Source organism: Schistocerca cancellata, chromosome 2 (assembly GCF_023864275.1).
Source record: "Schistocerca cancellata isolate TAMUIC-IGC-003103 chromosome 2, iqSchCanc2.1, whole genome shotgun sequence".
NCBI lineage: Eukaryota > Metazoa > Arthropoda > Insecta > Orthoptera > Acrididae > Schistocerca > Schistocerca cancellata.
This window is the reverse complement of record NC_064627.1, coordinates 438,746,685-438,818,773: the sequence shown is the minus strand read 5'-3', so window position 1 is coordinate 438,818,773 and position 72,089 is coordinate 438,746,685.

Below are 72,089 nucleotides of genomic sequence, written 5' to 3'. Positions count from 1 at the left end.
CCTATTGCGTTAAGATTCTGCTAGCCGACCATATAGTTTTCAATCGCAGTTTAGGCTTTCCCACAGAGTCGAGCAATGATATCGACTTCGAAACTACCTCTTCATCGGTGAGTGAAATCAACACGGTTTCATAACTTTCGGCCCTCGGAGATTCCGTTGAATGGTGATACGTGTTTCGTATTTCTTATTCCTATAGACGTCTTTTCGTCCCGGAACCCCCTCCCTCCCAGAACAGTTGCCCTTTTCATGTTCTGCTTAATATTTTTCTTCATTTTGTGGCAAAATGTATGTGGTCTTGACGCTTCTTCCTCGGGAGATCTATCTAACATAGATGGCCCTCCTTGTGATATTCATCTCGCAGTGTGCACGACGTCACAAGCTCATGATCAGCACGAAAAGAGAAAACAAGCGTTATGAAACTTAAAATAGTAATAGATAGTCTGTTCGGTAATGCACAGCTTTGCTCGTCTGTGCAATCAAAGTCTCCTTTGTGACGTTAAATGACATGTTGCTCCACTCAGTGCAATGTAACATACGTTCGGCGTATGTAACTACGGGAGACGACTACGAATAGATTTTCAATATTTTGTGTTTCACAACATCACATGAACGTTTGCGAATAATGTCGGCCTATATTTGATGAATATAAAGTGAATATAATAATAACTTCGTAGACCAAAGATTACATTGGCCGTCGCGAAGCATGAGAGTAGCAGGAGAGACTCATTGGAAGGCGGTAGGGGCGAAAAGTTATTGTATCTGGCATATGCGAAGAAGGATTGTGAGAGAGATGTCCATTATGCGAAAAGCCCGTTGTGGATGATGGACTTGTAGACGAGGGCTAGGCACTAAAAGGCTAGACGTTTCTGGAATCAAACAGAAACCAACACTGGAAGAGGACGACGCGACCACGCAATATAGAAACTGATTCGCTAACTGTATTACTAATTGTATGAAATGGTCTCAGTAAGAACTTCATTATAACCGCATCCTGTTTCAGGATCACAAAATGCTGGAATACATTAAATTCCTTGTAAAATGAACTTCTGTTGGCGGATATAATATCCATTTTGTTCTGTGCCTGTTCCTGATTGAGGTTTCCCGTAAGTATCTCGTTTTAGTTTTTTAAACAAATGAACTGCGTCATAGATGAAAAATAACATGAATAAAATTATATTTTCAATTAACTGTTCGAGTTCCATGAATGGAATAAATTCTAGTGTCCGATACCACCCGTCGGTTTTGACCAATGACGTCATACGTAAGGCAAAGATGCTGCAATGGACAATCTATGAATGGAATGGATCATACTTTTTAAACAAACGAATGTAGCATGCCATAAAATAATGTGTTTAACGCGACTATTATTTACGCGCAAATTTCATCTAAACGAGTTGAAGATGACTGAAATAAATGAGAACACGAGAGCAATTACAAGTAAGTTTACTGAATTCTGTTTGTTGAGTGTAACATTCTACGCTACACTGCACTAACGTAATTTTGATTATTACTTTGATTGCTTTTCATATGCGGATGGGAGTTACGTAATTTATATTATTAGTCATCTGTTTCAGTTCGATGTTTTGTGTAACAGTGGCAACGATTTGAAAGAGAATAGCCTGATGTAATACATTTGTCGTTTCCATCGGCAGTTCGTGAACCGCGTATGGGATTTAATTTTAGATTAATTTGTGTGCAAATGGTGCATGATTGGGTACATAGAAATTGTGTAATATCACAAGACTCCAGAACTCATAAATTTCAAGTGAAAGTTTAGTGGAGTGCTGCGTTCGCCAATAACCTACACCGTACATGCTTTATTTTTTATTTTTTTTTGATAGTTCGCACATGTAATGTTCCTAAAACAGTTATAGACTAAACGTGGTCTATTGAACAGCACTAATAATGCACGTTTACTTTCACCTCCGTTACCCACGTGGCTTACTTAGCGCTTTTCTGTGGTGAAAACAGTGTTTAAAGACAGATTTTCGATCACCAATGACAATGCTTTCCAGGAGACTGCTGTACAGGCACTAGCTTAGACCATTTTCTATTTGACGCTACTGCATCCTAATCAACGTAAGCCATCCTTCCACCCACGCCGTTTATCCCATTCGCATTGTGCCACACAGTAGCTGTTGTATCGTACTTCTCATATCTGAGCAGATTTCTCACTGTCTCACTTATCTTCTTTCTTGGTAAACAATGAAATACTCGCGCCACAGTACAGTGGCGCTCTCTTCTAGAAGCCAATACACAACAGCGTAGCATTGTGGGGTTAGTGCTGCCAACTCTAAAAATATTTAATGATGAATCTAAGTATCGAAAATGTCAATGATAAAGTTCACGGAAAATGCGAAAAAAAGTGCCAACACAGTTCCCTTAACTATCAAAAAATAACGTTACTAATAAATACTTCTACCAAATGTTATTTTTATCTATAACGTCCTTACCATTTACTATACTGTTGACTGTTCCATCTTCAACTAACGGCAAAAAGGTAGCAACAATTTACTTCGCAGATATACCTGACTGATACACCTAATAGTTTCCTCACTAAAGCATCTGACGGTTTGTGAATATGGTGTATTCCTTATCTCCAATGTCGTCTAATGATTATCGAAAAAAGTCTGGTGCCAATACGTTCTCGATTTCATCCGCACATTTTGTTCTGTGTAGTCGTGCACTTTCGTCTTCGTTGAATCTTTTTTTACACACTTGTGATAAATGGCCATTGGTCTAAATACAAGAATGCTCACATACAAATACAGCGACAATGCTTTCAGCCTTTTGCGTGTCGAAGGCTTAATTTTTAATTTTAGGAAACTGAATCTTTGTTTGACTTTTTAATGGCTCAAACAAGCATTGATGTGCTTTGAAGAATAAATATGTTGTTTTCGACAGCAGATTTTAGCCACAATATTGCACTTACAGTGCTTACAGTATGCTTTTGTGGAGTCGTTTGTGGCGGGGCTGAAGCCACTAACTTCGACATCAGCATCTACTCTGAACGATAATTTCGGATTATATCTCGCCGTCAGTGTCAAAATGTTGCTCATCACTAATCCGATATCACAATCACGCACGAATTAGTTGCTAACTAACAACAAATTCAACATGTAATGTCTGGTCAGGATTTGTACATGAGCTTAGGCTCTGAACTTCCGGGATTCCCCTTCAATGACAACTAACGGCGTGGGATCTCCAGCAAATGTGACATTATGATTCGGGATGGTAGGTCGAATAACGATAAAGCTGTACAGTGACGCGGTGGAAACCAAAATCTCCATGATAACACCTTTTTGTTTTTGAACATGAAAAACAGAACCGCTAACCTACCAGGAAAATATCCTAGAAGGTATGCTACATGTAAAATTAAATTTTCTGCACCACTGGTTGTGTATTAGTCACAAATATGGTACACCGGCAGCGTTAGTTAGTTTTCTGCATTTCCAGGGCAGCAACCCTGCGACAATCAGTGCGAAGGCAGTGAAAATGTTTGGCAACAATTCACCATCACGTGACGCAGGTGTTACGTGGCACCGACGCTTCCAGTTTTCTGTAAGGAACAAGTAATCGTGAGGAAAGCTGATGTCCTTGTGTTCTAAGACAACTACCACAGTCAAGGCGGAAGTGGAATAAGTAAAAGTCCACCATGGATATGTATTTAACATCTAGCACAACGTTCTGAACAAGGTAAATGTCGACACCAGCTGAGTTCTGCCACTGCTAACTATAACCCTTCAAAAAGTTCGCTGAACATAGGCAGTAGCGGAAATGTTGCAATTTTGTCAGGCCATTCCAGCTGGCTTAAGCGCGTGGTCACCGTGAACTATAAGCCGTTCGTCATAAGAATAAACCTGATGTAAACATTGCACTATGTATTCTTCCGTATTTGCTGGAACCTCATTGGATTTCCGTTTCACGTGGGACTGCGGCCAAGTTGTCTCGAGTACTGTCAAGTACGACAATAAGGATACGTTCTGTGCTGTGCGTTACGTGACATCGACTTAGCGGTAATAGGGGACAATAGCTTTACCGCCGCATTTAACGTGGACAGCACTGGCCGGTCAGCTGGTACAGCTAGCCTGCAGTGACGTGGCCAGCTGCAGTTCACACGGAAAGAGACGAGCAGAGGAGCAATGCAGCGTCGAATGCCATTTAATTTTGAAGCAGAATGAAATAATACACTGAAAATCTCCCACAATACGCTTCTTAGACGACTAGACGAAAACCGCAACAAGATATCGTTTTTAGCTGACGTACTATTGTAATTAAAAACAAGAATGATGAAAATTCCTGACTTCGCCACAGGATAATTTTTCTGCATAAGCTGTGTGTAAAGTAAGAGAGTACTGCAGTATTTCACCGCATAGTTAAATATTGAAGCCACTGAAGGTATTACTTACAGTCAGTCGTCTGGTAATCTCTTAGCTCCTTATCCGAATCCGACAAATACATTTCAGTTCTGGAAGTGTCACCTGCTACGTTGATAACGAGCATATCAACAACAGAATCCACGAAGCCAACCAGGCGCAGCATTTTCTCTTCTTCTTTTATGACGAACCGTTCTATATCCCGCCAGCGTTCGGCAGTAACGCGTGAAAAAGCTGCGTGCGTTGGTTCCAGTACGTCTGGCAGCTTAACAGTCTTGTTACCTCTCGGGTCAAATCCCGCAGCTTGGCTCCAGATCTGTTCTGTTGTGTTCATTTTGTAATGGTACAGTAGCAAATGTAAGAATGCAGCGTTTGTATGATTTGCTCGATGCTTTGAAAATAATTGTTTTTCATCTTTCTACGATGCTTATCTACCTCAGCGGTATAAAACGACGAACATAGTCCAAATACAGAGAATTTGGTTCTCCATTTTTGTCTTAGAAATTGAATTGTTATGTTTTCTTAATTTAAACAATATAATCGATAATTATGAATTTGTATTTGAAATGGAAACAGGAATTTTGCGCCCAATATGTAATTAGAAATAAGGAGACGCTATATAAAAAATGATTACGAGTTTTATAATTAAGAGATGTAGGCATTTCAAAATGAACGAGAAAAAATGAGGTTTGAGAGAATTGAACCAACGCACGAATAACCGGATGTGGTTCTTTCCCCATTACGCTACCGACTGCGCTATACGTTTAATATCAAGTTACTTTTCAACTGCAGCATATACAACGGAGGAAAAACTTGAAACCGATTATCTCCGTAAATTTATGAAAAACGTTAGGAACAGCCTATTTTTCGGCACTTTTTAACCGTGTTCCACGCTCGTGTTACACTACGGAACAGAAAGCAGCCTTAGCCATTTACATACCTCGCGTTAACAGCGCGACAATAGGAGCACAACCCTGCAGAGGCTGTGATTGTACATGATTTATGAAATAAAAACTATGCAGCTAAAACATTATTAAGAAAAACGTTGAAGGCTGTTTAAACATCTGAATATCTCAAAGTTTCATTTAACGCAACTTAGTAGTAAGACATCTACTACATAAGTAGGACCTACTTCCAAGAGCGCAACAACACCAGTGTACGTGTGCTACGGCTTCTGACCAATCATCGCGTTTGTGATTGTTCACATCAGGTTTATTCTTATGATGGATGGATTATATTGCTGCGTGGATGACTATTACATCAAGATAAACGAGCGAAGGTAATAGTCGAAATAAGGGGATTTACCTGTGCCGGAAAATCCGAAGACCCAACAATAATTGGATCAGGGGCTGTCTTATTTCGGACAGTCATGGTACGGTATTATCAGGGGCAGCTCGTCACAGGAGCATTCAACAGACGAGGCTATAGGACACTATGAAGACGTAACATCACCGGAAGCTGAGGAAGGAAGTGTTTCTGCTCCACAGCTTCGGCAAAGCTCTTTCCGCACAGGATACAGCCACTCATGCTGTTATGAAATTTCAGCCCCCAATTATACTGTCGAAATGACACCCAATTAATTCTGCTTCCTTCCTCGCATGCAGAAATCATTGCATGTCATCCATTTCCAGAATTATTACGGAGATGGAACTTTTTCCTAAATAGCGAATTTCTACAAGCAAGGTCTTCGCCAAGTCCTCCCTCAGGGGAAAAGGTGTCGCATTGAACGGCATTTTTGTAGGGAACTCTCACCACACTTCGTGGTCGTATCTCAATTCTCCCGATGTGGTAATGAGAAACTTAAACACTACCCATGGCCAGTTTAAGATCCAAGTGACTCGAGTCAGGCACCAGTCTGAGATGGGCGCCAGAGGTATCATATCTGTGAGGTTTCGGTACAGGACGTAAGACAATATGTAACGGGCGCCTGGGGAGCCAAACTGAGTTCATATCCAGTGCGTGTCACAACTGGTAGTGAAAAGCGGCACGGCTGACAGTGTGCGAAGGTAATAGTGAAGGGGAAGAACGAGAGCGGCAAGAGATGAGTCGCTTGTGCAGAAAAAATTTTCTCGACTCATCCCTGTCACAACACCTAGCTTAAGCTGTTTCTGTATATCTATCAAATGATGCCTCAACGGCTACACCATTGATTCAAGCAGTCTATATGTATAATACGTGTCACTAATACACTAACTTCGAGTGGCTAATATCTCTACCCCACTTGTTTCATAATCACTGGAGAGCACTATTTATTAATAGTTTCGTTCTATCGTCGTGGCACACAGGCAATCAGTAGAGTTATAAATCTGTCTTCCCAAATTTTCCGTAGTTTTCTTTAGATATCTGAATCTGTATCTTTGACAGTATCTCCTGTCTATAATAAGGTCAAAGCAACACGGAACTCTCCTTGACGTTTTTAATTGCGTGGAAGACTATTCAGAAATTTCAGCACATCGTGCCTGTGTTGGTATTACCTTTCAAATAAAATTCGTTAAGTTTGCTTTGGTTAATGAAATAACTCTTCTGTATTCACAATAGTTGATTCAGTCGCATATCGACTTTATTAACAATTCTCATATTCACAGGATTTTGTTTATGGACAGCCGCCACGAGTTTCCCCATTTGGCACTCGATCGTCTTAAATAATTCCAGTCAGAATTTAGTCCTCTTGCAACAATCAGTTCCTTGCCGGTGTAGGTTTTTTTACCATCATGTCCTCAAAATTGGACAGTTGATCTGTCCTTTAGCTTTACCTGTCTTTCAGTTTTCCTGCTCTTCGTAAAGTATCCATCAGCGACTGCCCCTTCTCGTAAGTTGCTGCCGTCTGTATACGTTCTTTTTTCAACTCCTTCGAGTCTTCTCCGAGTTTCACGATATCTGCCTCACATGCACGTATTGTTTGTTGTAACATAGTTAAATCATCTGTGAGCAGAAATTAATCCCGAAGTCTGTCTGTTTCCTGCTTCGTTTGCACTATTGTGTCCTTCTGTCTGATACAGTTTTTCCCGAAATTGCAAGATTCTTCCCTTTTCCCTCTTTTAGCTACCTTACGGTCATATTTGATGTTCTTTGTAGTGAATTATGTAAATCAGGAAAATCCTACCTCTAGAAGAATGCCCTCATTGAACGGTTCCTTCAATTCCATATTTGACTCTACATTTTACACCCCAACACTATCTACTTGACTATTCACTATTGTAATGTTATTCCCAACTTATCAGCGATTGCTCGCAATTAGCAGCAGTTAATACAGTAGCTCGCGCACTGATCTTCTCACTCTCACAACAAGGCATTTTTTTTTGCCTTATATGAAGAAGTTCACAATGTCAAATAATAGAAAGCGCGGGCTCGAAGATGAGTAATATTAGGAAAAGAATAGATGGACACTCACACGATGGTGAAAGTTCACAATGTGTTAGTTCTAGTCGCTTCTGCGACACGCGTCCAAGTACATCTTATTTCGTATGATGTAGAAGAATAACTGCTATCAATCGTAATTGAGAGTGATTTCAGGTTTCCGGATTTTGCCGATCATCAGTGATCGCCAACACTGAACACTGAAATATGTAATTTAATGTAAAGTCACCTGAAGACCGGCACAAGCTCGAAACCGCTAGTGTATTAAATAAAATCACCTCCTATGGTGACAGGCAGCAGTTACTATTCTACACTATATAAAAGAACCGTCTCGGAGTTCCACTGTGTCCATTATGGATAAAATTCACGTGCTATTTTTCTGTATGTCCTCGCTCAGTCATAATTCGCTTAACTTAGCACATAGAATCACTGACACTTAGAGCGATTCTCTTACTCTGTTACTGTCTGTTCCGTTGTCTGTATCCCCTTAACCCACTCTGCTCCTGCTCATGACAGCTCCACAATCTCACTGCAAGTTAACTGCTCGTATCGCTACACGGCTGCATGGTTCAAATTCATGCCACGAAACTGAAAAAATCTATGTTACATTACATGACTCACGGTTTTTATCCGCGTACCAGACTTTCAAAACAACGAATATAGTTCTGACAATGCAACAGGCATTGTTAGTCAAGTTGCGCCCTTTCCATGCCATTGGCATAAAAACATTACAGTTTAACTTCTGATGTTACTTTCTGCAGAATGTACTGATTGGTATTCCCTTCAACTATTGCTGTAAGCTGTTCCTATAACTGATTTCCATCGCTTATTTATGTAAATAGATTTTAGGAATAAGATGGCCATAAGGATAAGTATAATATCATGCAGTTATTAATACTTCGAAACTGTCAACCATTCCCTTCACACAATATTCCTTCATTATAGCGAAACAAGTTTTCACCTCGAAACAACCATATTTGTAAATCTGCCCCATTATTGTTCTTATTGATAATTATCTTGTTGATATTTTTATTCAGACAGCGGCGCTTTTGAACTCTGTGCTCTCTCACACTGACTTAATGTTCTTCACGCGGCAAACATCCGATTCTGGAGCCCCCTGTCAGGTACCTATAGAGATAGAAAGCTGTTACGAAATCTATATCTATTCTACAATTAGTACTATAAGCACAGACTGCATACAACGTGTAATGAAGTACTGCACAATATCACACTGATTGATTCCAAACTCCGCCTCACCGCCCTGTTAACTGTTATACAGATTTCTCTGAAACATTGCTGATATTATGATCAAATAACATCGTCTTCTTTCGTGTATTTATACACACTACATTAAATTTTATTTACAGACAAGCGTCAGTGTTTGCATCAACTCAAAACTTTTTGTATTTTCACACCCATGTGATTTCTCCGTGTACAGCTGCATCGTCTGCGACCGGCCTTAAGCCGTCGGCACACGGACCGTGCTGGCGAACGTTAACGTTGAGCGTGCCAAGTTCAACGTGCTGCTGAACGCTCAGGAACGATGCGACTTGGGCATACTGTACGTGGGCCCCAACGGGGTATACGCGATTGCAACGCACTCCAGCGGCGGTTGAGGAATGTTTCTAGTTCGTAAATCACACTGTTTACTCAACGGGCGGGCGTAAAATTCCCACGATAGCTCTCTCAAAACGCACATTTGCTCCATCGTCCACGAAAAGGAAAGTAATGTCAATCAATAAGGACACAGGCTTATAAAAGTTCCATTACAAACAGTACGGTAAAAATTTGGAATACTTCTCCGCATAAGATAAACATTATTTCGTCATTCCCACATTTTAGTAAAATCTCAAGGTCAGCCTTACTTGATCACTGTTCCTACCCAGTAGCAGAATCTTTGCAATATGTGAATTACGAAGCGTATAAGAAAAAAGAGCAAAATATCTTAATACAAATTGCGCATGCAATCGAACAGTCACCCCTCAAAAAAAGGTGAACTTATATTTACGTAACATCAAATATTATTGTATATACTTATATTAAACTAATAATAAAGTATCAGAACCTAATAAAAACGTGAACGGTAGAGAAAAAAAAAGTTACCTGTGTCAAGTTGCGAACCACCGCCCTAAGGAACAGTCCAATATTGAACAGCGACGCTACTTTTTTTACCTTTTTTTCCTTTATTAAAACAACCATATATGTACATAAGCACAAAAACAAAATATTGAAGTGCTGGAACTGATTCAACACGAATTGTATCCTACAATAGACTGAAGAACACATTTCAATATAGTGCCATTTGTAAGCTTACAAAATAGAACATAAATAGTAGCCTCTTCAGTCCAGACAGAGACATAGATCCGAAACGCAAACATATATATAATTGATTGTCTTGACTGGAATGACAGTTCTGTCATTTGATTCATAACCGTCCAAACTCAAAGTCATTTGGAGCACACAAACGGATAACAAGAGATGCACAGGTACATAAATTAATGAAAACGTCATACTGAAGTTAATAACACCATTGAGAAATCGGGAGTAGTCCTAGGAACTGGTATGACCCCTTACTCGTTGTGTATTTTGTTCGCTACATAGTCTTGCATGTGATTGGTGTCCTTACCGGCATCGAGAATTACCCTACGCCTTGTTTTTCAAAAATTATGTCTAACATGTTAGCAAACATCTTCCTGAAATTTGGGTAACGTTTCATCTTCCAGCGTGCCGTTCTCATGTAAGCCTCGAAACTAATGAGATTATCTTCACTATTGTGGATGATGATATATGTCACAAACTGTCCTAACATCCACATCACGGTGTTGTTCTTGGTAGCGGGAAAATGTTTCGCGTCCGACCAGAGCAGGATGTCGGTGCAGTGGCTGGCTGGGCTGCTGCGGGTAATCAGGCCCAGCCTCTGCTGCACCCATTTCCAGTTAATGAGATGACCGCCACAAGTGAAGCGATGGCGTAAGGTGTCGACCAGGCCACAGCGGACGCATTTGTCACTGTCACTTAAACCGATTCTATGCAACCTTTCATTAGTGGGTATAACATCGTTTACCACTTTATACCATGTGGACGCCACTTCAGCAGTGTCGACGGTTAAACTTATGTTGTCCCAAACTGCCTTCCAATGAACTCTCGGGTATTTAAGTTCAATGGGATTCCGGACTGTTGGAGATGTCCATCTTTTTAATAACAGGTGCGTCGTCGGTAAATACTGCGTGAAATAATGTCCATCAATATAGCTTACTTCAAGAAAAAACTGCTTGACATGTCGTAGTTTGTAATGTATTTTACCTACATCAATGGGTGGATGCGTATCGGTGGGTTGTAAGGTTCGGAAGAGCCAACTGGTTACGCTGAGAGGTTTCTTGTCCAACAAATGGGTGATTCGTTTAATATATAACGCAGTACACTTTCGGTTAATGTCAGGCATGTTTAGTCCACCGGCCTGTCTGGAAGACGTCAGCGCGGTGTATTTCACTTTGAACAGATGCCCTTGCCAGATAAATCTATTAGAGAGTTTCATCACGTGTTTGGCCTGCATCTTGGGGACTGGAAATAGTTGGGCCACATAGTACGCTTTACTGAATATATAACTGCTGAGGAGTCGTATGCGTTGGAGAATGTTAACGGACCGCCAATTGTTTTCATAGATGGCACCTTGCATTTTATTGGTGACCTGCTTCCAATTTTTTGCATTCATTTTTAGCGGGCATTTGTCGATAATCATCCCCAGAGTGGTGTGGTTTTCGACACGCTTCGTCCAAGGTATAATAACTGCGTCGAATCCTCGAATGTTGACAAAGATGCATTTACCGGCGTTGATTTTAGCACCGGAAGCACGACAGTAGTCGTCTACCGCGGTCTTGAGGGTTGATACGTCTCCGTCGTTGCGCAGTAACACTCCGACGTCGTCGGCGTAAGCACGAACCACGAAGGACGTCCCGGCGATCGAAAGGCCTGCAAGTTTGTCATGAATAGAGCGTAAGAGCGGCTCGAGCGATAAAACAAATAACATCATGGAGAGAGGGCTACCCTGCGGCACTCCTCTTTGGACCTCGATGGGTTGAGTAAGCTGTCCATTTACGCTGATTCTGGTTGTAATGCCCGTGACGAAATGTTGCACGACATTTATAACCCGTTGCTCAAAACCACACCGCTGCAGTAGCTGTAGGAGGTACTCGTGGCGGACGCGATCAAAAGCCTTGCAAAAGTCGATAAACAGAAATGCGAGATTCACGTTAGTGACTGACGCTATGGCTATTACATCTCTATATTCCGAAAGGGGCGTCATAATAGTGCGACCAGGGATGCATGGTTGATGGTTGTGAATCACTTGCTTCAGTAACGGAGACAATCTGCTGTTGAGTGCTCTGGCGAAGGTTTTGTAATCAAAATTGAGTAAAGTAATAGGTCGGAAGTTATCTAAGGTTTTTAGGTGTTTGCTTTTTGGTATCAGTACAATTCGGCCTTCCTTCATTTCGGCCGGCACGTCACTCCCTCGCATCACTTCACTGAGAACATCTGTAAATGCGTGTCCGATTATGGGCCAGAAGCGCACATAAAATTCCCGTGGCAAACCATCAGGGCCAGGGGATTTATTTGATGGCGAGCCAGAAATCAGTTCAAGGACTTCGTCTGGAGCAAAATCGTTTACGACCGCCGAGTTGTCCGCTGGCGTGACTACGGCGGGCAGTGCACTCACGATACCGCCGCCGTCATCACCATATGTATCGCATTGCGAGTACAGATCCGTGAAGTACCGGTAAACTGCAGTAAGAATATCACTCTGTCGGGTCAAACGGAGTCCATCATCTGTGTCCAGCTCCCCGATAAAAGCTCGCTTGCGATGGGCACGATGTTTTATGAGGTGATACAGCGATGCAAGTTCGTCCTCTTGAAGCGATTTTGCTTTAGATCTGATTTTCAGTCCTTCAAGCTGCGTTCGCTTTATGCCTATAAGCTTCGCCTTTGTTTGATGGTCGTCAGCTGTGTGTTGGTTGGTGTCGTAGTCGCATACAACTCTCGCAGAACTGTTTGGTGCGTTTGACATCTTGCGCCCGTTGCCAACTGTAGTTTCTTAAAGATAATCGCATTTTCCGTTTGACCACAGCATTCCACCAGGCTATCTTGCTCGGATATCTGCAGCATTGCTTGAGACAATCCGCCCATGTCGTGGAGATGACATCTTGTAGCAAGGCATCGGCGAGAATAGAAACATTTAGGCTCCACGGAATCCTTTGCCATTTAGTAATTAAAGTTTGGCGATTGGTCTTTCCTGTGAATCACACAGTTGAAATCACCACTAATTATCAACTGGGTTGGGTTGCGGCGTAGCAAGTATATGATGTCTTGTTTAAAGAAGTTAGCTCTTTCTGATTTTAAGGTCGATCCAGATGGAGCATAGATATTGACGAGGGTGACGTCAAAAATTTGGCAAGCTATGCCTCTACCGGAGTCCAACATTTCGATATTGCTCACTGGGATTCCGTCTCGTGATAGAATGGCCGTACCTGTACCCCCGTCCGCCACGGTGTTTACGATTGTTGCAAATCCTGATACATGAAAACTTAAGATAGACACTTACTGTAACAGAACTATATCAGCTTCGGACTCATAGATAAACTGCCGTAGCATTGCTAATTTTAAATCTGTCCTAACTCTATTAATGTTCAGGGACAAAAACTTATAAGCTTGACTCATGATCGTCCGAGACTTGTGGGTGATGGGAAGCGTAGGAAGCCCAGTCCATCTCACCGTCGGACTTCGAACCTACATCCGCAGGTTTTGTACCAGTTTTTGCGCTGACTTTACTTTTTGAGTTACTTCTAGCCACGGAGTCCTTTGGTTTAACTTTATTTTGCCGTCGCAAAGGCGTCCAAAGTGTCATTGAAGACGGCGGAGTCGGCGAGTCATGGCTGTAAGCAGTATGTGGAAGTCCTTGCTTCGGAACGGGTGACGGCAAGTCCGAAGACGCGGCTTCAGTAGGCTCACTGTGTTTGTTTGGAGCCGCACTGGCTGTTTGTATACAGCTGTCCGGGTCCTCGTGTTGTTTGGAAACAGTTTCGAGGTGGTGGCTATTTATGTTATGCTCTACACCGCGTGCTTCATCCGCCGTGTTTACGAGTTGCAGTAGACTGACTGCCGCCTCTTGTGTGTTGGCCACCTGCGGCGAGTCGGCAAGCGGCATCGGAACGGATTGCTGTAAACACTCGGCTGCACCCGTATTGACAGTTTCTGCGTCGGGCGGTTGAATGGGAATTTGGCGGGTCGTAACGGAGCCATCCGACACATGCGTGTCCTGTGTGGAGGCCCGTGGCTCCGCGTCATCGGTTTGACTTTTTACTACCTGTTCGCCTGAACCACTACCGTCACTTATAGTACGTCGTCGTTTGTTACCGACAGATAATGCAACGCCGGTGGCTAAGGGGTGACTGGCCACGGGTTTTTGAGGCAAGGGTGGGAAGGTGCTGTTACCGAGATCGTTGTCCTCTGACACAGATGCTCTCGGTTGGGAGTCAGTCACAGAAGGCGTCTGATTTTGAGTTAGGACATCAGCCAATGTTAATCTCTGTCGTTGTTGCAGATTGTTTCGAAGTACGACAACTCGCCGTGGGCAATCCTCTCGTAAATGGCCACTCGTGTTACAGATAAAACAAGTGCCTACTTGCCCCTCATAAATGACATGAGCCTTATAACCACAAACCATTATATAGGATGGGATATTGAACTTTAACGGCCATGTCAACTGAGCGAACCCCACTACAACATTGGAGTTTGTGACGGCTCGACCATTTTTCGTTTCTAATCTGTCGGATGTCACCGTATTTGGCGAGGACATCTCTAAGAAAACAATTCTCAACCTCAGGTGGCAAATTGAACACTCGCACTTGTTTATACTCAAAGTCAGCGTTAGTTATTGAAACTGTACTCACCGACTGATCACGATGTCGGAACTCTGCTTTCCCACCAGTATTCACCAAAATTTTCTCCAGTTGTATCTGGTCTAAAAACTTCACAAAGAAACAGTATTCCGCCATGTCATAATATGCTGTGTGGACCTGATCGGATGTGATGTCAATAATATCTACTATCCAGTCATGGATTTCTAGAGAACTCGGTTGCACATTCCTGGAAGATTTCTCAAATGCAAAACACAGGGTATTCTTACGTGGTACACTGGGAGCCATAACTGCACTATATGCGCGGTCGGGACCGCTGTGAGTAAATTAAGAAGCTTGTGTACGACGGTAGTGAAGAAGCACTGAGAATATCACAGGTCACAATCCAGGAATTATTATAAACACGGCTTGCGGCGCTACGACTACGCGGAAGTACCGACACGTCCGATCGCTGTCGCGTCCCAAGCGGAACGAAACTCATTATGCTAAACCAAAATCACAACCTTTGTATCTAATCACATTATATTACCCTTGCTGGAAAACTTAATCGATAGATATGTTACTAATTGAAATTTAATTATAAAAAATTGTACCAAGAACAATGAGTTTTGGGTGGATCTTCAGTGTGTGGCTGCCTTCAAATAGCCTACTCTCATAATACGCAAGTTACAATAATTCTTTTGCCACGAATATGATGTTTCTCATTATTTTGTTGGAAAGAATCACACAGTTAACAACGGGCTTTCCAGTGATTCTCAATTTTCTGGTGCTCAGAAACGGCATATATACATATAAGCTTGAAATGAATGCCAATATGGCGCCTCACAACTCTGTACTGAAGGGACATGGCGTGCGTGTGACGTAGGTGGTGTTATGCGATCTCATTGGTCAACGCTCAGACGCACGCTCAGAATATCTGACATGCCAGATATTGCTCTGAACGTTCGGAAAGACTCCCGAACCTGCTATTCCACGCTATGACGTCAGAAACTCGGCACGCTCAACGCTCAACGTTCGGATGCACGGTCCGTGTGCCGACGGCTTTAGAGAGTTAAATGTGTTATGTAGCACAATGGTTATTCGATGTGTATCAGATAAACCAGTACAAAATTTGGGGCCGGATTCCTCATATGATATGAAACAAAAGAGATCATATAGAATTCTTTTTTGTATTTTTTTGTATTTTTTCTTTTTAAAGAAGTAATACGTTACAAAGTTCTAATGGCAGAAACTAATATCACAATATAAAATAGCACTCGCTTTATAAACGGACAGAACCTCCACAAGAGATTTCGGCATGTTTAATAATAATGCGTCAGGTGAAATTATATACGATTATCTCGTAAGAACATGTGGTACCGCACTCTTCTCCACTTGGCACAAGACTTGCACCTGTAAATGGTGGGAAGCGTGCTGCTTATGCATGGTGGGGTCCAGCACACTGACGTTAATCGAGAAGCGCTAGAGTGTCTAATGAATGGATAGATATATAGGGGGATCAGTTGCAGTGCCTGCCAGACCTCACGCACTCAGTCCTTTGGGTTATTATGTGCAGAGTCATCCAAAGATTTGTTTTATGTAAGGATGTTCCGTCAACGTGTGACGAAAGTCTGCAAATTCATTTGCCGTCATAGGTGAAACAGTAAATGATCCGACGAGTACATACAGATGTTGTAGCAAGGGGGGAATCTCATGGGAATTTCCGACTTGAGAACTCTTTCTCTGACTGCTGTTGTGTCCTGCAGTCTGGTTTGTTGCCTCTCACCAGGCCAGTCTACGCCGTAAGGCCTCTCCATCTCCACAATATTCCAACCTTCCTCTGTCTAAAACTTTACGGCTGTCAGGACTAGGTCTCTCCATCCAATATTAACGCCCCCCCCCCCCCTCCATTTCCGTTAGTGACTCTAAAACTACTGAATATCGAAGCATCGAAGCGCTGAGGTCGTTTCTGACGATTATCTTATTGATGTTAGAAATTACCGATAAATTCATCAGTTCCAGTCCTTACTGAGTTCGACCGGTCCAACATCTCTTGTCACTTCAATATTTTTTGGATGAAGCGAACACGTTACGGCAGACTGCGTCGAAATATGTTTCCCACAGCGTGAAACCGAACTCCACTAACATAATAACGGAGGTTACTCATGAATATTTTGGTGTAAGGAATCTATGATCTCCGGTGTCTTGATATAAAGTAACCCCTTTTTCATTGATTTCTGGGACATAATTATTTTTAACTCTGTATTACACTCAAAATATTTACAAGACAGTGTAAATGTCGACGGTGAGCACTGGGTGTCTTATTTGGAAAGACATTTTTTTTCCAGTCACTCACTGTTCTTGCTGCTCACGCTCAAGCTATCTTGGGTAACTTTTTTAGGAGTGTTAGTGTGCGTTAACAGTGATGTGCAGCAGTGAGGATAATTTTGCATGTTAATAGTTGAACGTTACTACTTCTGGGAGTGTTGTAGTACGTCAACTACGATAACGCAACGGTAGGGATAAATTCGCGTATTAAAATTTGGGCGATGTCCCCATCGTGTATGGTTTCACTGCATGTAATGGGAGAATACCACAACGCCGCAATGGTAACAAGGGGATCTTACGAATTTTCCCTCAACAATTTGATTCGTATTGAGAGGCTGTGTAAAGCACAACTCGGACTTAAGCACATGTAAATAGGAAGAAGCAACTCTCAACCGTTTTCGAGGAAATCGACTTTGAACATTTCACGCGTGCTAAAATACTTCGTATGGTCGCTAGTAACGAGGAATTCTGCATCCAATACTCTCGCGGTCTATGGAACCAGTCTAGCTTCCGCTACTGTACTTTTATTTCATTCTCATGTAATCGTAACAATAGATATACGCGATACGCCTCGAAATTGTGTGATGAGAGAGAACAGCTTACAAATGTAACCCAAATTTGTTTTGCAATAGACACATTGAATAAAAAGCATACAAATGCAAAGATTCGGCGTTCATTAGAATACGGTGTGTTGCAACAATTATTGTTCACCATGTTTCTGCAATAAATATCAGCCTGATTCGTACACTACTCCATAGCTTAGATATTATACTTGCCACATATATGGAAAAATAATAGAAATAAAATGACAATAGTGACTTGATATTGTTCTTTTAATCTCATTACGAAATCACTTTCTTCTTTTTTAGGGATAGAGATTATGAAAAATAATAACGGAATCATTCGATGATGACGGACTTCACAGTCATAATAAATACGTGGAAAGATAAACAAATGCCGATAAGGCTATTTGACCCACGGCCATCCAGAAACTAAGGCTTAACATGCGCGACTTTCGGACTACAGAATATACAAATAGCTGTGAAATTTTCAAATTAGATTTTTTTCGAAAACTATTGAGACTTTCGTCTTCGTGTTTACATATACGGTAGTCGTAGGCGTGCCCTACACATTGTGTCAATACGAATCAAACCGATGAGGAAGTTGGTACGGTGCCCTGAGAGCTGTTCCGTCAGTGACAGCTGCGATATCTCATTGTGCGTGATTTGTCTCACAGTTGTTACATTATTCTGCCTCCTGTCCTACACGTTTCGCTGATTACATGCAACTGTTTTTTTAACTGTTATGTAGGTATTCTCACATAAACCAAACCAACTACGGTAAGAACCCACATGAATCTTAATTAGGTTAAGTCTCTGTCACCAGTAACCATGGTACCCTCAGAAAATGGTAATACCCAGGAAATGTCCCTGATCAAGCTCTAAAATTATGTCAGCGGATTTCAGATGCTCTCTTTATACCTTAAAAGAATCTTAACTTCTCGTAGATTCATTTTTTTCCTCAGTCCTGCAACCTCGTACAGATTACAGCCGGGTGATGTGTAAAGGAATTTTGACTGACTAACTGAAAGCTGCTGTATTACATTCACGCCAAGTTACACGTGCTTAAATGAACGCGTTAATTTCTGATCTGATGGTGGTTTAATTTACATTCATACTCAGCTATACACGCTTAAATAAACGCGTTATTCTCTGACTTGATGGTAGTTTAATTTTCTTCCGAACGGACTTTGACAGTGCAATGGCAGAGAAATAGCTTGAAGCCCCCTGCCAGGCGTTTAACTGTGAACTGAAGGGTATTCATGTAGCTGTAGATGTAATTTCAGAACCAACAGTTAGATAGTCCCTTCTAACAAAAAGTCAAAAATGGTTATGCAGAGAGCTATTCCTTCTTTTCCTGATCTCACGGAATGTTTCGTATCCCTCCTGGAAGGCGGAGCGTGGATAGGAGCATGAGCAGGAAAAATACGTCGGCACTGCACGTAAGGTTCAAATGGCTCTGAGCACTATGGGACTTAACATCTGAGGTCATCAGTCCCCTAGAACTTAGAACTACTTAAACCTAACTAACCTAATGACATCACACACATCCATTCCCGAGGCAGGATTCGAACCTGCGACCGTAGCGGTCGTGAGGTTCCAGACTGTAGCGCCTAGAACCGCTCGGCCACAGCGGCTGGTTAGACGTCTTTAGATGCTGACGCGGAGGGGCGTGTGGTCACAGCACCGCTTTCCTGGTCGTTGTCAGTTTTTGTGAGCGGTGCCGGTACTTCACAGTCGAAAAGCTGCCCAGTTGGCTTCACAAGGGCTGAGAGCACCTCGCTTGCCTACAGCTCTCGACAGACCCTGACAGCCACTCATCCAAGTGCTCATGGTCTAATGACGATTATGACATTAAAATTTTGGCTTGCACAAAGCTTATATTATTCAAAGCACTCAAAACACCGGCTAGTCTTTTACATGGATCCCGTCTGAGGTAGTACTAACTTGGCATAATGACGACTGTGAAATTAAAGTTAAGATTAAAAAAGGTTATAATGTCCAAATCACTCAAAACATCGGCAAGCCATTTACAAAGCGGAAAGTCGTAGTGGCTCAATCATACAACTACAGACTAGTAGTAGTAGCTTCATTGTAAAGCGATTCGCCTTGTCTAACAGTTTCATTTTATCTTTTGAAAAGCTACCACTGGGGATAACATACGAATGAAGCATTATGTGGGTTTGTGAACGGAGTTCTCTTCCTCCCTCCACCATCTGAAAGTCGTTTATGCACGTGTAGATGTTTCTGGTGGGTCTAAACTACCTGCAGGAAAACTAGGAATCCCGTTTGGAGTTCTTAGACCTTTTTCTCACGCGTAAGACTGTAATGTCTGCATGTATTTTCATTCCTTGTCTGGAAGTTCCTTGTTTCTTCTTTTCTGACGTTCTTAATTGTTTCATCAACTCATTAACATAGTGATTGACACAGTATCACTTTCTCTTCAGATAAGCTTACCTTCATTGTTCTACTTTTATTACCATCTCTCATCTCTTTAGACAATGTAAATAACCCATCTACTTTAACGTTGTTCATCCGAGCTTCTAGAACATCTTATTATACTGAGAAATGGGAAAGACTGTTTTCTATTTCTTCTTACAATTATTTTCATTGTTCTTCAAAATGGCTCTAAGCACTATGGGACTTAACATCTCAGGTCATCAGTCCCCTAGACTTAGAACTACTTGAACCTAACTAACCTAAGAACATCACACATATCCATGGCCGAGGCAGGATTCGAACCTGCGACCGTAGCAGCAGCGGGGTTCCGGACTGAAGCGCCTAGCTCGGCCATTGTTCTTGTTGTTGTTGTTGTCATTTTTGCGAAGACTGGTGTGATGTAGATCTGCACACTATCAACCGTTCAATTACCACATGCAAACACTAAATTGTTTATCTCCTACATTAAAATTTCCATCAAAAACATCTTTCGTTCACTATCATCACATTTGTCAGTGAATTCCCGGGCAAATTTACAAGTTCGATATGTCAAAATACATCGTTTCTAAAATTTATCTACTACCCTTAGCAGTATGGTGATAACCCCATTCTGTAAAAATTAGGAGAACATTTGCAGATCTAGTTCAGTTAAATGATTATGATGTTAATCTCCACTCGAGGAACAATATAATCACACTGCTGTCACTCTTACATGATCAGTTCTCTTCGCGAAGGCTTACCACTGAATTGCAATATACCGGATACTTATCAGGGTGAAGTTCCACAATTTAAGGGACTTCACTGGTTTCATACAAATATGATTTTACGTATAAAGACTAAAGCGGCGAGTGAAAACTTGTACCAATGTCAGGAATCGAACACACGTCTCCTGCTTACTAGGTAGGTGCGTTATCCACTAACCCATCTAGGCACAGCAGTTCAGACCCCTTCCTCCCTCCTCGATCCAAATTCTCAGTGCCATCCCCGTTACACACGATCAGATTTGTCGACTCTCTCCACGTTGTGGAATAGCACCTCAGCATAGAACTAAATGGGGCACCCAGCCTGAAACCCAGGTGAAGGTATTTATGCAAATGAAATTACAGAATTGCAAGCACTTTACTGGTCTTATACAGATATAATTTTATGTATCAGTTTGTATGTAAGGGGAATTTAAAGTAGACTGTGGAGGCAGTGAGAATTTGGATCGAGGAGGGAGGGGTACCAGGGTAATCTTTGCACTGGTGTGAACAGCTGTGCCAAGGTTGCTTGGTGGCTAATGCACCTGCCGAGTAAACAGGAGACCTAAGTTCGATTCCCGGCAGTGGTACAAATTTTCACTCGCCGCTTTAGTATATATATATATATATATATATATATATATATATATATATATATATATATATATATATATATATATAAACAAAGTATCAATCGAGACAATTTGCTTTTTTTTATAGGGACTCCATCAGGAGCATGTTTCGAGCAGTCGTAAGCCTGCTTGTCGGTGCATCTGGACGCGACCATCACCCGGCCCTGAGAAGAAACGTGATTTATCCGATCAGGCTAAATGTTCCCATTGATTCACGCTTCAGTCTCGATGGTACTGTGCCCATTGCATTTTAATCGACGATGCCGTTGGGTCAGCAGGGGGCACATAGAGCCGCATGTTCAACAACGTGCGCTGAATGGTGTGCTCCGAAACACATGAGCTCGCATCAGGATTGTACGCTGTCGTTAGATCCGCCACAGCTCACTGTATATGGTGCTTTACAGAAAGAGCATGAATCCGACCTCCATATTCTCTGATAAAACGTGACTCCTACATTTACATGTACATCTTCATCTACATGATTACTCTGCAATTCACAATTCAGTGCTTGGCAGAGAGTTCATCGAACCACCCTCAAATTACTTCTCTACCGTTCCACTCCCGAACGGCGTAGTAGGTTGGCACCTAAAAAATATTTTCGCAATCGGAAGAGAAAATTGGTGAGTGTCGTACAATGAAAAGATTCTGCTCCAACGAACAACGTTATTGTTTTAATGATTGCCACCCAAATTCACGTATCACGTCCGTGGCACTTTTTCCACTATTTCGGAAAAATGTGAAACGAGCTGATGTTCTTTGAACTTTTTAGATGTCCTTCGTCAGTCCTATCTGCTGCTGATCCCCTACCGCACAGCAATAGCCCAGATGAGCGCGAGCAGAAGTGGTGTAAGAAGTGATTGTAGATCTTTTCCGTTTTCTAAGTGTTCTACCAAAAAATCTCAGTCTTTCTTTTGGTTTCTTCATAACATTACCTATGTGGTCGTTTTAAGTTAAGTAACTCGTGACTGTAGTCTTCAAGTACTCATTTGAATTTACAGCCTTTAGATTTCTGAGATTTATTGTGTACCTGATATTTAGCAGATTTCTTTTTGTACTCATGTGGAAGACTTCACACTTTTCATTATTTTCGTTTCGCACCATACACGTATCTTCCACCATCTTATTGCCCACTCTTGGTTTTACTATCCTACATCCACTTTCCACATACGTTGGCTAACGTATACCTGCCAAGCCGTATGTACTAAACAATCATACTGTGTAAGTCAGGACTTAAATATACTTGTACACAAAAATTGTTTTTTTATTGTTTGTATTATCTCAGCACCTGAGATGCCTTTTATCTTGCCAGTTAAGAATCTTTGCAATGCAACAACTAAATTTAGAAGTGTTAAGTAATGGTGCTACATTTATTGTAGTTCTCTGTGTGCCAGAGATAAACATATACAGAAGAATATTAGTTAAGAAGTCAATGAGATAATTTAGTCATACATATTACTCAGGGTAGAGTTGAAATAAATTAATCTTGCATAGAAATACACATTTTGGTAAATAATATTCCGGGTACACGCAGCAAATAAATCTGATTACGCTCGAAAATAATAAATAATTAAATGTTGATGTAAATTTAAGTGTAAAGAACTGCCTCCTGCCGACACACCGCAACGTGACTGAAGCAGGAAATTTACGTTATAAATAAAAGAATAGAACGCACGTGACTATGTAAAGGAGAAATGGCGGACTAGACATAAAACACACCCAGGAAGTAAAATCGTAATGTTAATGAAATGTGACGAAGTGAAATATGACGAAGCATCACTTAGCGTTTCATGCAGAATTTCGTGTTACCCATGACGGAAGCTGATTTTCGGTAGCATTTTCGGAATGAAGCTATGGAAAAGCGAAAGAAATTTTGTTGAAATGGTTCAAATGGCTCTGAGCACTGCGGGACTTAACATCTGTTGTCATCTGTCCCCTAGAACTTAGAACTACTTAAAGCTAACTAACCTAAGGACATCACACGCATCCATGCCCGAGGCCCGAGGCAGGATCCTCGTAGACTCCCTTAAAAGTTAGTATGAGAATGGAGAAAGGTATTTATTACACAGCTTAATACAAAAAATTGGCTGAAACATAGGTCCTGAATAAGAAGAAGGAGAATTGCAGACTCACAGCGCCTGTGCCACTGTACATCGATACCGTATCAAATTCCATTCTCGAATGATGAACGGTTCACTGTCATTGACACCGATTACTCAACGGTGTGTGACAGTATTAGCATTGCGTCCCGAAGCGCATACGTCACGCCGATCCATATATCCTGCGTGCGTTCCGCGCTAACGTGAAACAGTTCCCTTCTTTTTGCGTCACTTACCTCGCAAGACTACTTTTCATTCCGAACAGTTGAATTGCTATTTCCTCCAATTAACCATCGTAAAATGAAAATGTTGTCTACTTAAACAGCACAGATAGTAGCTTTTACAATTCTGACAACTCAGGCGGTTTGGAAACAAGCACGAGGTCTTGTGGTTGCTTGCAAACCGAAAAATAATGTGCGCAGTTTCGTTCGCGGTAGAAGATCTTCAGTCCACTTCACTGAATTAACGAAAATAGACTATGAGAAACAGGAAGTCGATATTCTAGTATTTAACGAACAAAGAAGCCATTACTTGCATTGTGAAATATCTGATACAATTCATGAGTGGAAAATTTAGCACCGATGTAGTCCTTTGGCAATAGACAGTAGCAGTTACTTGCGTTAACCATTTAAATGTATCTGAATCGGTCAGGAATTTGCTCAGCAGTCAGTTTCTCTGTTAATCTAATATTTCCTCGGACTTCTATCCGCTCCGTCCGTCGTCCATCCCCCTTAAGCCTTTTCGTTCTAAATTATGTTTAGCCGTTTTTATGGCTTACGAAGTACAAGACTCTCTTTGTAGTACCTTCCCAGTTCTGTCCAGAAGTCTCCGCCATAATCAACGTTTCAGTCTTTTACGAAATAAGCTCCACAAGTAAATTGTAATATTACACACTTCAATTACATTTTCAAATACTTCAATTTCTACTTGTGCTATTCGGTTTTTCTTGTCGCGTTTGGTTCTTCCCTACTTATATAAACCGTTCTCAAAGAGAAAATTGTATTGACTACCTTAATTTTTTTTATTTTCAGAAGTCTCTTGGTGTGCAGATGACTTTTATTTCTTATTCTCCCTGTTATTTCGAAAATATTTTAACCACTGAACTGTCTTTTAAATACTTTGTTTTTTATCGTAAGTAGATACTGTCAGGTCATAAAAAATCTAAAGCTTCTTTTTTTTATTCTTTTACTAGAAAAGTAGTTCCACTTGCAGTAGATGGGATATTTAGTGACATGTATTATTATTCGCGACCTTGCACGTGATCGAGTGGACATATAGCACAAGCATTCTTTTTATTTAAGAGTTTGGATGGAATGTTCTTAGATATATCATCTTTGATTGCGCTTGAGCAACATCCAGACCAGTGGTTTCCAACTTTCTGGATTACGTGCGTGTGTTTTCCACATAGCGACTTACAGTTTTTATTTTATCACAATCGAATAAACAGAGCACTTTACCGCTGTTGCATTTGGTAGTCACTCTCGATCACTGTGATTTTTTAATTCATGGCTAAATGTTGTCCTCGATACGGTATATTGTAGCCATGCCAATGTTGCAACACCCTTCGTAACAAAAGTCACGTTAATTTCGAAACACTGCAAATCAGGGACGAATTTCAAAGTGATAAACTGCTCTTGTTGCACTTTATCATCACTTTGGATTCCTAAGTACTGGTAAACAGCATTTAGACAACACATGTATCGTTCATGGCTCGCCAATGGTCTTCCACGTCCCGCGTCCTGAAACCGTTGGATAGTTTTTGTGTGCGAATGTTTAAACGCTTTTGTGTATTCGTGCCCTTTTGATTGTGTCAAATGGACTCCGAGATTGCGTTGCGGTTGGTTGTCGATGCGTTCGAAACACTCCTGGCATGAGGAGACGCGCTGAATGCTGTCTTCACATAAACATTGGCCATATACACTCCTGGAAATTGAAATAAGAACACCGTGAATTCATTGTCCCAGGAAGGGGAAACTTTATTGACACATTCCTGGGGTCAGATACATCACATGATCACACTGACAGAACCACAGGCACATAGACACAGGCAACAGAGCATGCACAATGTCGGCACTAGTACAGTGTATATCCACCTTTCGCAGCAATGCAGGCTGCTATTCTCCCATGGAGACGATCGTAGAGATGCTGGATGTAGTCCTGTGGAACGGCTTGCCATGCCATTTCCACCTGGCGCCTCAGTTGGACCAGCGTTCGTGCTGGACGTGCAGACCGCGTGAGACGACGCTTCATCCAGTCCCAAACATGCTCAATGGGGGACAGATCCGGAGATCTTGCTGGCCAGGGTAGTTGACTTACACCTTCTAGAGCACGTTGGGTGGCACGGGATACATGCGGACGTGCATTGTCCTGTTGGAACAGCAAGTTCCCTTGCCGGTCTAGGAATGGTAGAACGAAGGGTTCGATGACGGTTTGGATGTACCGTGCACTATTCAGTGTCCCCTCGACGATCACCAGTGGTGTACGGCCAGTGTAGGAGATCGCTCCCCACACCATGATGCCGGGTGTTGGCCCTGTGTGCCTCGGTCGTATGCAGTCCTGATTGTGGCGCTCACCTGCACGGCGCCAAACACGCATACGACCATCATTGGCACCAAGGCAGAAGCGACTCTCATCGCTGAAGACGACACGTCTCCATTCGTCCCTCCATTCACGCCTGTCGCGACACCACTGGAGGCGGGCTGCACGATGTTGGGGCGTGAGCGGAAGACGGCCTAACGGTGTGCGGGACCGTAGCCCAGCTTCATGGAGACGGTTGCGAATGGTCCTCGCGGATACCCCAGGAGCAACAGTGTCCCTAATTTGCTGGGAAGTGGCGGTGCGGTCCCCTACGGCACTGCGTAGGATCCTACGGTCTTGGCGTGCATCCGTGCGTCGCTGCGGTCCGGTCCCAGGTCGACGGGCACGTGCACCTTCCGCCGACCACTGGCGACAACATCGATGTACTGTGGAGACCTCACGCCCCACGTGTTGAGCAATTCGGCGGTACGTCCACCCGGCCTCCCGCATGCCCACTATACGCCCTCGCTCAAAGTCCGTCAACTGCACATACGGTTCACGTCCACGCTGTCGCGGCATGCTACCAGTGTTAAAGACTGCGATGGAGCTCCGTATGCCACGGCAAACTGGCTGACACTGACGGCGGCGGTGCACAAATGCTGCGCAGCTAGCGCCATTCGACGGCCAACACCGCGGTTCCTGGTGTGTCCGCTGTGCCGTGCGTGTGATCATTGCTTGTACAGCCCTCTCGCAGTGTCCGGAGCAAGTATGGTGGGTCTGACACACCGGTGTCAATGTGTTCTTTTTTCCATTTCGAGGAGTGTAGAACGCGTGTCGTAATGTGTTTGTCGTGAAGTGCATATCTCCAGGTTGGATCTTCAGGGACTCCGTTATAATGTATTCATGTACTGAGTTCGTAATACATGTACTGGGTAAACGAGAATTATTTTCTTGTTTCGTTGTCCATCACTAGGCCCTTTCTTTCATTGTCATAGTATTCAAATACTTTGTACATGAAGCGTTGTTTATACCCAAACAAATGTGAAATCAATTGCTTCCTCGCACTGCTTCCTATCTGTGTTAGGGGTGTGTACAATAGAAACGCTTATTCTATATTTAGTTGCCCACTCCCTCTGTCCATTTAATCCTCCTACTTCCTATCTGGCTTCTCTTCATCCTCCCTCTTCCACCTGTTCTTACCCCTCTGCCCACCTGCTCCTCCCCTCCATCCTTCTGTTCCTTTCCCTTCTGTTCATATGCTCCTTCTCCCTCTACTCCATCTCCAACCCCATCTTCTCCTCAACCCATCTCCTCCTTCCTGCTTTCTCTGTCCCTCTTTCCCATTTCTCTGTCCATCCCCTACTTTCCTCACTCTGCGTCCATGTCTTCCTCTTCTTTCTCTTTGTCCATCTCCTCCTCTTTGCTTTCCTTCCCATCTCGCCCGTTCCCTTTCTCTGCTCATCTCCTCCTCCCTCGTACCTCTGTCCATCTTCTCATCTCCTTTACACTGTCCACGTTATCACCTCTACCCTAATAGAAGACTGCTGGTTCTTACTGCTACAGTATTCCTTTCCGGATAGTAAGTAGTATGTATACCACATTTAGTACACACTGATCCAGACGTTTAGGAGAAGCTGTTCACTCATGACTTTGCTTGCGTACTGATGTTTTCCCATGTAATTAACATGTTTCACTCATATTTGTACACATATTTCACTCGTATCTCCAGCGAATTTCGCCCTGTAGGTACGTCTTCACGCAGCTCATTGTTTATGACGTCATATCTCCTGACCAATGCTTCGTACGATGATACAATTTTGCAGATACATTTTGTGGTGTATATGGATACTGCCTGCAACATTCGTCGCAAGTACAGCTAGTACTAAAGAAGCAAAATTAAGACGCCTTACCTAATGCGGCAATTTTAGTGCGTTAACAGCGAAACTGTAATAAGCGGTAAAATTTTTCCTTTCATGATTTTGTGCTGGTTGTGAGGGAGAAAATGTTTCGCAAATGTCTGAAGTAATATGTGAAGTTTGTTACAAGTCACTAGGTGTTCTTGTTCCCTATTCTCTGGGTATCCTCGGGTCTCGGGCTACACAGCCTTTTCACCCACACCACTTTCATAGGCGGGTGGTTCTTACCCCACGGGGATTCTTTCCAGACAGTAAGTGAACCATGGTTGGGTGAAATCGATCGAGTTCCTTAGGAGGAGAAGTGGAACGTACATGCATGCATACATACATACACTTACGAGCCAAACCATTTTTGAAAATTTGAAAATTTGTGGTAAGGTCTTATGGGACCAAACTGCTGAGGTCATCGGTCCCTAAGCTTACACACTACTTAATCTAACTTAAACTAACTTACGCTAAGGATGACACACACACCCATGCCCGAGGCAGGACTCGAACGTCCGACGGGGTAGCCGCGCGGACCGTGCATGACGTCCAAGACCGAGCAGCTACCCCACGCGGCAGAAAACCATTAGGGCCACAGCCCACTACTACGATGATGCCACCAGTTGACGTTGCGGGCACGTGACGGGGTGCCAAAAATATGTAAGCGGAGCGGACACGGACGGGGGATCACCCTAGCGATTATATGGAATGCAAATGGAGAGATCCATTGAGATAAGCGAGTTTGAGAAAGGGCAAATTATAAGTAAGCAGAGCCTGTGAACGACTACCTCGAAAACGTCGAAGCTGGTCGCATGATCACGTACTATTGTCGTGGGCATCTACGGAACGAGGTAGGTAGACAGTGGAACTACCACTAAGCGCTAAATGGTTGGACGCCCACGACTCTTCACAGAACATTGTGTTCATAAGCTTGTCTGTTCTGTAAAGTAGGGTAAATGGTGGTCTATGGAAACTCTGCTGAAAGGGCACAATGCTGGGGCACACCCAAGAGTTTTGTGACACATTATAGTATATTGTTTACCATGGAGCTCTGCCGTAGACAACATCTACGTGTCGACATGAGGCAACGACATCATCAGTTACGATTGCAGTGGGCACAGGATCATCGCGATTCGGCCGTCGATCAGTGGAGACGTGGCGGACCTTCGGGTGAATCACACTGTTGCTACACTAGGTCAACGGTCCTCTCCACAAACGCCGTCATCAAGCTGAACTTTGGCCGGAAACGTGCAGCGCGCCACGGACACAGGCCGATGGGAGCATTATTATGCTTATGGGAGACATTCTCCTGTGCCTGCATAGGACCTGTGGTAGTAAGTGAAGACACGTTGACGAACCAGCTGCATCACTTCATGTTCAATGTCTTTCCCCACGGCAGTGACATCTTCCAGCAGTACAAATGTCGGCGACTTGGAACCTGAACCTTGCTAAAGTGGTTTGAGGAGAATTATAGTGAACTCACGTCGATGTCTCGGCTAGCAAATCTGCCTGTTGTAAATCTTATGGAACCCAACTGGATAGCTATTGGGCGCCTTCACTGCGTGCGCAGAACAGCGGCGCGTTATGTATGTGAATTACATGACCTGTACGTAAACGTCCAATTACACATAGCTACACTAATCAGTTCTAAGCAAAGAAGGGAAAGCAGAAAGGTGGAAGGAGTATATAGAAGGTCTATACAAGGGCGATGTACTTGAGGACAATATTATGGAAATGGAAGAGGATGTAGATGAAGATGAAATGGGAGATACGATACTGCGTGAAGAGTTTGACAGAGCACTGAAAGACCTGAGTCGAAACAAGGCCCCCGGAGTAGACAACATTCCATTGGAACTACTGACGGCCTTGGGAGAGCCAGTCCTGACAAAACTCTACCATCTAGTGAGCAAGGTGTATGAAACAGGCGAAGTACCCTCAGACTTCAAGAAGAATATAATAATTCCAATCCCAAAGAAAGCAGGTGTTGACAGATGTGAAAATTACCGAACAGTCAGTTTAATAAGCCACAGCTGCAAAATACTAACACGAATTCTTTACAGACGAATGGAAAAACTAGTAGAAGCCGACCGCGGGGAAGATCAGTTTGGATTCCGTAGAAATACTGGAACACGTGAGGCAATACTGACCTTACGACTTATCTTAGAAGAAAGATTAAGGAAAGGCACAACCACGTTTCTAGCATTTGTAGCCTTAGAGAAAGGTATTGACAATGTTGACTGGAATACTCTGTTTCAAATTCTGAAGGTGGCAGGGGTAAAATACAGGTAGCGAAAGGCTATTTACATTTGTACAGAAACCAGATGGCAGTTATAAAAGTCGAGGGACATGAAAGGGAAGCAGTTATTGGGAAGGGAGTAAGACAGGATTGTAGCCTCTCCCCGATGTTATTCAATCTGTATATTGAGCAAGCAGTAAAGAAAACAAAAGAAAAATTCGGAGTAGGTATAAAATCCATGGAGAAGAAATAAAAACTTTGAGGTTCGCCGATGACATTGTATTTCTGTCAGAGACAGCAAAGGACTTGGAAGAGCAGTTGAACGGAATGGATAGCGTCTTGAAAGGAGGATATAAGATGAACGTCAACAAAAGCAAAAGGAGGATAATGGAATGTAGTCGAATGATGTCGGGTGATGCTGAGGGAATTAGATTAGGAAATGAGACACTTAAAGTAGTAAAGGAGTTTTGATATTTGGGGAGCAAAATAACTGATGATGGTCGAAGTAGAGAGGATATAAAATGTAGACTGGCAATGGCAAGGAAAGCGTTTCTGAAGAAGAGAAATTTGTTAACATCGAGTATAGATTTAAGTGTCAGGAAGTCATTTTTGAAAGTATTTGTATGGAGTGTAGCCATGTATGGAAGTGAAACATGGACGATAAATAGTTTGGACAAGAAGAGAATAGAAGCTTTCGAAATGTGGTGCTACAGAAGAATGCTGAAGATAAGATGGGTATATCACATAACTAATGAGGAAGTATTGAATAGGATTGGGGAGAAGAGAAGTTTGTGGCACAACTTGACCAAAAGAAGGGATCGGTTGGTAGGACATGTTCTGAGGCATCAAGGGATCACCAATTTAGTATTGGAGGGCAGCGTGGAGGGTAAAAATCGTAGGGGGAGACCAAGAGATGAATACACTAAGCAGATTCAGAAGGATGTAGGTTGCAGTAGGTACTGGGAGATGAAGAAGCTTGCACCGGATAGAGTAGCATGGAGAGCTGCATCAAACCAGTCTCAGGAGTGAAGACCACAACAACAACACACTAACCTACCAAAAAACTGTCAGATACCTGATATGCAAAATCAGTGATGTACTTCGTTCCAAAAACCGACAAATGGGTGGTCATAATGTCTTGACTCATCAGCGTACATACATACTTACATTTTTATAATGTGTGCGGATTATATCATTACGAAAGCTTCAGTATTATCAACTTCAGGTGTAGTCTACTTACCAAAAGAAAGACGCATCGTACGCCGCCGCTTTTTACTTCGATTGCACTCAACCGCGCTATTGCCAGTAATAATGCTGAAATGCTGTAACGATTCCAAAACAGCTGCCGGTTAGAATCATGGCCAGGCCGTCAGCTCATCGTAAAGGGTTCGCTTGTGTGCGTTCGTGCGCTACACCCGGAGGAGCTGCTTGTCCGTGACGTGCGCGCTGTTTGGAACAGAGCAGGTGAGCTCTCGGAGAAACTGCCCGAGGCGCCTGAAGCCCTCCTCTGAGAGCCCACCGCTGTACCAACACCGTGTGGTGGGGCATGAAGGGCTCCAGAGAGCACAACGCGTCTCCCCCCCCCCCCCCCGGCTCCCCCGCCCAACACCCTTTCCGACCATGGACGTTGCTGAGTAGCGACGCGCATCTGAGTCCTGCTACGATTATAGGAGTTGATTTTTAATGTTCCCCCACTGTTTGTTTATTGTTAGTGATAATAAAAGTCATTACGTAAGTCCATATGCTGGAGGTGGGTGCACATAGCCATAAACCAGATACCTATTCCTCTGAACGACGCGGGATATCTGTTTACTTAAGCATGTTGTATCTTTGCTCCAAAGCTGTGCATCGCCACTGGAGTAAAACAGAAGAGAGAACAGGTATAGCTGCCGGGTATAAGTAAGCTGTATCTTCGCAAAAAGAATTTTTTTCAGATAGCTGAACACGTCGTCATGTTGTTCTAAAGAACGAGGCAGTTAAGACAGTGTACCCTAGGCATATACAGGACAACAAACTGTATCGTGGTGTGATTTTTTCTGTTTTAGCGAATAATACGGTATTTTTTGAACTCTTCTTTGTAATTTGTCTTTAGCACTAGGAACAGCTTTCTAAGAAGAGTTGACTGGCCGAGCGGTTATTGGCGCTTCAGTCTGGAACCGCGCGACCACTATGGTCACAAGTTCGAATCCTGCCTTGGGCACGGATGTGTGTGATGTCCTTAGGTTAGTTAGATTTAAGTAGTTCTAAGTTCTAGGGGACTGATGACCTGAGATATTAAGTCCATAGTGCTCAGAGCCATTTGAACCATTTGAACGATGATAGCGCAAAAAATTATTTCCCTACCCTCGGGAGGAGATGTCCGACAAACACCTACTTTACTATAAGCGATGTAAGCAAAGGCTGAACTCTAGGCGGTAGTATGGCAACACTTACACGTACAGGCAAGGAACAAGACGCCAAGTGTGCAGCGTTCGGGAGCTGTTACATTACCAGCAGTGAAGTCCTACACGTAATTTCACTAACTGGAAACGAAATGTTAGTACAAGAAAATCAGATTAACTCGAACCCGAATCTTCATAAGTCAAGTAAATTTGTAAGCAAATGATAGGAGACGCAGATTTTGGTAAGGAAATATGCAGCTGTAAGTAATTCTTTAGTTATGTGAAAACTGCGGGGCGAACTGCTTCGAATCTACCAGTATCATAACTAAAATTAACAATCATATTGTTCCAGTAAAATACCCATCGCAAATATCTTCACAATAAAAGAAACTGGTCTGGAAATTAAAAAAAAATATTATACGAGGGGCTTGCAATGAATACTGCAACACTTTTTTTTAAACTGGTTGGTTTTATTCAGAATTCCAATACACCATATTATTCCCCAATCTTTTGGGTACAAAACCCTACTTTTCAACATATTTTTCGTTCAATGTGACGGCATTAAGCCACCAAACTGGCAGGGCCTGCATTCCTGAATGGTACTCTTCCGCTGGTCGACATCGGAGCCAACTCTTGCGGCTGCAATAACCTCCTTATCATCCACGTACTGCTTTTCACGAATGCACTCTTCATCGAGCCAAACATACGCTTTTTATGGTCTTCTCTTAGGTTGCGAGGAACGAGGAAGGCACACATATGTCTGAGTACCTCAACTGGAGAACGAGTTTGTCAGAACTACCAACAGAGTCAGCCAGTTGCGCAGCATGGCGTGTGATTGTGATCCGTCGATCACCTCTAATTAGAGTGTACGCGTGTTACAACGCTGCAGAAGTCACAGTTATGAGCGACCGGACGCCATTTACAGATCGTACAGGTTTGCGTACCTTGTTGCCATGGTGACAGGTGCCTCGCCCAAAGACTCGCCGCACTTTTGTTCACTGCCAGGTCAATTCACAAATGCCTATGAATATCTGCGATGCTCTGGTTTGCCTCCATAAGAAATACAATGACACCTCTCTGCTTGGAACACACCTCCGTTACAGACGCCATTTTGAAGGCTACGTAAAAGTCACCACCTATCGGAACTTTATGAAACTATAGGGGCTGAGACAGGAATATTCCACAATGTCCCAAGATAAATTCAGCATTCTTTTTCAACAGAAATTGGCCTACAAAAAATGTGTTGCATTACTTATTGAACACCACTCGTATGTCTACGCCAAGAAAAGGGCCTATGAATTTATAAAAAGAACATTTTTATACTTGCTGCTGCTAATGACCCCATCAAAAATCTTAATACTGCATGAAATGTCTCAATTTCATGTTATGTCTCAGCTAAAAGTATCTGTTTATCGGTCTAGGTCAAGGGTTACATTTCGTTTCATTTGCTGGCTAATCAATCTTAAGCGCTTTTCTTGATTTTTAGATTCCTTTAACGTCACAAACTGCTTAGTGTGTAATCTCATTTTTCCTGTTGCTGATTTGTACAGATTTTAGTCACATTTTTGATCGTTACGGTAATTGAAAACACGACTATTTTCAGCAAAGGTATTCAATTTTTTTCATTCTTAAAATTATTGAAGATATACTTCAGGAATCTATTTACTTTGTGAGTCAAAACCCTCGTTGTACGTTTCTCCCAAGTTAAATCTGTTTAGCACACAGGACTAGAAGGCGGATACATCTTATCACCTGCGCTATCCGAGCACGCCTACGATTTTCACCTTCAGTTCAACGTATAATATTAACTAGCCACATCTCAGCAATCCTCGATAGAGGACTTAAGTGTTCTTCTTTAAATTTACGGAAACGCTTAAAATCGCACTGTCAGTGACCATAATATACATAGAGTTTCGTTTTCTTCTCTTCCAGATGTTCATGCTCTAGTGATCACATTTCCCTTTTCGTGCAGATTTCAGCGTCTGGAGGGAATGAGAGATTTACAGGAATGTACAGGCTATAGTATGATTTTTAGAGTGTATAAAACAGAATGAATGATGCAAGTACAGAAGAAGAGAATAAAAGATGTTTTATAACTATCAATAATAGAATACTTTGTGATGATACTTTCTTATGGCAACAAATTTTAGGCTTAAGAAACTTAAAAGGAACTGAAGCAGTACCCAGGTTTGTATTTATTCCAGTCTTCTGTTATTCCTTCTACTTCCCACTCCGTTCACCTCCATCGCCCTCCACTTTGTGTGCGCCTCCTCCTGCACTTCTCCCTCTCAGTCTCCATCTGCTCTTTCCACTTTCTGGATCCATCACCTCCTTCCCCACTCTGTCTCCTCTTATCCTCTTTAAGTTCATCGCCCCTTCACCCCACTAAGTTCGTTCCCTCACTGCCTCCAAACAAACCTCCTCCCTGTCAACCTTTCCCCTTTCTCTGTCCATTTACACCTCCCCACTCTCTGTCCTCCACCCCCTACGCCTATCTATATCCATCTCCTCTTTTTCCTTCTGCCCAGCTCCTCTTCCCCACCTTATTTCGTCAGCATCAAGTGGCCACACCCAACCCAATAGCAGGCTGGTGGTTCTTACCCATACAGAGTTTCTATACAGGTAGTATTATGTATTCCAAGTTTGGTTGAAATCAATCCGGGGGTTTAGCAGGAGCTTCTTATCCGTCTCGTTGCCAGAGTACGCACATATCACATATATTTAACATACTGAACGGTTATAACTAAACTTTCGTTTCTTGTAGAGGGTTACCGTGAAAAACGAATGACCGTAGGACAATGAAACTTTGTGGAAGCGTTTGTAAGGATGTGTGGAAGAGACATAACGAATAAACAACTGAGAGAAACATATTTTGATATCCACATCATCAGAGTGACCTTTACTAACTGCATACCATACCTAGGTTTCAGATTACACACGTTGTTCAATGTGTCAAACCATTTCCATCCATGACAGTCTGGAGCGGCACTGCGGACAACTGTTTGCAGTAGTTTCCGAATGGTGGACCATGGAATGTTCAGCTGTGGTAACAATGATTCTGCACCTCTTGAAGATGGCACGTTGTGTCCAGAATTCCGTAATTGACCTTGGCCTCTCCCAGGAGCAATTCCCAAATTGCCAGTTAATTCGAAATTCTGAATCATATTGTTCAGTCGCTTTGAGGAACGACAACTTTTCCGCATTCCTTTAATGTCTCGATACTCGCAAAGAACAGCAGCGTTATTGCTGCTATTTTGATAAAACGCTTGACGAATAAAGCCCTGCTCACCTTTTGGAAGAGTAAACAGCCATTTGACTGTTTATTACTGTATTTATCTTCTGTACAATCTAAATTTCGGCTTTTATGGCATTATCAAATGCAATGCTAAAAGTTTTTTGACAGTTACATCTTAAAGATATATGTTCGTGTCGTGTACCTGCTTTGGACTGCCTTAACATATATGACGCAATAATTGTCTAACAAATTCGATCACTGTGCAGGGTGTGACAAATAAAAGTGGCTCGAACGAGCGGATACGACTGGACATGAATGTGTACATATAACCACACCAGCTGTACGTCCGTCACGTGATCCAAACCGGTTTAGAGCGTAGTGCGGGTTGTGTCATGTGGGTGGAGCAGTGTAAAGAGGGCGACGCGGCTCGCAGCAGAGCGTTGCGGAAAGTTACGTGACAACATAGTCGTGGGAACTGTGTGGTTAGTTGTTTGCTGCGAAGTTTAATGGTGTTAAAGTGCCAGCAAAGAGTGTCGTGCAACACTTTGTCCGAAAACGATGTCGCACAGGACTTGTTCTGAACCAGTCAAAAAACATCCCGAAACGTGCCCACACACCTGACAATGTGGCTGCAATTCATCATAAAATGCGTCAGAGTCGCACCAAATCAACCCGACGCCTGTTGCAAGAGACCGATGTATCACGTCGATCGTGCAGACGAATACTCCCACCTGGACTCGCACATGCATCCCTACTGAGTGTGTGCTGTTCATGCATTAAAACCAGCAGATACTCCTCAGCGCCTCTAGTTTTGTGAGTCACTGTTCACTGACACAACAATGAATGGCTTGGACATGGATCTGTTCTTTATGTGCGATGACACCTGAGTGGTTATGACAACCCACATAATCACAAGGTCTGGCCAGCGGAGAATCCCCATGACTTCCACGAAACACCACTGGAAGATCAGAATATTGGGCCTTGGTGTGAAGAGTCTGCACGCAGCATTATTAGTCCCGTCTTCTTTCATCAGACATTGACTTCGGCGCGTTACATTGACAACATTTGAAACCATTTGTGGCAGCATTAACGGAGGAGGAATGACCTACAGTTACTTCTAACAGTATGGAGCAACTTCCCATACAGCCTGGCGAACCTTGGAGCACATTTACACGATCTTTAAAGAATCTGACACAGTTCTTAGCAGAGATCAGCCTGGTCGAGGCTCTAGCAGGCAACCCTGGCCACCTGATCTGTCGGTGTGCGATTACTTCGTGTGGGAAGCCGTCGTCTCCAACAACTGCAGCAGAAGATTTCGGATGAGACTGCTGCATTTACAGCAGTCCAGCGTCGATACACCTTCAGAACTTGCTGACCAAGGCCAAAAGTGCAGAGAGATGAATGGTTGCCGCTTTCAGCCTTTGCTAGAGGCAGGTTAGGATCCGTATTTCCTTTCCTCTACTGTATTTCTTTGTACCCTGGAACTCTGTTGTCTGGGCCACTTTTATTTGCCCCTTCCTGTACTTGATAATGGCATAAAAGCAGAAACTAGATAGTACTGAAGACAAAATATAATAATAGACACTCAAATGGCGGTTTACTCTTTCCAAAAGTACTACATAGCTGTGGCTCAGCACCATCGTAAGCTTTTTCCTGTTTATCTTGTTGACTGTCTGCAACAGTAATGTAGACAGATGCTTGTGCCTGAACAGTACCAGTACGGGCGCCTAGCGGCAAGTAGTGACACAAACATACTAACTGATCAAATCCTGCAACATCATTCCTGTGAAGTTGGGTTCTCGTGTTCTAACACAAGACAGAGGGGAGACGGAGGGTCACAGATCAGTCTGCAATTTTCAAGCGTTTACGAGCAAATGCAGAAAGGCAAACTTCCAATGAAGGCAGGTTGATTGGTTGGTTGAACGCCGAAGACAGAAGATACGTGGGTAGGGGTGTTTCTGGACTTTACATTAACAAAGTCCAAGGTTCGTAGCAGCAGCGTTCAGCTGAAACATAATCGTCACTGCTCTTACTATTACGGCTAGCAACTACAGTGTGTTACGTCACTTGGCCTCGCCTTCAGGCCTCTCGAAATTGGGGATGGCTGTTGTAACACTGTAACCTGTGTGAATCCACTGATGCTGCGGTTCTCAGGGGCAAGTACGAAGCTTACTGCTTCTGGTAAGACGTGTCTTTTGGTGATCATCTTCTACTGTGAAGCCTTACAACAACATCTAGGCGGTGGATGAAGTCATCAGTTACTTCTCTGAAGTGAAATTTCTACCCTAGGACAGCTGCCCAGAGCGTCTGCAATTCGGAGGGCTGTAGCGTTACTATCTACCTTCGTTGACCTAAACGCTAACACACTTGCCTGCTCTGTGTGTTGTGTCTCCAATTTCCCATCTTAGAGTGCTTTCGCTGGCTTCCAACAGCCTTAAGCTTAACAAAGGACAAGTCAATACGTCGTCAGTTTATGGCAGGGTACCCATTCGGTAAATAGTTTTCCGTTTGCACAGACTGCAGTACCAAAATTTTAATATTATAACGACCCTGTACTTCACACGTATTTGTACACATATTTCACCTTTGTCCGTAGCGAATATCGCCGTGCAGTTTCGTATTCACGCACATAAATATTTATGACATCATGGCTTCTGAACAATGTCATAAAGTAATGTAATTTTGTGGCTACAATCAGTGATATTTTTTTGTACTGTCGACGAGATACGTTACGAATAGACTTAGTAACAAATAAGCAATAAATTTAAGCGTCATTCACGATGCGGCAGTTTTTCACAGATTTGTGGGCTCATTCAGTGGTATATTTAGATAATGTCGACTAGATGTGATAGGAATAGACTTAGTAGCAAAGAAATAATAAATTTAAGCGTCATGCATGATGCAGCAATTTTTCAGGGGTCTCAGTGTTTATGACGTCATATTTCCTGAGCTATGTCTGGTAAAATGATATAATTCTGTAGGAACATTCGATGGAATATGTGGTTATTGTCTGCGAAAATTGTTGCAAATATAGTTAGTAGCATAGGAGTAAGAAATACGTCATTCACGATGCAGTAGTTTTTCTCGAATCTCGGTGTTTACGACGTTGTGTTTCGTGAACTATCTGTCGTACAGTGACAGAATTTTGCAGATACATTCAGTGATATATATAAATACTGTACGCAGCATGTATTGCAAATAGAGTCAATAATAAAGAAGTAATAAATTAAAACGTCAAGCCTGATGCGGTAGTATTAAGGAATAAACAGCGAAAATGTAATAAGTGATAACATACATAATCCATATGTACATCCATTTTTACTATGTATGGATATAAAGAGAAAATAATTTCTTATGAGCGAGTTTCGCCATAGAAGTGGTGCAAATACCAAACTGGTGCATAGTGAATTTTTCTGAAATACGTTTACAATACTGTATTTCAAGTTTCCAACAGTACTATCAAAGTATTCCAAGTAGGTGACTTCCTCTGACGAGTTTCGCCAGGAAACGCAACTGAAAATCAGATGCAGCCACGATAATTGATGTTGCTGTTTACCCACCAGCAGTACTGTGAAATTAGTTTGCAGCTGTTTAATAAAAGTTCGTGTTAATGCATTAACAACCAATACTATTTCCTTCCAGGCACGAACATACAAACAACTAATGTGGCATGACGACGTCTCATCCACTTCCACATGTTACATGCAGGTTAAACAGATAGTAACTACGATGGACTTGTATTAACTTAGATATGGGATAATCCGTCATAGAAGGGGCGCTGGCATTGGATGTGTAGAGATTGCATTGCGATACGACTGTGATGGAAAGGGGGGGGGGGGCTGTCAGGATGACGTTTGGCTCTCCCATCTATGTGTTTTATGCAGGTTTAGTAGCCTAGAGGGGAGTGTAGGAATCCGTCTGAAGCGAAGGTAGCTGCAGCAAGATAGGCCAAGTTCAGGAAAACTCTTTATTGTTCATCTAGAGCAGATAAAGAAGCGTGTCATCATCCGATGGGCACAGCCTGGGGACGACCATAGCGTCTTCGTACCAGTGTATCAACAGTGGTGGCCCCTGCAGGTGACGCACGCTACAGGGAGACAGCGCAGTAATAAAGTGCCTAGTGGTCTCGGCCAGACAGAACGCAGACTTGTGGCGCGGCCTTCGAACTTCAGTGTCGGTGGCCATGACGAGTCGTTGAAATGCTTATTACTGCCTCCTGTCTGTCAGGCTAGAAGGCAGGTCTGAAGCGGCAGCCACCGGTCTGTTGCCGCTGCCAGTGGCAGTATGGTTCAGAATACAGATACGCTGTCGCGGCAGGAGGCTGTGTTCTGACACTGAAGGCCGATTCTCACTACAGCCGGCAGCGAGGCTCGCGGAACTGGCGTTCCCATCTATTAGCGGCAGACGAAAGCGGTAGCCAATGACTAACCGCCTCCGAGGTATGGGGCGGGACCCACCGAAAAGCCCGATGCATTTAATTAACTATACCATGAACCTCCAAGAAAGAAAGACGAAGTTGCGTGAAGCCATACCACTTTTTTATGTTCTTTACGATACACTCTTTCACATACACTATGTGATCAAAAGTATCCGGACCCGTGGCTGAAAAGACTTACAAGTTCGTATTGGTAATGACAAGTTCGTAGCGCCTTCAATCGGTCATTCTGGAATTCAACATGGAGTTGTCCCACCTTTAGCCTTGATGACAGCTTCCACTCTCGCAGGCATACGTTCAATCAGGTGCTGGAACGTTTCTTGGGGAATGGCAGCCCATTCCTCACGGAGTGCTGCGCTGAGGAGAGGTATCGATGTCGGTCGGAGAGGCTTGGGACGAAGTCGGCGTTCCAAAACATCCCTAAGGTGTTCTATAGGATTCAGGTCAGGCCGCTGCGCAGGCCAGTCCATTACAGGGTTGTTTTTGTCGTGTAACCACTCCGCCACAGGTCGTGCAATGTGAACAGGCGCTCGATCGTGTTGAAAGATGCAGTCGCCATACCCGCATTGTTCTTCAACAGTGGGAAACAAGAAGGTTCTTTAAACATCAACGTAGGCCTGTGCTTTGATAGTGGTACGCAAAACAACAAGGGGTGCAAGCACCCTCCTCTTGATGACTGGGCGTTGTGTGATGTCTTTAGATTAGTTAGGTCTAAGTAGTTCTAGGGGACTGATGACCATAGATGTTAAGTCCCATAGTGCTCAGAGCCATTTGAACCATTTTTGAACCAAGCACCCTCCATGAAAAACACGATCACACCATAACACTACCAGCTCCGAATTTTACTGTTGGCACTACTCACACTGGCAGATGACGTTCCCGGGCATTCGCCATAGCCACACCCTGCCATCGGGTCGCCACATTGTGCACCGTGATTCTTTATTCCGCACAACGTTCTTCACTGTTCAATCGGCCAATGTTTACGATCCTTACATCATGCGAGGCGTCGTTTGGCATTTACCGGTGTTATGTGTAGCTTATGAGCAGCCACTCAACCATGACATCGAAATTTTCTCACCTACCGCCTAACTGTCACAGTACTTGCAGTGGATCCTGATGCACTTTGGAATTCCTGTGTGATGGTCTAGATGGATGTCTGCGTATTACGCATTACCACCCTCTTCAACAGTCGGCGGTCTCTGTCAGTCAACAGACGAGGACGGTCTGTACGCTTTTGTACTGTACGTCTCCCTTCACGTTTCCACTTGACTATCATATCGGAAACAGTGGACTTAGGGATGTTTAGGAGTGTGGAAATCTCGCGTACAGATGTATGACACAAGTGACACTCAATCACCTGACGTTGTTCGAAGTCCGTGAGTACCGCGGAGCGACCCTTTCTCCTCCCTCACGATGTCTATTGACTACTGAGGTCGCTGATATGGAGTACCTGGCAGTAGGTAACAGCACTATGCACCTAATATGAAAAACGTATGTTTTTGGGGTGTCGGGATGCTTTTGATCACGTAGTGTATTTAATTTTTTAGGTTTCAGTATTTCACCATAAACAGATTTGACTATTACCGTTCATGATTGCTCATTACCTGAATTAGAAAACCGATCGCCCCAGAGCAGAAACTTATTGTTACTCTCATACAGTCCAGGATCTACGATATGTCCGAACCGTGGCAAAAACTTGCTAGTAGTGGCCCTCTCTCCACCCCTAGAGTGTTTGAGAAACGGCGTAAAAATTTAAAACAATATATGGATTTTTCAAAAATAAGTTCATTTTTTCTACATCTACATCTACATCTACGTGATTTCTCTGCTATTCACAGTAAAGTGTTTGACAGAGGGTTCAATAAACCACCTTCAAGCTGTCTCTCTACCGTTCCACTCTCGAACGGCACGCGGGAAAAACGAGCACTTAAATTTTTCTGTGTGAGTCCTGATTTCTCTTATTTCATCGTGATGATCATTTATCCCTATGGCAACAGAATGTTTTCGCAATCGGAGGAGAAAAGTGGTTATTTGAAATTTCATGGGAAGATCCCGTCGCAACTAAAAACGCTTTTGTTTTAATGATTGGCACTCCAGTTCACGCATCATGTCTGTGACACTATGTCCCCTATTTCGTGATAATACAAAACGAGCTGCCCTTCATTGTACTTTTTCGATGTACAATGATTTGTAGTGCACATCTTTCTGAAGAGTTTGGTGTATAAAATACACTCCTGGAAATTGAAATAAGAACACCGTGAATTCATTGTCCCAGGAAGGGGAAACTTTATTGACACATTCCTGGGGTCAGATACATCACATGATCACACTGACAGAACCACAGGCACATAGACACAGGCAACAGAGCTTGCACAATGTCGGCACTAGTACAGTGTATATCCACCTTTCGCACCAATGCAGGCTGCTGTTCTCCCATGGAGACGATCGTAGAGATGCTGGATGTAGTCCTGAGGAACGGCTTGCCATGCCATTTCCACCTGGCGCCTTAGTTGGACCAGCGTTCGTGCTGGCCGTGCAGACCGCGTGAGACGACGCTTCATCCAGTCCCAAACATGCTCAATGGGGGACAGATCCGGAGATCTTGCTGGCCAGGGTAGTTGACTTACACCTTCTAGAGCACGTTGGGTGGCACGGGATACATGCGGACGTGCATTGTCCTGTTGGAACAGCAAGTTCCCTTGCCGGTCTACGAATGGTAGAACGATGGGTCCGATGACGGTTTGGATGTACCGTGCACTATTCAGTGTCCCCTCGACGATCACCAGTGGTGAACGGTCAGTGTAGGAGATCACTCCCCACACCATGATGCCGGGTGTTGGCCCTGTGTGCCTCGGTCGTACGCAGTCCTGATTGTGGCGCTCACCTGCACGGTGCCAAACACGCATACGACCATCATTGGCACCAAGGCAGAAGCGACTCTCATCGCTGAAGACGACACGTCTCCATTCGTCCCTCCATTCACGGCTGTCGCGACACCACTGGAGGCGGGCTGCACGATGTTGGGGCGTGAGCGGAAGACGGCCTAACGGTGTGCGGGACCGTAGCCCAGCTTCATGAAGACGGTTGCGAATGGTCCTCGCCGATACCCCAGGAGCAACAGTGTCCCTAATTTGCTGGGAAGTGGCGGTGTGGTCCCCTACGGCACTGCGTAGGATCCTATGGTCTTGGCGTGCATCCGTGCGTCGCTGCGGTCCGGTCCTAGGTCGACGGGCACGTGCACCTTCCGCCGACCACTGGCGACAACATCGATGTACTGTGGAGACCTCACGCCCCACGTGTTGAGCAATTCGGCGGTACGTCCACCCGGCCTCCCGCATGCCCACTATACGCCCTCGCTCGAAGTCCGTCAACTGCACATACGGTTCACGTCCACGCTGTCGCGGCATGCTACCAGTGTTAAAGACTGCGATGGAGCTCCGTATGCCACGGCAAACTGGCTGACACTGACGGCGGCGGTGCACAAATGCTGCGCAGCTAGCGCCATTCGACGGCCAACACCGCGGTTCCTGGTGTGTCCGCTGTGCCGTGCGTGTGATCATTGCTTGTACAGCCCTCTCGCAGTGTCCGGAGCAAGTATGGTGGGTCTGACACACCGGTGTCAATGTGTTCTTTTTTCCATTTCCAGGAGTGTACATATGTTAGAGAAAATGTAAGACATATTGTTTGGTCTCAAGTGTGAAAAAAATGCAGTGCCACGCCTCTTCACACACCATTCTTCTATCGCATGTCACCATATTTCGCTCTGTGGAATTCATGCGTATATTTTGTAATAGAAGCCATCAAACCTATATCCGGAAGAGTGGAAATTAAAATGGCGAGTGGCCCCTCTCCTGCCCCCAGTCGGCCAGTTTGATATCCTACTCCCCTTTAAAAAGAACTCGCATTTAATAATGGGTGTTATTATTTGTGGCCGGGAGAATAACGAATTTTCAGTAAATTTGTGCTCTTTATTGCCTATTAGCGAATAACTTTCTTTTTTAAGTGACATAAAACTAATATATGAAACATAATACAGTAAAGACAAGCGACAAGCAAGACAATGCACATTTCTTCAGTCCTTAAGTCCCGGCACTATTTTCTCTCTAATACTGCTGCAGCTTTACACGGCGTGCTTTCCATTTTGCGAAATAATCTGTTACCTCTTCTAAGTTCGTCAAACGTTTTGCTACATGTATATTCAAAATGACGTGTCTAATGGAGAAAAAGCTTTTAATACTAATATTACCCAAGACTGGCGTGGTTTCCCGATTTGATTACGTCTATTTTGTCAATGTCAGCTAGTTAAGCGAAATAGGTCTTTCTAATATTGCTGCACCTGTAACAGACGCGAAATAAGCGAGACTGTTTCGATACAAATGCTCATTTTTATCTATCTCATTTACGTAAATAATAAGAAGAGAATATAATTCACCAAGTAACAATATCAAACGCCCATTATGCCGACTACAAGCAAAACGTTTTATGTTAGGAAATAGTTTCACATTTCATCTATGTGCTCCAGTTTCTCAGGCATGAGATCGAAAAGTAGTAGCACGAATTTTTATATAAATTTAGAATCGTCATATTCTTCCATGTAATCTTTGTGATGTCTCCGTTTCTTCTCATTCCTTGCTCTAACAAACAATCTTGTCACCACCAATTCTGTAACTATTAATGTCATGGACTAAACTTCTCCTTCGGTTAATTTTACTAACCATGCCAGAATCACCGGTTTAGCTATCCATCGTTTAATCTCCCGTTGGGCGTTATTACGTGTTTGTACAACACGTTTTCCGCGCTATTTCGACAATAAAACTTAAGCGGCTGCTAACCGAGGCCTGTACCATTGGCCTTTTGTAATGTAGCGATCTGCTGAAAATTTTCTGTCAAAATTTCATTTTTTTGGATACACCGAGAAGGTAATCTGTAATCTTTCTTACCTGTTATTCATGTTAACCTGATCAACCACATAAATAAACAGCGATTGGCATTCACTGACAGAAATATCACGTAAACTATACACGTATTCAAAAATCAGCTTAAAAATTTGTTCAGAAATCAACTTAGTACGTGTTCAAAAATGTTCAAAAACCAACAGAGATGTGTACCAAAAACTTGTGAATAATCTATAGCTGAACTTGCGCTGGATGCTAGGCGCCACGTGAAACAACTTTTCTTCCTTCAAGAATATGAATTAGGCGGCCCGTGAAATCGCCACCCGGGGCAGGGGCAGATACCCCGGTTTGCCTCCCCCACCCCCACCTCCCGCTAAATCCGGGCGTTCTACGTGGCAGGTATTTGTTAATAATTGAAAATATCTGACACTTGATCCTCAGTGTTTTCTTTGTTAAGATCACTTATTTTAACTATTGCGTGAGTGTTAGTTATTGAAACTATCAAAGAAGTAGCATCAGAAAATTCAACTGCATCTCTAAATCGTCATTAATATTATCATAAACAAGAAAGACATAAAGCTAACACCCAGACCACAGTGGTACTACCTACACCACAGATGATGAGCATATTGAAAGAATCTACGATGAGAGAGATTGTTCAGATAGTTATGCGCGACAAAAATTTAAATGTGATGAGAGACTGGAATTCAGTAGCAAGAAGAGAAAATAATAGCAAAACATACGTTTGGGGAAGGGTTGAAAGGAGGAAGCCACCTTGTAGAATTTTGTAGAGAGAATAATTTAATTATCGCGAACACTTTGGCTAAGAATCATGAAAGAAAGTTGAATATTTGAAACAGAGTATTTGAAACCAGGTTTTAAATTGTGAGACATTGCCGGTGTAGACGCATCCCGATGATAATTTGTTGGTTATGAACTACAGTTTACACCTAAAAAATGGTAAGAGGCAGCAAACAAAAGGAATTGAACCTGAATGAGTTAAGACCATAACTTTTCGATAATCTTAAAGGGGCCATTAGGCAGTGACTGACTAAAACGGAGGAAGGAATCCCCTACAGTACGAACGAATATCTTTGAGAGAAGAAGTACTAAGGCAGCAGAGGATGTAAATGGGAAAAGGAACTGTAGAAATTCTTGGATAAAACACGATATATTGAATGAAATTGACAACAGGGGAAAATATAAAAATACAGCAAGTAAAGTAGGCCACAGGGAATAGACTTGTCTTAACAAATGACGTTCACAGGGTGTCCAAAATCGTAACTTTGTTTTTACACTTGGAAAACATAGATGCCGAAATCAAATTTTAAAACAAAGAGAAGCAGCTGCCAAGAGCAAGCCGGGACTAAGGAAAGAAGAGAAGGCTGGAAGGTGGAAGGTATATGAAGAGAGGAGAGGGAAGGGGCTATACAAACTTATATGAGCACAATGTTAGATTCCTGTGGAATGTCCGAACACGCAAGGCAATACTAATCCTACCACTGACGTTATTAGACCGACTGAAGAAAGGCAAAGCTGTGTTTATAGCATTTTATATTTAGAGAAAGGTTTTGACTGTCTTAACTGAAAGATACTCTTTGAATCTGTGGAGATATCAGCGACAAAACACAGGGACTCAAGATAATCTACAACTTGTAAAGAAACCAAATTGCAGTTGTAAGACTTCAAGGGCTTGAGAGGGGAGCAGTAACTGGAAAGCCAGAAGTAGAAAGATATAAAACGCAGACTGACAATATCAAGTAAAGCACTTCTCTAACAGTAAATCTGATAACATCGAATATAAATTTAAATGTTGAGAAGTAATTTATGAAGATATTAATGAGGAATGAAGCCTTGTATGTAAGTGAAATGCGGACGGTGAACAGTTCTGTGAAGAAGGGAACGGGCGCTTTCAAAATGTGATGCAAAGGATGAATCCTGAATAATACATATGTAGATCGTATAACTGAAGCTAACCTAGCCTAACCTAACCTAACCTAAGAGGTACTGAATTAAACTGAGGGGGATAAAAAAATTATGGCACAACTTATTTAGAAGAAGTGATTGGTTGACAGGGCATATTCTGAAGCGTCAAGGACTCGTCAGTTCGGTAATGGACGCTAAATTGTAGTGAGGGAGCAACGTTTGCCAATGGTAAGCAGATTCGAATGGATGTAGGATGCAGTAATTACATAGAGATGAAGAGGTCTACACATAATAGGCTAGTGTGGAGCGCTGTATCCACTTAGTCTTCAGGCTGACGACCACAGCAAACCAATATCGAGAAGTATTGAATTTCTTGTTAACGCAACCCAGCAGCAAATAACACCTCTGATTAGGCAGGTCAGTTGCGTATTTACTATAAAAATATTTCTTTAATATGGGTCCTAGAACATATCATGTGTGATGTATTTGTGTATGCATCTCTATTACTCACTACAAACAGCTTTCTGTTGGGTAAAAGTTACAATTTAAATGCAGTGTTATTATGGTAACCATCAGCAAGCGATGAAGCTGAGTTACTGTATTGGCCACTTTGCCATTTGTGGCATTTTCATTAAAACACGTATATTCTTTCATGAAGCAACTGTTTATGTGTTATCCATTACTTTCGAATGCACTGGCAGTTCTCAAACTGTGTAGAAATGGCAAATGTATCGCAATTCAATTCTGCGTATCTTATATGTCTTGTGCATGGGCGGCCTTTACACGGACGTCAAATGTCATGTGACCATTATCCGGCCTATTAAAGGGCGCGCTAACGTCGTATGAAATTATTTTTAATTACCATTTGTGTCGGGAGAGAAGGTTAATCAAAAAATAATAGCTTATGGACATTTTGAAAACCAAATGTCGAATCAAATAAATAGGACATTTTGGAAACCAAATATCGAATCAGCTGTCAGATCACAACACGTAAAGTGGTAATTGTGAAACCAATTATTATGACTGGTCCTTCATAACTACTTGCAAGGCTGGGCTAAATGAGAGCTTATGGATATTGAAGACGATAGTACTTAATGCAATTGATGCAAACACATTTGACATACAGATTCGATCAGGTATGTAAAATCTCTCGGCAAAGGAAACTGACTTAATTGCCAATCCGGTGCTATTACACGTAATTATATAGAATTCTAAATATTAAATTCAAAATATTAAGGCAAAATGAAATAATTAATATAAAGTTTGTTCCCGTGGCCCTCATCAGTAGAAACCACAGAAATATTTGTTCTGAAAATAACAAACGCCGTTTCCTTGCTGCCATGTATTTTATTTGTTACAGACGCGCTTCGTCTTTTACCTTAAGGCATTTTCAGTGGAATCTAGAATGATACCGTTCTGTTTCGATATGCAGTAGTTGTAGATTATAAAAGAGTTCACTTTTAATTTTTTTACGTAAATAACTAGTTACTTACAGTTAATTGAGCTTTTGGCTGGCATCTGCGTTTCCCCTCGTCTGGTCACATGCTGTAGGTCGCATTGTAACTTCAGTTTGGAGACAGAAGCATATGTTCAAGTTACGAACGTTTTTCGTCAAAATGCTCATTTTCCTAGAGCAAACTGGTATGTAGCACTATTATCCTTCTGTCACTAGCCCGGCTATATGACCAAAAACTCTTTAAAATCGTACTATGTGTTCAATTAATGTGTCTACGTATTTGGTTTGTTAATGTACGTAACTAACGAAGTATATCCTGAAAAGAAAAGTCTGTTCATTTCTGTCCTCTTTAGATCTTTGTGTATGTGTATGGTTAGTCAGGGAGAGTTGGGGAGAGTTGTAGAAACTTGAATGTGAAAGTAATAGCTGTCAGAGAGTGGTTGAAAGTTTTGGTGTACAGCTGATTTGAGTTTTGGTGTAAATGTATTGTGACTGCACAGGGGCTCATGTAAGACTAAATTTACTGTTCACATTAACAGATAAAGTAGTAGAATAGCACTTCAACAGATAATTTTTATCAAAACTTTAGCTCCCAATCCCTTTGTCCTCAATCTTACAAGAACCCCTCCACAAAACATTTAAACCAAAACTCAGATTATTTGAACACCAAAACTTTCAAATACTCTCTGACAGTTATTGCATTCACATTCAGGTTTCTACAGGTCTCACTGACTAGCCACATACCACAGACCTAATGAGAATAGAAATGAACAGACGTTAGCCTTCAGAGGATAATCAATTGGGTTGGCAATGTGTGCACAAACTAACCACATAGGAAGAGACATAAAATGAACATACTGTAGTTACCACTTTAAATCACGGTTTTCGGCAAAATGTCTACAGCTAGTAACGGAAGATTAATAGTGCTCCTCACCAATTAGCGCAAAGAACACGAAAATATTGAAGAAAAATGTTCGTAACTTGAAAATGTAATTATGTCTCACAAGTGAAGCTATAGTACTACCTCCAGCATGTGCATGTGAACAGATGAGAGGATATGCAGATGCCAGCGAAAAATTCGATTAACTGTAAGTAATCATTAATTAACGTAGAACAATAAAATTTGAACTGTTTTTTAATCTACAAATATCGCAGATCAAAACAAAACTAAATCATTCTACATTCGACTAAAGATACCTTGAAGTAAACAGCGAAAGGCGCCTGTAACTAACAAAATACATCGCAGCAAGAAAATAGCCTTTGTAACTTACAAAACGAAATAATCAATAGTTGTAGATACCTAGTAAATTACATCCTCTGTAGTTCGATTTAACTTACGTAGATCTGTATAGAATGTTGTAAAGATCAATGTTTTCCACGTGAGTGTATTTCTCATTTCACAAGACATTAAATGTCATTTAAAAAGGTTTATGAGTCCACTGCGAAAAACTATAGTTACTTTCACATATCGATAGAGATTGATTATGCATACTTCTCATACGACTAAATACATGACTCTTTACATGCTATCATTTCAAATAAACCATATTTCGATGAATTGAACTGTTTAAGATATTTGCGGCCGATATAACTACACGATTTACGACAAGTCGGGTGGTGTATTGGTCGCATCTCCCGCGACCCGTCCTCCGACATATCATCCAATATCTCGAGAACAGTGACAGCTATCGTTATACCCTCAACTTTGGAAACAATTTCGATATGTTGGATACATTTCACAAGCAATTTCGTCTTACCCAAAATTAACTATCCGCAAAATCTGCGCAATATGTTTTTACTTCTGCACAATAAACAAAATTTCGTGTAGTGGTTTACTTAAAAGTGATAGAGCAAGTGTTCACGACGAATAACGAAAAGAAATTCAGATTGTAAGATACAGAATAATATGATTTTTTTCACCAAATTGCTTCCTTGAAACCGGACGGCAAGTATTACACAGGTTCACCACGTCTGCAGCAGCGCCTCGGCTATAGTTTGTGTAGCCGGGAATTCTGCTAGGACCACAAGAGTTTAATAACTCTTGACTGCGCTTTTAAACACATGCAAGTTCTCGGTAGCACACGACAAAGTTAAGGCCTTTGGTTGGTACCTTTTCAATTAAATATTGATTTATCGTCGGCCTACTAGTGTGACGCCATAACCTCATTGCAGAGCCCGTTTATCTCGTTAGCGACGCGGGTTCTGTACGTGTTAGACGTCTGCATCTGACGTTTACGTTCGTTCGAATTGCTCGGGGCATGTAGTTCCGCATAACACCGTCAGGCGCCAATACTGCTTCTTTGGCCTGAGGGGCAAAGCACTGGACATTAAAGACGCTCGTTCTAGCGCCACACGCTCGAATTCCTCGGTCGTCCACTATAGTTACCCGAGCGCCGCTCAGTCGCCCGCTGTACGATCATGGCGCATGAACGCGAGATGTAGGAGAGTGTGAAAGCGAAACATGATTCCAAATAATATATACTGAGTGCGAAAGACGGTTGCTGTAACAATGTTAGGGAGAGATTTTCATCAGTGACTGACAAGGGTGTCGGCTACGTGTACTGTGGCAAGCGCTCTGCTTTCCTGTCTTACAGATCCGCCACCACACATCTGAGGGAATATGTCTGCAGATTACGACAAAGTGTAATATCTGAGGCATTAGCAGATTCAGTGAGAGCTACAATAATTAAAAGCGTGCATAGTAATGTGTGCCAGAGGCCTTCGTCCACATACTTCAACATTAGGTGTAGGATTTTGCATTTCATATCAGTAGCTCGCAAATATCGGTTGAGAATTGCGAAATGTAGACGTTTCCAACATTTTGCCGCTTCCTATGATAATAGTACGAAACACTGAAAGACAAGGCCATGAAATACAGGCGAGTATAATGTCCAGGATTGGTCAGGATATAGGTGTAAATGCTTGTGCATGTACAACGGATATATGGACCGACAGGTATCGGAAAATGTGTTACGTATCTAATACTGTGGTCTTTGCTTGTCGAGATTAAGCACTGCGAAATGTGGCGTTAGTCACAAGTCACTTTTCTTAGAGGAAAACCATATCAAGGAAACGATATTCAAATTGTTAGGAGTTAATCCCCAGCATTTTAATAAGGTTTCGTTCGCCACTGACGAAGGCACTAATATATGCAATGCGCTACAATACTTTCTGCATTATGCATGCATTACACACTTTTTGACCAAGTCCTGGAAAATATGTTAGACGATGATTATTTAGTAAATGTTCTTGGAGTAGTTTATTCCACGACTTAGACTATTAAAGGTAGTGACCGTTTCATGAAGAAAACTGGTGACCTGAATTCTATATATTGAAGCTTGAAGTAAGAAACATAGAGGAAATGTAACAGCATGTTTAGAATGCTACAGTACGTGTTAAGGCACTATGACAAAGACATGGAACTTTTTCCAAAGAGAAACGTCTCTGAAAAACTTACTGATTATGACAACAACACTGCAAAAGCACTCGAGGCATTTTTAAGCCTTTCAGAAATGCAGCAGGAATGCTGGAAGGCGAGAAGTTTTCAACTGTTCAGTTTGTATTGTTATGGGTCCACAAACTAAAAAGTCATTGCCATATACATTGAAGCGCCAAAAAACGGGTATAGACCAGCGTATCCACATACAGAGATATGTAACCGGGCAAAATGTGACGCTGCGGCCGGCAGCGCCTATACAGAGTGGTCCATTGACAGTGACCGGACCAAATATCTCACGAAATAAGCATCAAACGAAAAACCTACAAAGAACGAAACTCGTCTAGCTTGAAGGGGGAAACCAGATGGAGCTATGGTTGGCCCGCTAGATGGCGTTGCCATAGGTCAAACGGATATAAAGTGCTTTTTTTAAAATGGAAACCCGCATTTTTGTTACATATTCGTGTAAAACGTAAAGAAATATGAATGTTTTAGTTGGACCACTTTTTTCGCTGTGTGATAGATGGCGCTGTAATAGTCACAAACGTATAAGTACGTGGTATCACGTAACATTCCGCCAGTTCGGACGGTATTTGCTTCGTGATACATTACCCGTGTTAAAATGGACCGTTTACCAATTGCGTAAAGATCGATATCGTGTTAACGTATGGCTATTGTGATCAAAATGCCCAAAGGGCGTGTGCTATGTATGCTACTCGGTACCCTGGACGACATCATCGAAGTGTCCGGACCGTTCTCCGGATAGTTACGTTATTTATGGAAACAGGAATTGTTCAGCCACATGTGAAACGTCAACCACGACCTGCAACAAATGATGATGCCCATGTAGGTGTTTTAGCTGCTGTAGCGGCTAATACGCACATCAGTAGCAGACAAATTGTCCGAGATCGGGAATCTCAGAAACGTCCATGTTGAGAATGGTACACCTACATCGATTGCACCTGTACCATATTTCTATGCACCAGGAATTGAATGGCGACGACTTTGAACGTCGTGTACAGTTCTGCCACTGGGTACAAGAGAAATTACGGGACGATGACAGATTTTTTGCACGCGTTCTATTTACCGACGAAGCGCCATTCACCAACAGCGGTAACTTAAACCGGCATAATATGCACTATTGGGCAACGGAAAATCCACGATGGCTGCGACAAGTGGAACATCAGCGACCTTGGCGGGTTAATGTATGGTGCGGCATTATGGGAGGGAGGATAATTGGCCCCCATTTCATCAATGGCAAGCTAAATGGTGCAATGTATGCTGATTTCCTACGTAATGTTCTACCGATGTTACTGTAAGATGTTTCACTGCATGACAGAATGGCGATGTACTTCCAACATGATGGATGTCCTTCACATAGTTCGCGTGCGGCTGAAGTGGTATTGAATAGCATATTTCATGACAGGTGGATTGGTCGTCGAAGCACCATACCATGGCCCGCAGGTTCACTGGACCTGACGTCCCCGGATTTCTTTCTGTGGGGAAAGTTGAAGGATATTTGCTATAGTGATCCACCGACAACACCTGACAACATGCGTCATCGTATGGTCAATGCATGTGCGAACATTACGGAAGGCGTACTACTCGCTGTTGATAGGAATGTCGTTACACGTATTGCCAAATGCATTGAGGTTGACGGACATCATTTTGAGCATTTATTGCATTAATGTGGTATTTAGAGGTACTCACGCTGTAACAGCATGCGTTCTGAGAAATGATAAGTACACAAAGGTACGTGTATGACATTGCAACAACCGAAATAAAATGTTCAAACGCATCTACGTTCTGTAGTGTAATTTAAAAAAACCTACCCGTTACCAACTGTTCGTCTAAAATTGTGAGCCATATGTTGGTGACTATTACAGCGCCATCTATCACAAAGCGAAAAATGTGGTCAAACGAAAACATTCATATCTCTTTACGTACTACACGAATATGTAATATAAATGGGGGTTCTTATTTAAAAAAACTTAGTCGATATCCGTTTGACCTATGGCCGCGCCATCTAGCTGGCCAACCATAGCGCCATCTGGTTTCCCCCTTCAAGCTCGTTCCTTGTAGTCATTTCGTTTGACGCTTAATTCATGAGATATTTGGCCCGGTCACGATCAATGGACCACCCTTTATAAGACGACAAATGTCTGACGCAGTTGTTAGATCGATTACTGCTGCTACGATGGCAGATATCAAGATTTGTGTGTGGTGTTACAATCAGCGCACGAGCGATGAGACACAGCATCTCTGAGGTAACGACGAAATGGGAATTTTCCCGGTACACTCAATTCACGAGTGTACCGTGAATATCAGGAATGCGGTAAAACATCAAATCTCCGACATCGCTGCGGCCGGAAAGAGATTCTACAAGGACGGGGCCAACGACGAATAAACAGAATTGTTCGATGTGACAGAGATGCAAGCTTTCTACAAACTGCCGCAGATTTCAATCCTTTCCCATCAACAAGTGTCAACGTGCGAACCATTCAACGAAATATCATCGATATGGGCTTTCTGAACCGAGGGCTTTCTCGTGTACCCTTGATAACTGCACGTCTCACCTGGGCCCGTCAACATCAACATTCGACTGTTCATGACTGGAAACATGTACCTGGTCGGACGGGTCTCATTTCAAATTGTATCGAGCGGATGAAGGTAAACGGGTTTGGAGACAATCTTATGACTACATGGACCCTACATGTGATCAGAGGACTGTTAAAGCTGGCAGAGGCTCTGTAATGGCGTGGGGTGTGACGTCGGAGTGATATGGGATTCCTGGTACGTATAGATACGTTTCTGATAGCTGACACGTACCTAAGCATCCTGTCTGATCACCTGCCTCCATTCATGTCCATCATGCATTCCGAAGGATTTAGGCAATTCCAGCAAGACTATGTGACACACCAGACGACAATAATTGCTACAGAGTCACTCCAAGAACGCTCTTCTGAGTTTTCCGCTGGCCACCACACTCCCCAGACGTGAACATTATTGAGATATCTGGGATTCCTGACAACGTGCGGTTCACAAGAGATCTCCATCCCCTCGTACTGTTACGCATTTATGGAGAGCCCTGTAGGATTTATGGTGCCACATCCCTCCAGCACCATTTCAGACATTAGTCGAGTCCATGTCACGTCGAGTTGCGGCACTTCTGCGTGCTCTCGAGGGCCTTACACGATATTATGCAGGTGTACCAGTTTCTTTGGCTCTTCAGTATAGGACCGAAGATACAAAGGTGCATACGTTTAAATTACAGTTGACACGATGCGTGTCCAGCAAATTAAAATCGCGCAGAACGGTAAACGCCGCTTTCAGTGTCACTGGCATTTAGGCAATACACTACAATGGTCATACTATCATCTGGTAACTGTAAGTATTAACTATAAGTACTACGAGTACTGAATCGTCGCTGCCTCCGTATCGCAGATGAGAAAGTCGAAATTCCGGCGTTGTCAAGAATAGTAACAATTCTGTGGTCGCTGTTTCGATTATTGCAAACGATATTTGTTTGTGACAGAGATGAGGTGTTAAATACTGTGCCTCAGACGTGTGATGAAGTATCAGGTTCTGATAAGCTAGAACAATAAATAAATAAATAAATAAAACTAAAAAAAAGAAATGCAGTGCAGTTTGGAACTTTATCTCTGCTGATAAAGCAAACTTGATCCGAAACGAGTCGATTTATTGTAATTACGGCAACAGGGAATAATTTGGAGACAATTTTGTTCCTGCTAGATTTTTAATTTGTTCGGTGGTCGAGTTCACACACACACACACACACACACACACACACACACATACGAATTAATAAAGCAGATGGTGTTGTAAAATGCAGGAAGAGCAACAAAAGTTGGAAGATACATAGTTTTCCTGTGAAATTCCAGATTGTTTCCAATGTTTCGTTATTGCATAAAACTATTTCTTCTTATGGATCACAATCATGTCACGGTTAGAAACTACCACCCAGGAGTATACGTCTACAGCGTAAATAAAACGATCTGGATGTGTTTCCAACAGCCGGTGGCAGTACGTCAGGAGTGAGTGACACCAGCCTGCAGACACAGAGTGCCGCTTTAAAGCGGAGGCAGCGGGAGCGCGGCGAGCGCGAGGGTGGCCCGTGCCCTCCCCTCCCCCACACACCGCAGCCCGCTTCGAGCCTTCGTACTCGGGCAAACCATGACCGAGCGCAGCGCGCTCTAGCGAGTACGAGCGAACGAGACCCCTAATTTGCTGACCTCTAGTACCTGACGTCACGCTCAGCGCGTTCCGTGACTGACTGCGCGGTCATGCAGCGCGGCACACGGCACTAGGCAGCGATCGCGGTCCGACCTTCGACCATAAATATAATAGACTGGCCCTGACGTCATTTTTGTGGCTCCAACATCTCTGGGCTAAAGTCACGTGAATGTTGGCAAAACATGGTTGTTTCGTGTTGCGCTTATGGCTGTATTCAGCGTTTTGTCGGGGGAAATGGCATTACATTTCAGGTGTGTTTCTATGATAATGCAGATACGTTTATTGAAATCTGTTGAAGTGACTTTTATATGTTTTTTTAGACTTGAAATAGAGTATCACGTAAATTAAAGTGTTGAAAGTGATGCCTGTAAAGTCAGACTCATATTACATTTTGGAAAGTATCTGTGATAATTCGGTTACAGAAGTAAGTATAACTGTTTCTCGTTCCTACTCATAGGTTCCCTAAGGATGAAAACCGAAGACAGCTTTGGATACAGGCCCTGAAACGAAAGAACTTTAAGCCATCTGCACATACGCGCCTTTTTGTATATACAAGTGAGATTAAAGTAAGGTAAGAGCACCTATAGTCGACACATGAAGAGCATTTTTTTTCTACCTTCTAATACTATTAAATAAATGTAGGTTCCAAAATTATTTTCTGAAACTTCAGAGTCTCACCTTTCATCTGAAATATCTTTTTTTTTAAACTGATAGTTTAAACTTTTGTAAAAATAGTAGGAACTGAACCTTTGAAGCGCACCTAAAATTGATACTCTAAAATAGACCTGCTCCTAAAGTCGACAATTTTGGGACCTATAGTTGACATAATTCCCATATCCCATTTTCTTTTATAAGTGACTAGAGCTCAAAACGCGGCGAATCCAATATTTAAAGTTTTGACACGAGCCCACTCTTACTGTTTAAAAGAATTTTTACGACATTTTTTTAACTGATAGTTTATAGTAATTTAGTCCTGCTGCCCACCAGAGGGGCCTTCGATATATTTTTTAGATTTTATAAATGGTACTGTGAGCAAATCCAGGTCAAATGTAGTTCTGACATAATTTCTCGCAAATAATAAAGTAATTTTTGTTGGAAGCGTTTGGCAGTCGATTGAGAAATGTGAGTAAAATACGATACAAACACAGGATGGCAGACAGCTCATTTGAAATCCCGCCACGTTTTGCCAACAGTCACGTGGTTTATGTTGGAGCTACACCAGCCCTATAGCTTCTGCACAGCACGGCCAGTCTACTAGTATCTATGGTCGAAGGGTCCGACATGGGCAAACCGCGACATAGTGCCGGCTATGCCACGCCACTGACAGCTTTTCCATGGCAACCACGATACTGCCGCGCGGTTTTGCCACGCGGCAGCCCTAATGGAAAGTAGACCTGACGGCTGCGGCAGCAACAGTCGGATGGAGGTCTGTCGTATCGGTGAGTGCCTAATGCTCAAAGTGGAAACGATGGAAACAGGAAAACTTTTGGAAGAGATGTGGAAGTACAGCATCTTGTACGATAGAGGCAATGCATATTACACTCAGCCGAAAAAAGTCACGGGATATCTCGTAATATCGTGTCGGACCTCCTTTTGCCCTGCGTAGTGCAGCAGGTAGATGTGGCATGGACTCAACAAGTCGTTGGCAGTCCCCTGAAGAAATATTGGGCCATTCTGCATGAATAGCCGTCCATAAATGCGAAGGTGTTGCAAGTGCACGATTTTGTACGCGAAATGAACTCTCGATTAGGTCCCATACATATTTCATGGTATTCATACCAGTCGATCCAGGTGGCCACCCATTCACTCGAATTGTCCATAACGTTCATCAAACCAATCGCGAACAATTGTGGCCTGGTGACATGGTGCATTGTCGTACATGAAAAATCCCATCGTTATTTGGGAAACCGAAGTCCAAGAATAGCTGCAAATGATCTCCAAGCAGCCAAACATAGTCAGGGCTCAGTCCATTTCACGCAAATAAAACCCACACCATTATTCAGCTACCACCCGCTTGCACAGCGCACTGTTGACCTTGGGTATGCGCCCACTCGAACCCAACCTTCTGCTCTTACCAACTGAAATTGGGGCTCATCTGACCAGGCCACGGTTTTCCAGTGCTCTAGGTTCCAACAAATATGATCACGAGCCCAGGAGAGGGGCTGCAGGTGATGTTGCCCTGTAATCAAAGACATTCACGTTGATCGTCTGCTGACATCGCCCTCTAACGCCAAATTCCATCGTAATGTCCTAATGGATTCTTTCGCCATACGTCCCACTTTATTTTCTGCAGTTATTTCACGCAGTGTAGCTTGTTGTTGGCATTGACAACTCTACGCAGACGGCCTAGCTCTGGGTCGTTAAGTGAAGGCAGTCGGCCGCTGCGTTGTCCGTGGATAGAGGTAAGCCAAAAATTTGCAATTCTCGGCACACTCTTGACACTGTCGAACGCGTAATGTTGAATTACCTCGCGATTTCCGAAATGGAATGTCCCATGCATCCAGCTACCATTCCGCGTTCAAAAGCAGTTAATTCCCATCGTGCGTCTATAATTACGTCGTAAACTCTTTCATATGAATCACCTGAGTATGACAGTTCTTCAAATCTTCTGTCCTTTTATATATAGTGTACTCACTACTACCGTCACCTATATACGTGCATATCGCTATCCCACGACTTTTGTCACACCAGTGTATGAGAACAGATTATAAGACTAAAGCACGGAGGGCTGCACATGCTTAACTGGATCAAAATTATTAATTTTCACGTGCGAGATACATTACATAAAATGTAGTGAAGTATAGTAGTCTATTAAAAACAAAAAATTAATTACAGTATACTACAACTTAAAGCATCTGGAAGGTACACTGCACGGACATAAACAACAATGTGCTCAAAATGAACAGGAAGGATCGCGATATTTGTTGAAATAAGACTTCATGAAAACCATTTATGTGTCACATCTAAACACAAAACTAATTATCTGCGCCACATGGCGTTAAAAGTCATAATTTCCATACTTGCTCCTAACAGTAACAACTGAAGATGTTATTTCACACAGCTGTTTTATGATACATTTCAAAACAGTACTTCTGATCTTACTAGAAATATATTTGACATGATTTTGACACTCTACAGAAAAGGATTGTTTGTTTAACGTTTGTAGTCATTATAGATCTGTAGAGTGAGTTATGTGTCTATAACACAACACTGAAAATTATATCGTGGATACAGTTTGGCAGAGCTGTCGCTGGGTTGTCTTTCCTTTAAAGTTATTCAGTTATTCAAATGCGATACTGTAGTAGTCTATGATACTGCTCCTTACCGAAAGTAAGAAACAGCTTGCACTGAAGTTAACTGCGTTATGGGAGAGTAGTTGACTAGTGTGTATGTTTCTGTGGCTATGACAGGCTCACCTTGTTAAGTACTGAGACAGATCAGGTAATTTCTTAAGTAGTAGACAAAAATGTTCTAAATTTTAGTACACAGGTGCTTTACTGTTAATTGCCTGGTATGTAAAAAAACAACATTCACAAGAAAAATAAATAAACTACTATAGTCTTCAAAGTATTTTCTCATTTCTTACTTCACTGACAGAACTTCGTTTTAGTTAAGAAAAGGTGATTCATAAGAAGGTGTCGTACAGAAACTTTTGTCAAGCCTTTGTGTTTCAGCTTATATATTACGTAATTATTTGAGTAAATCGTCTTCTTCTTCATCACCATTGTCTTCCAGCAGTAAGTATAATGATAAATCATGATCACTAGTTTGGAAAACATGCTTGTGTTTCCAAGGACTGTTCACGACTGAGCGGAAGATCACTTGCACGTGGCGCCCTCAGGCAGCATGCTTGGCGCCACTGTGTTCAAGCAGTTTAATCTCTGTGTAGTTCATACTGTAGTGTTTAACTTCTAATTTGTCCATACTGTAGTGATATATGGTTTTCGTTCCAACTTAAGAAACAATTTACATATCTTAGCTACATTTAGTAAGCAGCAATGTGTCACCTAAAATGAACCAGTTGTAAGGTTTCCGGCTGCCTCACTTTGCTAGAAAGCACTTGGAAATTAAGCAGCACGATAACTATGACCAGTATTGAAAGACATAGACACTTCATCATAATGCCGCGATATGAAACTATAAGACATGAAAAAATCAATTTTGTGTGCTAGGTAGCTGCCGAAGGAAAAGTATTATGTAGTGAAGAAAATGCGAAAATCTCAAACAAAACTTTTAAAATATTTTTTAAAGCTGTAGCAGAACCTCTACCGAAGAACTGACTACAAATCTCGATGTAGCTGTGCGTTTATTACACGCAGTATTTCTTAAAGGTAGAAATTCTGAAAACTCATTTTTCTGCTGCACTGCTTTGTGGAAACTGCATACCTGTGTGGTGTCACTTTGCCGCTGAAATCTGAGACCACCCGCTCCTTCATTTTTTTCCAATTATGTTCCCAAAAATAATTTTTTAAAATTATATTCTGAAAATTATATTTTTTCTTGGTAGTGAAAACCATACCATAATGAATGACAATACGTATGGACATATAAGGGCAGGTTTTAAATCTCAAAATAGTGAGCTAAAAATTTTTGAAAATACAAGTAATAAAATTCCAAGAATACTTGTTCACTACACTTTGATTGAAATATCCTGAAACTTGCAGTCATTTTCTAGTTTCTGCGTAGTCTAACAATGTACTTCACAACAGTTTCCTGTGAACATAAATCTTGGAGGAGCTGGCTGGAGCACAGCACGCCCCACTGGCGAGTACTTGTCGCTCAACTGAAGAACTGTCGTTACTTTCACTCTCTAATGAAGTAACTACTTTCACTCTCTGATGAAGTAACATCATATTCTTCTTCACTTTCTGAGCTGATAACTTCAATGTCAAACAAAGAATTACTACAATAATCCTTTACTGAAAGTATTGCCTAAGCTACAGTGTAGGAGAGAGTCTGAAAGTTTGCGTTTTATTATTGAGTATTCAATGCTGCGCACAGTTAGGCGATACCTAGTGGAAACCACTTCAACCAAAACTCGGCAGCCATGCTACAAATGCAGTACCAGATGCTCTCTAGCGGCTAAACACGTAACTATAAGTGCGGACATGGATATAAGCAAGGTTTTATTTTTCGGTCATTTCTTAATTTGCTCGAATATACTCGGGATTTCAAGCCTCTGTCAGAGTAATAAAAACGAGGTAACTCGTTTTTTTTTTTTTGTTAAAATGTCGGTGGCGGCGAACTGGTGACACGGCAGACAGATTTTGCTTAGCACAGCGGGCGGTGGCCGGGCGAGGACTTTGCTAGGTTCGGCGTGCAGCACGATGCCATCGGATCTCGGACGTCAAACAGCCTGCCTGGCAGTTGGCTGGATGATGCTGTCTGACCCGAACCGGGAGTCCGCTTTCACCTGTACCTGAACTCTATGGTGACCTCTTCACTATTGGTAGATCATCAAGCCTCCTTATTTGCAGTGTTTGCCCGCCGAATTCTGTTGCTGTCTGGTGGCAACGGCATTCGCGGTCGATTGACACAATGCTGCACCGACGAATCGTTCCCGCTGTCTTGACAAATGCTGACGTAAGTGAGGGGTAGTTTGCAGATTGGTTGTGCCGCCAGCTTCAAGCTTTCGGATGATTGCCAGAACAATAATCACATCACGTAACCGTGAAGTTCTGGATAAAGGAAAATCGACAAGCAACGTTCTTGTATAAAAATCAGGCTACAAATCTGACAGCACTTAAACACACTGAGCTACACAATGTGGCAAAGACTGCTGCTGTTCGTTTCATTGGTGCTACAAATAGAACGTCACAATGACAGACTTTATTGCGGAAGTAACAAAGTGCGATTTCTTTGGAAAAGGTTTTCTGTTGCACTCAGAAGATGTTTTCAGTAGACTCAGCGCGAAGCTGAATGAGTAGTTTTTGCTTAGACAGAGAGTAGATGTACTTTCCCTTGCAAAGATCCCTGATGCAGGGATCCAGAAAAATACAGAACATTTCATAAGACAGAATTGCCTATTTACAACAGAACATTTATGCAAATCTTCACACCACAGACACCAAGTAAAATACTCTTCAAGAGTGCGCATTAAGTGAGGTGTTTGAAATACATTTTAATTTAAAAATTAATTCCAGCATTATTATTTGTCAATGATGCATTTCCGGACATATGTTTATAGGACCTTTTCCCTTCATTCATTTCCAATCAGCAATCCTTTCCCTGCAGTTTCGCAGTTTGTCGGTTTTATTGATATCCGCCCTATATTATTTATTTATTTAATCGATTATTTCCGTTTAGGAGAGCGATTGAACTTGAATGTACGATTTTATTTTTGAACGGTTTCCCTCTTGCTCTTCCAGAAACTCTTCATCCTCTCAGAATGTTCTCTCTTCCATTCGTCCGTCCACTTTTTACCAGGTTGTTGCGTTGTTCTTTGCTCGAACATCACATTCATGTTTTTACTCCGACACTCGTTGCGGTCTTCGAGATTTAATGTTGGTCTGTTGCATGTCGCTCTGGACCTCCTTCAGCCACTCCGTGCTGCATTTACTCTTTGTAATGATGTCGAGTAGTTTCTTTGCTGTTCTGGTGGTCTCTACCCTGTAGAAGTGTGTGTAGAAATTTGCTCGTGGTTTCCAGATTTCTTCGGTTATCGTTTCTTGTTGATTGCTCCGTAACCCTTCCTAAAATTTTTTTGTTCCTGTTTTTCTATTTCCCTAATTTTGGAGTGACTGCCAATAACCATTTTTTCAGCTGCGTATGTTGCTTCTGGAAGAATCACAGTTTTGCAATGTCTCAATCTTGGGTGTATTGAAATGCATATCTTGTGTCTGTGTGGGATCGTTCAGTTTCCAGAGTTCTGTGATAATTCCATCTTCTCCTGGTGCTTTGTTGTCTGTTGCTCTTGAGCTGCTTGATTATCGCCGTAATTTCTGCGAGATATATTGTTGCCATATCCTCGTTTTTCTTTCCGAATCACCTTTTCAGTCTGTTTTCGAGTTCTAATAAACCTGTCCCAGTTTTCCTCGGTTTTGCTGCTGCTGAACTTATTCCAGGCTGTTATTAGGTAGTCTATTGCCTGGTCGCAGACTGTGTTCCAGCCGTGGCGTTTTCTGATGCGAGGGGGCTGTCCTAGTTTCATGGCTCCCTGAATTTTCCTTGTTAGTTTCTACCAGTCTGTCGATATTTCGGATTAATTTGTCTGATGATTTGTGTTTTGCTGAATTTAAGGTATTCCGGATCTGACTTCATGTCTTTGGGTGGATATTTTGTGCTTTTATTGGGTTGAAAATTTGTCGTTAGTTGTAATAGATGGTGGTCTGACTCAAAAGCGTCTTTGCAAGGTCTTACGTTTAAATTTTCTTTCATATTTTCCTTGGAAATCGTGACGTGAACAGTTTGGTATGCGTCCTCCCTCAGAATGGGCGATCTCCATGAGCTTGTGTGTAGGGTTATGAAATTGGGTGCTCATAACTGTAAGTCCAAAGTTCCTGCAGAAGTTAATTTGGTTATCATCGTTCTTGTTTGTACGTTTGTGTTTGGCATAAGGGCCTGTTACATCTCTGAATTGTCTCTCTTTTCCTAGCTCTGCGTTAAACTCGCCCAATAGGATGGTGCCTTGGTGTTTTGTTGATTTCTTCTTCCAGAGTTTCCCATAAATTATCCACAGCCTCAGTTTCGGTTTTGTTATGTTATTTTCTATGGGAATGTACATTGATTAGTGTGTGAGCTTCATTAGCTGATTTTACTGACAGTAATGAGATTCTTTGTTTGGGAGATGTGAAGTCGATCACCGAGTCGATCACCGAGTTGTGTACGGCAAATCCGGTTCCCGGGAGTGGTAGGCTGCCTCAATTTTTTACTGCAGGTTTGCCCTTGTAGATTCTGAATTTGTCTGCGCTGAAGTGTCCTTCGTCAGTAAATCTGGTCTCTAGGAGTGCGGTGATTTTTATGACAAAATTTCTCCAGAGTGTTGGTGAGGTCTTTTAATTAGCCTTTTTCGGTAAGAGTGTTCACATTAATTGTGCCAATAAAATTCTTATGTTTAGTCGTGACAGTGTTAAGAGTTCTTGAGAAGCTACTATTCTTTCCCGCATGGTGTCCTTGATCCCCCAGAATCCGATGATCAGGTGAGTTCAGGCTATCGACTGGTGCCTGGGGTAGCGATACAATGATCGTTTTTTCCATCATGCGTTCAAGTTGAATTTCAGTTTTTGTGGTGATCTCGGCGGAGATCACACGTGTACGACTCGATTTTTTAGTTCTGGAAGACTTTAGTGCAGCCGCCTCAATTAGAGTAACAGACGCTGACCTGGGACCGTCAAATCCCGAACAGACGCGAGTAGGTTTATGATGTTTCTTGGTTTCATTTCCATCTAGGAGGTATCCTGGACGACATCATTCAAGTGTCCGGACCTTTCGCCATCGGGGGAGGCACCCGAAGGGGCTACTAAACACCCCACTCGGGGTTTGCCCTATATATATAGGGCAAACCCCGAGTGGCGCTGCCATAGGTCAAACGGATATCAACTGCGTTTTTTTTAAATAGGTACCCCCAGTTTATTACATTTCGTGTAGTACGTAAAGAAATATGAATGTTTTAGTTGGACCACTTTTTTCGCTTTGTGATAGATGACGCTATAATAGTCACAAGCGTATAAGTACGTGGTATCACATAACATTCCGCCAGTGCGGTCGGTATTTGCTTCGTGATACATTACCCGTGTTAAAATGAACCGTTTCCAATTGCGGAGAAGGTCGATATCGTGTTGATGTATGGCTATTGTGATCAAAATGCACAACGGGCGTGTGCTATGTATGCTGCTCGGTATCCTGGACGACATCGTTCAAGTCTCCGGACCGTTCGCCGGATAGTTATTTTATTTAAGGAAACAGGAAGTGTTCCGCCATATGTGAAACGTCAGCCACGACCTGCAACAAATGATGATGCCCAGGTAGGTGTTTTAGCTGCTGTCGCGGCTAATACGAACATCAGTAGCAGACAAATTGCGGGAGAATCGGGAATCTCAAAAACGTCGGTGTTGAGAATGCTACATCAACATCGATTGCACCTGTACCATATTTCTATGCACCAGGAATTGCATGGCGACGACTTTGAACGTCGTGTACAGTTCTGCCACTGGGCACAAGAGAAATTACGGGACGATGACAGATTTTTTTGCATGCGTTCTATTTACCGACGAAGCGTCATTCACCAACAACGGTAACTTAAACCGGCATAATATGCACTATTGGGCAACGGAAAATCACGATGGCTGCGACAAGTGGAACATCAGCGACCTTCGCGGGTTAATGTATGGTGCGGCATTATGGGAGGAAGGATAATTGGCCCCCATTTCATCAATGGCAAGCTAAATGGTGCAATGTATGCTGATTTCCTACGTAATGTTCTACCGATGTTGCTACAAGATGTTTCACTGCATGACAGATTGGCGATGTACTTCCAACATGATGGATGTCTTTCACATAGCTCGTGTACGGTTGAAGCGGTATTGAATAGCATATTTCATGACAGGTTGATTGGTCGTCGAAGCACCATACCATGGCCCGCAGGTTCACTGGACCTGACGTCCCCGGATTTCTTTCTGTGGGGAAAGTTGAAGGATATTTTCTATCGGGATCCACCAACAACGCCTGATTACATACGTCAGCGCATTGTCAATGCATGTGTGAACATTACGGAAGGCGAACTACTCACTGTTGAGATGAATGTCGTTACACGTATTTCCAAATGCATTGAGGTTGACGGACATCATTTTGAGCATTTATTGCATTAATGTGGTATTTAGAAGTAATCACGCTGTAACAGCATGCGTTCTCAGATATCATAAGTTCACAAAGGTGTATGTATCTCATTGCAGCAACCGAAATAAAATGTTCAAACGTACCTACGCTCTGTATTTTAATTTAAAAATCCTACCTGTTACCAACTGTTTATCTAAAATTGTGAGCTATATGTTTGTGACTATTACAGCGCCATCTATCACAAAGTGAAAAAAGTGGTCCAACTAAATCATTCATATTTCTTTACGTACTACACGAACATGTAATAAAAATGGGGGCTCCTATTAAAAAAAAAAAAACAAAAAAAAAACGCAGTTGATATTTGTTTGACCTATGGCAGTGCCATCTAGCGGGCCAACCATAGCGCCATCTGGTTTCCCCCTTCACGTTAGACGAGTTTCGTTCCATGTTGTTTTTTCGTTTGACGCTTATTTCGTGAGATATTTGGCCCGGTCACGATCAATGGACCAGTGTATAGTGAAAATACAAATTTACTATCGACACAGAGATACATTACAGTTCAATGAACGTATAAAAGATACTCAACGCGGTTTCCATTCTGCTCTAAGCAAACTAACCAAACATTACGTCTTTTTAACACTGATTTACAGATTTTGTTGCATATCTTCTGGGACTATAAGTTTTAAAATTGTGATCGAATTCATTTCTTAAAATGCTCAACATCGCGAATCGACCCAATAAATCTAGGTTTTTGCTATTTCCCTGGCTGAAAAATCCATGGCCGTGATATTTGGTGATTATGGAGGTCTTTTGAAGCACCCGGTCTGCCAAGCGACCCATCAAATTTTTCATTTAGAAAGTCTCTCACAACAACTTCATTATGTGGGCGTGCCCAATCTTGTTAGTATATCACCTTTTCGTTAACCGGTTGCAGATCGAAAATTGGACTATTTTCCAGTTTTAACAACACTTCTTGGAACATGTGTAGGTTATTTAAAGTGTTTCCATTACCATTAAAATGTAGGACACTGGTGAAAATGTTTGCCCATACACGCAAACAGGGAGAGTTTAGCTCTGTCTCCATAGCGACATGGGGATTCGTAGAATTTCCGTACAGACATTTTATAACCTCCAGAATGAGATTTTCACTCTGCAGCGGTTTATTCGCTGATATTAAACTCCGTGGCATATTAAAACTGTGTGCCGGACCGAGACTCGAACTCGGGACCTTTGACATTTGCGGGCAAGTGCTCTACCGTCTGAGCTACTCAAGCACAAATCCCGACCCGTACTCACAGCCTTAATTCCGCCAGTATCTCGTCTCCTACCTTCCAAACTTCACAGTAGAGCTGCAGTAGAGCTTCTATGGAGTTTGGAAGGTAGGAGACGAGATACTGGCGGAATTAAAGGTGCAAGGCCGGGTCGTGAGTGATGCTTGGTTAGCTCAAGTGGTAGAGCACTTGCCCGCGAAAGGAAGAAGTCCCGATTTCAAGTCTCGGTCCGGCACACAGTTTTAATCTGCCAGGAAGTTTCATTTTATAACCTATCTGCATTCTTCGGTATATTAATGATTCCATTATCACTTTTACAAAATGCTCCGTATTTCTCCGAAGAATAATGGTAACTGAAAAAGCACAAACAAAGTTTCAACCTGATCGTCTTTGTAGTGATCGTTCCGCTTGTATTGTTGAGTCAGATATTTTTTTCTTTTTAGTTCCTAAAATTGAAACACGCAAACTACAGTTTGTTTAATACTAAATTTTTAATTTTTCTACGCTCCGACACAAATACGTACAATGTAGTGATGTCCCGTTATCGCACGGATACATATCGTGTACAACAACGATCGGAAAGGAATTTGATATCGAATTAAAGAATGCGCTGTAATTACCTATAATTTTGAATATGTATGTCAAACTGTACGAAATTTGATCACAGATAATAAATTGTGGTCACAAGCTCGTAAGACAGCAGAAGTTAACAATTGTTAACCACTAAACTGAAACTAAATTACACGAATTACCGGTGTAACATTGATAGATCATTAGAATTCCTTAGGTTATAAAACCCAACACTAATTACATACTAGTAGTGCATAAAGAAATATACAGGGTGTTACAAAAAGGTACGGCCAAACTTTCAGGAAACATTCCTCACACACAAACGAAGAAAATATGTTACGTGGACATGTGTCCGGAAACGCTTAATTTCCATGTTAGAGCTCATTTTAGTTTCGTCAGTATGTTCTTCCACCTACGCTCAATGGAGCACATTATAATGATTTAATACGGGATACTGTACCTGTGCTGCTAGAACATGTGCCTTTACAAGTATGACACAACATGTGCTTCATGCACGATGGAGCTCCTGCACATTTCAGTCGAAGTGTTCGTACGCTTCTCAACAACAGATTCGGTGACCGATGGATTGGTAGAGGCGGACCAATTCCGTGGCCTTCACGCTCTCCTGACCTCAACCCTCTTGAAAGCTCTTGTCTTCGCAACCCCGGTACCAAATGTAGAGACTCTTCGTGCTCGTATGGTGGACGGCTGTGATACAATACGTCATTCACCAGGGCTGATCAGCGCATCAGGGATTCCATGCGACGGAGGGTGGATGCATGTATCCTCGGTAACGGAGGACATTTTGAACATTTCCTGTAACAAAGTGTTTGAAGTCACGCTGGTACGTTCTGTTGCTGTGTGTTTCCATTCCATGATTAATGTGATTTGAAGAGAAGTAATAAAATGAGCTCTAACATGGAAAGTAAGCGTTTCCGGACACATTTCCACATAACATATTTTCTTTCTTTGTGTGTGAGGAATGTTTTATGAAAGTTTAGCCATAACTTTTTGTAACACCCAGTACACTGAGCAACATCAGTAACTGTAATGCAATACGTTGTCCGGTTTTGTGAGGTAAATACCGACGCATAATAAATAAGCTCGTAATAATTTCACTAAAAAACAATAACGACTTTGGCAACACCAATGTTACGAAAACTGAAACATATGAACTATTTGCAAATACAGAAAATCTTTGCACTGTTTCAGTATAGATGCAGCATTAGCACAACAATGTATAATGAACTTTAGTTAATTATTACTGCATCTAGTTTCACGAACGTTTTGCTTTTAAATTATCTGGCAAATGCAGTGATAATTCTCTCAGCTCAAAGTTGTACTTGTGATTCGGTCGGCAATAATGCCGAAAGGAAAGAAACATTATAATCTTTTATGACGTAGGTCAATGAGCAATACCAACTCAATTATAGTTCAACTAAAAACATTACAAGATTCAAACAATTGCGTGTGAGACGCTGGAAACCCATACACACAACTAATAAACTAATTTGCTCGACCATACTTTAAGGCGAGTTGCGAATGGTGCGGTGTAATTTATTAATTATGCTGCCGGAAAAAAACTACAACCTTTTAAAGGTTTCCAATTCACTCAAGATTTATTGTTGCAACGGTGCATATGGAGTAAATGAAATGAGTAAATTCACAGATCAATAGCACAAGCGGTTCTGAGATAACAAGTATCGATCCATGATGCAATATCCATATTAGTACTTGGTGTAGCCCCCACATGCTGCAGTGCGAATGCTGACTGGCATCCAGTAGACCGCACACAAGGCGAATGCTGTCCCGGGATACGTTATTCCACGCCTGCTCGAACTGTTAACATAGTTTTGTAAAGGTTGTTGGCTGACAAGTCGTACGAGTCACTTCTCGTCCCGACTTATCCCATACGTGTTCGATTGGAGACATGTCAAGAGACCGTGCTGGCTAGAGAAGTTGCTGCACGTATTGCGGAGCACGTTGCGTTTCACGGTCAGTGGGTGGACGAGCATTATCCTGTTGGAAAAACAGATCATCTTCCTGTTGCAAGAATGGCAAAAGAACGGGTCTAACAACATTGTACACGTACCGAGCGCTGGTTAGAGTCCCCTGCAGAAAAAGCAAAGGTAAAAGACAGTTGTAGATTACCGCAGACCAGGAGTGGCCCCAGTGCGTCTTGTACAAATGTACTCTACGAGACAGCGCTCACCAGGTCTGCATCGTACGTGTAAACGACCATAACTTGCGTACTGGTAGAATCTGCTTTCATCGCCGAAGACTGTGGCACGCCATTCCAAGTGATCCTCTGACGGCAGCAGTCGAGCCGCGCCCGGCGATGCTGTGGCGTCAGCAGAACACGGTCTAGAGGCGCGCGTGTCCTTCGTCCCACCCCTAATAACCTTTACGCAGCAGTTCGTGTTGATACGTTTGCGCTCTCAAGTCCTCTTATCTGTACTGTGGTAGCTGTTCGATCTGGCACTGCTGCCCTTATAATACGACGATCCTAGCGGGGTCTGTGCTGCGTGAATGCCCAGAGATTCGTCAACGAGTACGACAATGTTCACGTGACCATCAATACTAATATTGTTGCACAACTAATGTAGTACTTTCAGCTTGTGTGACAGTTCTCTAAAAGGACCATGCCACCACTCGGAAGTTCAATATTTGACCCCTTTCAAACTCGCTCAGTTAGTTGTAAGAAGCACGACTGCGTCTCCGTGGCGTAGTTGCCTGCCTGTTTCACACGTTTGAACCACACTGAGTCTTCTGGATTTCCTATTAAAGGATATGCACAGATGGAGCTCTAGTTCCTATGTCACTACGCTATCTGTTAGCGGACGACGTTGAAACCATTAGCAGCACATCAGTTATCCCCCACGTGGTGTATGACATCATCGGACCAAAATCGACCTCGTCTTTACGGGTGTACTAATTTTCTATCGTCAGTGTAATTAAAGGCTGTTCTTCAACATCAAGCAATATTTATCAGCGTAGCCCTCACAGCATTCTTCTTCCAACACTAATTATCAATTCTTCTTACGTGCTTTGTGCTGTGACCAGGTTTGTTCTAGCTCATCCATTTTTAATGTCTTATCTTACTTAACTTAGACAGCAAACACTCCTCATCGTCCTTGAGCGCTGCCACACCGCGCCCGTACTTCACCACGGTTAACTAGCAGCTACTACCTCTGCATCCCTCCCTGCGTACTCTCGCGCCAGGCGATATTACTGTCATACTTGGAACATATCCTTTGGATTTTATACCATACAGATTTCCTAAATTTTGCCAGTATTTCTACTAAAAAGCTTTACAATACTATTCCCAGTAGTTCTTCATAAAAACATTACAGTTTTTAAGTGAAGAACATTGCCTAAATGAATATAGTACACACATATCCAAGAAATTGCATCAAGATTACAGAATTAAATGATAATTATGAAACAATATGTTGTAACGTTATAAGGTGTAATTGTTTACTCTGCCATTCACCTTAAAAGTGGCTTCAAGTAGGCCCTATAAGTTCTCAGTTTAAGCTTTTTCTGAATCCTTTGTAGGCTTCTTCTTTCTATACTCTTTGGACACTTTTATTTGAAATTTGGTCGATAAAAGCTAAAAAGTTGCCGTTGCGCGACAGTATTACATTAATTTTCTGTACTAACAGCCTTTGCTTTACCTGAACGAGAAACCTCCACTACCGACAAAATTTCTTCAAATCTCAAATTTAATTTCCTAATACCTTATCCAGGTGGAAGTTGGATGTTTGGAAAACATTTCACAAACAAATTACAAACATCGCAGTAATTATGGTCATGTTTCCACAATGTTTACAAAAAAACACACTGTTGTCTAGTTAACTTCGTACTCGTTGTTACACGGATAACAACAAGCAACATTACCACAGGCTACTACTGACAATTGACCTACATTAACTTGTTCTGCTAGGAGATGAGTCACTGAAATAAAGGTAGTGGGCAAGAAAAAAATACATTATGCTCTTGTTAAACTGCACTTTATTAGTAGCTAAACTTTTATGAAAGGTGGCTAGTTATTATTATGTGTATTCGTGAATAATGTACATGTTTATGGGCCAAGGGAAGTCACTTTAAATCCTCACGTTTATCGTTGTCACTGGTATCTTGAAATATGTCAATAGAAAATAAAACACGCCATGAAAAATATTTATAACCTAAGAAATATGTAAATAACAATTACAGTGTGTAAGAAAAATGTTAAGAAAAATGTTTTGTAAAATTTACTGAAGTTCCTTGGACATCGATGGTGACAGTGAAGCTCTTTGTTGGCGGGAGTGCCCGCGCATTGATACATTGGGAGCGTGGCGAGAGGCGAGCAGCATTGCCGATATTACACTCTTGAGCCAAC